Below are 69,347 nucleotides of genomic sequence, written 5' to 3' on the forward strand. Positions count from 1 at the left end.
TGTATAAGGTTTCAAATGTTTTAATATAAATGTTATATTAAATGTTGAATACCTTTGATGTATATTATGGATGCTTAGCATGTCTAAAATTTTGTAAGTTATTATAAAATTGGGTTAGACATTTAAAATCCATAACAAAGATAAGTTGCATACTCACATAGGTTAATCATCTGTTTTAATTGTTAAAATAGGTCGACGTATTGTAAAATATAGTTACAAACTCAACCAGTATATAATCTTGTCTAAGGCTGGGGGTATATAAGTTGACGGTCTACGGAACACCTCTAATTCACACAATATTCATATGCATTTTTAATTGTTTATGTAGTAAAGCTATAAAAACATCAGGATCAACTAGAACAATGTTTTGAATTTTCATTACTCATAAAGTCAGAATCAAGTTGTGAATGATAATGTGTCAACTTTGAGTATAAACGTGAGTGTTCCCTTCAAATTTTATAATTTCAAACAACCTATGGGTTTTACGCCGACAAGCATGAAGGCTCCAATTGCAACTCTCATTCTATTGTATAAATATCTCTGAAGGTACCAACTCATTTTCGTTTTATGCATTTGACTTATCTCCAAATAATTAATCAATTTTTGCCTCAATATCACCGTCCCTACCATTTCCATGTTCAAGTATTACTAAATCTTTAGGGCTCAACGACATACTTAACCAACTTGTTTATAACCGATCCAAAATTAAGAAAATAATAAATTAATTTAATTTTTATTTATAATGTTACAACAATATAATAACAACCCAAACTCAGTAAAAACATGCAATAATAGTAATAATAATAATAATAATAAAGTCCACATAACAGCCCACAAGTCAATCCAACATTAGTCCAAATTCATTACAAAAAATAATCCAAATAATCGCCCATAAATCAGTCCAAATTCATTTTAAAAAAAGTGATTTTACATAAATAATCATCTTTGGATTATATTTTTCTATGATCCAAATTTGTCCTTTTTTATTATTTTTATTTCTGATTTATATATATATTTCCCTATTTACGAAGTTTTTTTTAATGATGGAGAGAGAAACTACGTTTTTTATAGATAAAGAAAATACATTTATATGACTTTTTAATATTTTCAAATGGAGAGAGAAAATTTGAGATTTTTTCCTTTATTTAATTTAATTGGAAAGAGAAAATGCATTTAATGAAATATTATTTTCTATTTTGGTGGTTTCATATATTGTGTGTGTGTGTGTGTTTTTTTTTTTTTTTGATTCATGGTTATTTTAAATATACTTTAGAACATTAGTATTTGAAAATATTCTAACAAATATATAAAATATACCACAGTATATAAATTAAAGATTGATTCAATTATTGACATAAATCACTATTTCGTTTTTTATGTTGATTTTTGATATTATATGAAATATTCGATTATTTATTCACTCACTTGTACATGTAATATATTACATTGTTTATTTGGAAACATTATAAAAAAAAATATGAAATATACTGGTAAATATATTTGATATCTATCAAATATTCATGATTATTTTTAAATATACCTTAGTACTCAAATATTTTTTGGTATGTATGTCAATATATTTCATTATTTATTTGATGTATATATCCCAAGTATTAAGATATATATGCACTTCTAATTAGATATCGATATTCCGTTGCTCTGATATGTTTGTCTCTATACCTTGGAAATTATTTTAGATGTTTGCAAATATTCCAATCAATATTTGAAATATATTAGTAAAATGGCAAAACATTTTTAAATATTCCAACGTATTTTTAAATGTACTAGCAAAATAATTTATATATATATATATATATATATATATATATATATATATATATATATATAACCCCATACGACAATATATATCATAGTATATATATTAAAAAAAAAAACCACCCTATATATCACCGTCGATCGTCATCATCCAGAACCCCACGCAGACAGTTCATCCTGCATTGGATCTACTCGCCCCAAGTCGGAAAAATAACCCCATGCCGGTTTTCCTAGCCTGATACCGAGAAAAATGCCCCACGCTTGATTTGCTCGCCACACGTCGAAAGATGCGTCAGATTTGCATGTCCCGCGTCGGAAGATTTGCACCAATCACTAGATCTGAGGAAGAAGGCAACGATAGTTGGTAGTGGCACAAACGGAGGGAGGCAGCGACTGGATCATGGTAGGCACCTTGTCGACAGTGGCAAGGTGGATCGAGGGAGGGAGGCAGCGACGAAAAGATTAGAGAGAGACCATAGACGATGGAAAGATGATCGATGGTGTGTGGAAGTTGATGACTGAATCCAACAGGCGAATGGCGGAGATGGCGGTCAACCGAATGGTGGCGATGAACGGCGGACTGGTAATCAACGACAACGGCAGTGGTCGGCCAAATCTGATGGGAATGAGAAAAGAGATGGATGAGGAAGGAGAAGGGAAGAGGAAGAAAGGGGAAGAGGAGGAGTAAATGATTTTTCTTTTTTAAAAAAGAAACATTGATGGGTGTGAAAGCTTGCATGGAGGTGAAAGAATCATGATTGTATATATATATATATTTGTGTGTGGGACCAAGACCTAAATTGTAAATAGCCATAATGGAAAAACAAAATCCAATAGGCCATTTTTATAAAAATTGAAATTTTCAAGACACTAATGTAATATAGCCCATATTTTAAGGCATTTTATGTCGAAACCCCTTAAAAAAAGTTCAAATAACAACCCAACTTCAGTCAAATTCATAAAAAAAATCCAAATCATGCACAAAAAAAACACTATAAAATCAGTACAAGATGAAATTAATCCATACTTACATAATAATAAAAAAAACAAATAGATCCGTCAAAATAAAAAATCTAGATTAAAATAAAAAAATCCTAGATTTGTTCAAAACTATAGATCTGTTCAAAATTCATATAGACCAAAATGAAAAACATATTTAGATCTGTTCAAAACTTATATAGATTCATTCCAACCCAACATACAGTATTATATAAAAAAATTTTAAAAAAACACATCACCTACAACATACGGTGGTGTGACTCCTCAACAATGACAACGATAAAGATGGCGACGATGGAACTCCTAGGCAGTGGGAAAGCAACGAACGTTGTGGCAGAGACTTGAGAGAGATTTACTTTGCTTGTGGTTTGTAGACCTGAAAAATGGGGTAGGATTGGGTTTTTAGAGACCAAGAAATCTTTGACCCTGTTCATAGTTTAATAGAAAACGCGTATTGATTTCCATATCGTACACGCATACTTGGTACACATTCCTGCATGCCTCACATGGCATAGACCTAACTTTTGGATGGGACTACTTGAAAAAATCTCCTTAAAGTCTCATCAAGTAGTCTATTCTAAAATTAAAAAAAAAAATCCACCCTACGCCCTCTCATGGATTGAGTTACATAATGCCACCTAGGTTTGGAACCCACTTTTTATAAGTTCATGTGCACGCATGCATGTGTCATCACCTCATTGGTCGGAGGTCCAAGGGTACATAGAATCAAAATATTATTCTTTTTCTTTTGCGTTTTTTTTAAAAGAGAAAGAGCCAAAACGAAACAAAGGGTACGTTGTCTAGAAGATTTGCTCGGGGTTGTTCACTTTCAATTAGTCGCCTGGTATCTTGAATGAAACCTCTTTGCTTGCAGCAGCAGGAGTGGAAACGTCTGAGAGAGCGCTTTGTGAAAGAATCGTGAGGCGCGGTGAAAGGTTTCTTGTTGGGGTTTCCGACTCCCCCACCCTAGTCTTCACCTAATTATGGAAGAGGGGAGGTGAGTTGATACTCAACTCTCTCTCTCGTGCCTTTCTTCAGCTTGTTCCTATTTTTCTATTTGGGACGGGGCAGGTAGCCCACATACATGAAGAGAAAAATAGAGTAGGGTTCCTTGATATTAGGGCGTTAAGGCAGTCAAAGAAGGCCACAAGTGGAAGCAATCGATGCTTTGGTCAAATATAGTGAGAATTTGATTCTTTGTTGCCATAGTAAATAAGAGAGAAAATCAAATTAGTTTCTTTGTCTTTACAAACAAAAAAAAAAGGAGGTAAATTCCCTGTGGTGGGCTCATGAAAAAAAAAATCCTTTTGTGGGTAACACAAAGGGAGAAAGAAACAATAGTAACTTGGTCCTGAGCATCTACCATTATACCCACAATGATTGGCCATATTATTGTTATTCATAATGGAAAGGACCATTTGCCTATTTATATAATAGATCACATGGTAAGTCATAAATTGGGGGAATTTGTACCCACTCGAAATTTCAGGGGGCATGTGAAAAATGATAACAGATCTCGCCATCGTTAATTATTCACATTATGAAAAAAAAAATAGTGAATATAGATACCTATCGTTCATTACTAAGAGGTAAACCCTATGATAAAGAAGATAAAAAAGAATTGATATACGGAAGTATACGCTTTAGGTCAACATATATGCATGTTCCCTCACAAAGTGTGAAGAGTAATTTATCAGATTCGTGGATATTCCTACGAAGAAACAATGATGATACTCGAACTCATGCCTTATCGAGCATGTTATCCAATTTGAAAATTGGTTTATTCTCGGCAGTTGCAAACGAGGACATGCATTTCTATTACTATGAAATTCATAAATTTGTCAATGGTAGGGCCTTTTTGTAGTGACGAATCTTGTATGTGTTCCTAAAAAATAAAAGGAAATTTTGGCCTAGAGAATCGAACAGGGATCCACCAATAGGAAGGAAGTGCGGTATTCAATTTCTAATTTTTCAATATATTCTTTTTTTTTCTTCTAAATAGAGCATTTTAAAGTACTATGAAAACAGAATGTAAAAAAAATTACTTGAGCTCAATCCAATAGTGTGTTGGCCTTATACAAGATCCATTTGATTTAGATTCCGGTGATGCGGGTAAAGATGCAGATAGATATATTAGTAATAACACCTATCATTTACAAGCTTGCATTCGAAAAGAACAACTCTAACTCTGCTGCAAACCTTGTCAATTGTTCTACTCTCAGTTGGTTAAGTAGTGTGATTTTCCTTCTTCCTTGTCAGCCAATCTCAAATACCTTATTTGAAGGGAGTGGAAAGTGCCTATTGCAAGCCTTCTCCAAACAAGCCTGTTGTAAGCAGAGTATCCTATTCACGTGGGACATTGTTCGAGCCTCTTACGGTGTCGTTTAATTCTCAAAAAGGATATGAAACAAAAGAGAATTTATAATATCGAACTACTCCTTTTACTACTTAAACATAGCAACATTGGTATGTCCAAGTCGATCCGCAAGGAAGCGCGATTTGTTTAGTTAAGTTAATTTTCTAACTGGAGTGGTAAATGGAGGGAGGGAGGGAGGGGGAGGGGGGGGGGGGATGGAAGAGATATATACGTGGAATTGAAATAAAAGGGGTAAATGTATATAGAATAGGAGTCTATCTAATTTCTAGAGCAAGAGAGAGTTTCTTGTGCAATTTCTATTATGCAAATCAATAATTAATCGAAAGTTCAATTATATGCATGCATGACTACCAAATCGATTCGACTTAGCTAATCTCTACAAAGGCCGACAATCAATTAAATCGAAATCAATCAAGCATCCTAATTATTAATTATGGTTGGAAAGGCATGCCCTAATTAAACTATATGATCTCAATTCTATTGGGTTCTTACCGATCATATAGAATTATAAAAACATATGCATTAAGAATAAGGATTCAATCGCATCGATTAAAAGTCAGGAAAAGCCATTTTCAATTAACCAATTTATTCTTCGAATCTAAAATAAACATGCAATGCAAAGATTCAAGGTCAACCTATAAATCTAAACATACACATTCAATCATTGCTACCGAGGTAAAATCAAGCATAGACGAACTATGAGGAAACATGTGAGCTCAAAATTAACTAGAGAAGATATGAAATCATGACAGGATCGTCAATCCAACACACAAATGCAAATCTAAATTCATTAAGATTCAAAGAAAAACATAGAATTGAATAACATCACAATTTAATTACAGAAAACTCAAGAAATTAGACATAGGGCTCTTGCTCAAAGAGAATTGGATAGAAGTACCTCTTAATTCATAGAAAAATCCAAGATACACATCCAATCCATTGATTACAACCCAAAACAAAAAGGAAAATTAACCTAAAGACACTAAATTCTGAAGGGAAAAAAAGAAGAATGAAGGTTAACTTCGACCTCCATCAAATTCGGCCCCAAAATTTAGCATATCTTAACCTAAAGACAAAGGGAGGTATTTATAGCAATCATCGTAGTGTTGCAATGCTAGAAAGAACATTGCAACGTTCGACAAATAAAGCCACTAGCGTTAGGGAAATGTTGCAATGCTGGCGTTGCTGCCAACTTGGAGCGTTGCAACGCTCCCCTACATATCAGGCTACTGCCTTTCAGCATCAGGAGAGCATCGGGGCTTCATATAAGGTGAGCGTTGTGACACTGAAGCAGGGGCATTTTGGTCTTTTTGTTTTTTTTGAAGCCCAGATGCTCAAATCACCTCCAAATTGCTTCAAATTAACCCTGTTCTTCACCAAATCACCAATTCTACCTCTTGATTGCTAGGTACCTACAAAATAGGAAAATAAATGCATAAAATCCAATAACGAGTCTGAATTAAGCTAGGAATAATAGCTCTTTTTTAGAGCTATCAAACACCCCCAACTTAATTCTTGCTCGTCTCAAGCAAGGTAGAAATACATAATCAAATAGAATATAAGATAATTAAAGATATGCTAGCTTAATTTGCAAGGTTGCTACTCTAGTCTCAAAAGTCAATTAGAATGAAATTTGAAATCAAGAACGAAAATCAATTATGATCAATCAATGAAGCACATGTTTAAAAATGAATCTTAATTTATTCATGCATGAGTGAGCCTAGAGTTTTGCTAGTTAAGCTTGCACTGCCTGGAAAAGTTATAAAAGGTCCTCATTTCGTTATTCCCCTACTTTGGCTCGGTTATCAACCTTGGACATACCAAACTTGCAAAGAGAGGGCAATGCTAAGACAAGAGTGTCTAAACACACACAAAAAAAAACATAAAAGGTATTTATTTTACCTAGAGAGCTAGCTTTCACACCCAATCGCCGAAAACCTATCCACTATTTTCTCGCAGGACCCAATCTAGACACGACGGAGGTGGCTCTTTTAACCTTTATCCATGCACACACACACACTATTTTTTGCAGGCACGTCGACTAATGCCTCTTTTTTATTTTTTATTTTTATTTCTTTTATTCACAGTTGGCCCTATTTTATCCACTTTGTCTAGTTTTTCTCTACAACAAGTAAGGTTACTTCTAAGTCAAAGGTGGACATTTTGGGGTGATAACCGAAATACAAACAAGATAACACAATTGTAAGCATGTGGGACTTTAATTTCACAAAACAATGACTTAAAGATGCATGAGAGTCTAGTTTTTTTTTTTTTAAATATTGGGCTAAAATCATGAGCATGCTTTCCTAACGCTCTTTCATGCAAATTTTATTACAGGAAGAGTGCATCATGAACTATCATGATAACAACTAAGCAATCGAGCTAACAAGGCAATCACAACACACAAGAATTGTTCGAGCACAGCGCTCAAGGACCCCAAGCTAAAAAAAAAACTACCCAATAGGTACCCCACCCCCAATTTAAGATAATACATTGTCTATAAGGTATCTCAAGTATAGATCAAAAAAGAAAAAGCTTAAGGGAACAGAAAACCTCCTTGAAAACATAGTCATGCACGGGATGATGGTGGTAATAGGAACGCCTCTTAAAAAGATGCTCCTCTCTTCTAGGTCGTCCCTACAAAAAAAAAAAAAAAAAAAAAAAAAAAAAGCTAATCTAGAAAACAAATGAAGAAAGTAGTAAAATTTTCACTTGGCTCCCTCCAAGAAGGGCAAATTTTTACTGTCGATTGCTCAATGCGACCTGTCCACTATCAAGACACAAAGAAATTCCCGTATTTCTCTGGTCCCTTCTTGGATGAGTCAATATAGCCCGGTAAGGCTATAAGGCTCTTCATCTTTTGAAGAGAACTAGATAGGTCGAATTTGGTATTTTTCATATTTATAAAAGGAAATAAAATAAAAGACTTGAGGACTAGCTCTTCAGAAAATAAAACCTATGTTTAACTGACTCTTAAGAACAAAAAGAACAAAACTAAAAAATATACGATATACCAGAAGCTGGAACAGGGCGAGGTTTTTCAACTTTAACTCCATCACTTGGAAATCGATTGGTTTAGGCTCATATTCTCCATAGTCCTCACAAACTGGCTCTAGACATGGCATGCTATCTTCCAACTCATCTTTGATGTCGACATAGGTTACCTTATCGCTGCACGCCTTGGTATTATCATAAGATGTGAGTAGCTGAGATTCCCATCCTCTCTCAACTAAATCAAAAGATTGAGTGACTGAGTCTCTCGAACTCTGAAGATCAGTTCCAACCTCAGTTTGAAAACCAAAGCTCTCTTGGAGGTCACGGATCTCTTGCTAAAAAACAAGATTGTTAATAACAAGTTGTCTAATCACATCTTCTAGTGACATACCTGAGTCGACGGTGTGAGCATGCATCGATATGTCAGATGTGGCAGGGTATGAATCGTAGTGGAACTAGTCCCATCCTAGGTTTCCATAGCCATACGACTCCTCCCATCCAGGTCGATGGAAATCATCATCCATATTACTCTCGTGGCATAGAGTAATCTAGTGGCATAGGGTCCATTGCAAACTTGGACATGCTTGCTCAGGGTGATCAATCTTACATGCTTACACCTGCTACAGGTTACCTGCAACCAATCGACTAACCAAAGAAGTTAACTCAACAAGTTGACCTCGAAGGTCACGAACCTCGTCACTAAGCCGAGATGCTCCACTCGATTATCCCCATCCTTGTTGATGATATTTGTCCATGCTTAGAATACTGACACAAAAATGGAAAAGTAATCAAAAGAAAAATAATACTCTAACTAGAAATTTAACTAATGAAATGTCAATGGCTTCCCCGGTAACGACACTATTTTTTACGGAGCCTGAAACTTACGTTGTTAATAAGCCTCAAACTTGATGAAAAGAAAATTTGTAATACCGAACTACTCCTATTACTACTGAAACGTACCAACAGTGGTAAGTCCGAGTCGATCCGCAGGAAAGCGCGATTTGTTTCGTTTAGTTAATTTTCTAACTAAAGCGGTAAATGGGGGATTTTGTGTGGAAGAGATATATGTGTGAAATTGAAACAAAAAAGGGTAAATGTAATCTAGAATAGGATTCTATCTAATTTCTAGAGCAAGAGAGAGTTTCTTATGCAATTTCTATCATGGAAATCGATAATTAGAGCAAGAGAGTTTCTTATGCAATTGGTTATAAAGAGAGAGTTTCTTATCTAATTTCTAGAGAAAGAGAGAGTTTCTTATGCAATTTCTATCATGCACAACTACCAAATTGATTCAACTTAACTAATCTCTACAAAGATCAACAATCAATTAAATCGAAATCAATCAAGAGTCCTAATTATTAAGGCCAAAAAGACCATGCCCTAATTAAACTATATGCTCTCAATTCTATTAGGTTCTTAGCGATCTTGTAGAATTAGATCTAAACGAAACATGAAATACAAAGATTCAAGGTCAACCTATAAACCTAAACATACAAATTCAATCATTGCTACTGGGGTAAAATCAAGCATAAACGAACTACGAAGAAACGTGCCAACTTGAAATTAACTAGTGGAGATATGCAATCATGATAGGGTCGTCAATCTAACACACAAACGCAAATCTAAATTCATCAAGATTCAAAGAAAATCATAGAATTGAAGAACATCACAATTTAATTACAGAAAACTCAAGAAATTAGACATAGGGCTCTTGCTTAAAGAGAATTAGATAGAAGTTATGTCTTAATTTATAGATAAATCCGAGACATACATCCAATCCATCGATTACAACCTAAAAACAAAAAGAAAAACTAACCTAAAGACACTAAATTCTGAAGGAAAAAGAAGAAGAATGAACGTTAACTTCAACCTCCATCAAATTCGGCCCTAAAATTTAGCATATCTTGGCCTAAAGATGAAAGGAATTATTTATAGAAATCATCACAGCGTTGCAACGCTAGAAACAATGTTGCAACGCTCGGAAAATAAAGCCACTACTGTCAAGGAAACGATGCAACATTGGTGTTGCTACCAACTCAGAGCATAGCAACGCTGGAAGTAGCATTGCGATGCTCCCTTGCACTTCAGGCTACTGCATTTCAGTGTCAGGAGAGTGTTAGGGCTTCATATAAGGTGAGCGTTGCGATGTTGAAGCAGGGGCATTTTGTTCTTTTTGACTTCTTTAAAGCCTAGATGCTCAAATCACCTCCAAATTGATTCAAATTAACCCCCTTCTTCACTAAATCACCAATTCTACCTCTTGATTACTTGGTATCTACAAAATAGGAAAATAAATGCATAAATTCCAATAACAAGCCCAAATTAATCTACGAATAATAGCCTTTTTTTAGAGCTATTAGAGACAAGCCAGGTTCTAGAGTAAGGAAGAGACTAAGGTAGTATAGTCGTTGATGTGACAAATGTTGCTAGCCCCATTGGGTAAATGGAGACTTACTTCATTGCTTTTATGATTCCCTATAGGGAAATAAAATGAAGTTAAATATGTAGATAAGGTATTTCATTCTGTCACTTACTAGTACCCAAATTGACTATATTGACTATAAAGAATAAGTTCATAGTTCCCGCTCATTTATTTTAATTCTACGTTTTACTGCTTATGACTGTGCAACATTGCCAAAGTCCAACTCTACTTTCTTCTAACCAAGTGATGAACTCTGTAAACTGATAGTCCTATCCAATGAGCTAAGTGCCAAACCTTCCTTCCAAGACAAGACTCCTATCCTATCGCCGAGTTTGTACCTCTAAACTTCTGTCACTTTGCTAACAAAGAAACCTAACATTAGGGTAAGATTTTGTCTAGTCTCTACTTTCCTGGCGCTAACCGGGACAAGCTTTCCAGCATTCATAGCTTTCCTTATTTAAGGAGTATCCATCTTAGTCAACAACTAAACGAATCTCTAGATCAATGGAAAGCTGTTTTTAACTTCGAACCTAACTACGACTTAGCTTGCCGAGTGTTCCAAACCTTAGCATAGGTAACCTTCTGAAACCTAAGTAGTTTCCAACTGCGTCAAGGCTTCTATCCTTATTAGATTAGGGAAGTCTAATCTCGTAGAAAGTATCCCATACCACTTTAAAGTGAAGAGACAACCCTCATTACTCTCAGGTTTATCAAACTGCCTGCCCCTAATACTCGGGATACAGGTAGTGCAAAAAGTGTAAGTCGTATCCTTAGTGTTGGGAATGGTGTCCTAAATCTCTTTGTAATCTCGTAGTTTATAAACTTTGTATAAACATATTATTGTTAATAAAATAAGTGTTATTTTATAAGCATATACTAAATCCAATAAACTAAGATCCGAGGTTATTTCATGTAATTTAAACAAGTATGTAGAAACATACAAGTGGATCTTGTTTAAATAATAACCTAAACGGTCTGTAGTAGATGGATAAGATTTGGTACCTTATCCTGGTGACACTACGGATATGGCCTGCATTGTAGGTGGTACAAGTGTTATAAAGTGCTACAAATAATATGATCTTCATCATTCATGTGGAGACCATGTGAGCGAAGGTATCCTATACAAATAGTTTGTATAAGACCGGACCATGAAATGATTAGTCTCTTTATTTAACGTCGTTAATAATAAAGATTTACATTTCACTAGGATGACCATAGGTGACATGACCTGAATCCTGAGTGAGTTGTGAACTCTTGCTCGTGAAGGCGGTCCTTTGATTTGTATGGGTGAAACTGGCCAGATTGCCAACTCAACAAGCCTACCATTTTGGGGATTCGTCTGACTGGGGAGCTAAGAACACAGCTACACAAGAGGAAATTCACTCCTTCCCCGATGTAGGGGCAAGTAGATAAATTTCTCCCTTAAGGGCTGATTCTGGGTCTTGAACATAGTGACCACACCCTATCCTGGCCCGAGAGAGATTTAACCATAGCGAGACTATGAATTATTGTTCATTAGAGGAATTAGTGGTACTTAAGGAGTTAGATGTAACTACAGGGGCAAAACGTTACTTTGGCCCAACTGTACTTACAAGCAATTTGTGAAGGGTCATCGCACTGTTGATTGGTTATATACAATGGACACATAAATTTATCTGTAGCGCGAAGAGTGCAGTTATCGGTCTTTAGTGGAGTGACCAACAGTTAATGGATGTTGGGTAATTTAATTAAAAAGTTTAATTAATTATCCGAGTACTATTGACGCTTCAATCTACAGGTCCATAAGGTCTCCTCTGTAGTTCAACAGGGATTTAATCTTTGGATTAATTTGAAATGTTCAAATTAATTGAGGGAATTAATTATATACGATATAATTAATTATAATGTATATGATACATCATAAATGAGAGGAATTTGAATACGATTCAAATACTAACTATATGAATGAGATTCACATAATTAAATTTAAATATAAATATGATTTATATTGAGAGGAATTAAATATTTGAATATGATCTAAATATCAATTATATGGATGAGATTCATATAAGTGAATTTAATATAAATGTGATTTTTATTAAATACCATGTATTGTTGAGAGAAAATAAAATCTATAGTTTATGTTGTATTTAATGCAATATAAAACTCTAGGCTATATGTTATATTTGATATAACATATAGTGTATATATATAATAAAGTAGTTATTATATATTTATTTATTTATTTATTAATTTAATTGAAATTAATAAAAAGGGAAGGAGTTATAACTCTCTCCTCCCTATTCTCTCAAGTTAACTTACATGGGATTAAAGAAGTTGAATAATCATCTTCTTCCTTAACTTTGTCTGAGAAGAAGTGTTCTCTTTAAGGAAAAACTCACAGAGAAGAAAAGACTTCTCATCCCTCTCCTTCTCCCCATATTCTTCCCTCTTCCAAGGATTCAAGCGAAGCCCACAACTCTTGCTTGAATCCTTTAATCTCAAAAGAATACAGAGGGTTTTAGGGTGGTGGTGTTCGTGCATGAAGAAGGAAATCCGCGTGGAAGGAGTTCCGTTCTTGGCTTGTATGAGGGATTTCTTGAAGAAAGGGTTTTTCAAAGATAAGGGTTTCTGAAACCCTTTCTATTTGTTTTAAAGCATGCTATAATTTTAAGTAAATGTATATCTTGTTGTTGTTTTATTGTAAAACTTTATATTCAATAAAAATGGGGAACGATCTTTGTTTCTTCTCAAAGGATTTTTTTTCGAAAATTTTCTTCAATTGGTATCAGAGTCAGGTTGTAGGTTTCTGATTCAAAATTTCATTCTTGTATTGAATTGTTTTACAGTAGAGGTGGGTTTTATTATCTGCATTCTGTTTCAAATGATGAATGTTTGTGGATGTAAATTGTTGATGGATGTTTCGAGATAGAACACTCAGTTTAAGGTTTTAATTTACAAATTTGGTTTGTAAAGGCCCCTGCGTTTTTGGGCATTAATTATTGCAATCGAGTCTGTAATTTGAAGTTTTGAGTCGCTCTTGATTTTTCGGAGGCTTCAAAGAAGGGTTGCAGAGCATTATTTCAATGGAGAAGATGAAACAGAGGTTCCAAATCGCATAGCTATAGCTAAACGATCAGGTTGCTTTTGTTATGCGATCGTGTAGAATTTGCTACACGATCGTGTAACATTTGCTAAACGATCGCATAGCTAATGCTACGCGATCGTGTAGAGTTTGCTACACGATCTTGCGGCATTTGCTACAAGATCGCATAGTCGCTCACTTGCTGAACGATCACACAGTTCTTTAGATTCGCAATGCATGGATGGTAGTTACACGATCGCGTAGACTTTCATGCTCATCGCATAGTCTTTAGCTATGCGATCACATAGTTTTTCATGCTTGACGCATAGCTGCTCGACACATGGTACGTTTGCTACACGATCAACTGCAAGGTGGTTCTTTGAAGGGCGGTTCGATTCGAGCGGTTCAAGACTCGGTTCCCCTGTTCCGAACTGATTGACTAATTCTTTTTGTAATAGATAGCCTTTTATTTTCCTTTTTTAGAGGTCCTATCCCGGTTCATCAACTATTAGATTAAATATGAAGGAAATCGAACTCGAGATTTTCATGAGCAGTGAAAATAAGATTATTCCAAATTACAATCATGAATGAACATTACATTTACAGTCGTACACAAAACATGCGGTTATGCAATTAATATAGAAATTACAGCATGAACACTACAAATGAACAAGGAAGAAATCTACGAACATTTGTCGTCTCGTCTCCACGCTCTTTGCTCACGAACGCTCGAACACAGCAACCTCGAACGCTTGATCTACATGACCGCAACATAGCACGAACACTTTGCGTTCGTCCTCAACGATCGCCTCGGTCACAAACTCCTCAACAACAGAAACAACCTCCACAGAACCTCGATAATGTCGAGTTGAGTATGACACCACCAAGAAAGCTACCTTAGTACTCTCGATGTGACAATCCAGAGGGTGGGCTCTGTTCGCCCTTGGAATGAGGCAGACGAAGGAGAAAACACCGATCATGTACAAGACTGGGCAAGTGGGAGATGACGGAGACCTATCGTATAGGTCGATTCCCAATCGTTTAGCTAAATCTATGCGATTGTCTAGCAAAAGCTATGCGATCATAGCTCAGTGTCTGTCGCCTACAAACACTACACGATCGTTTACTTCGGGCAAGCGATCGTCTAGCAAAAGCTATGTAATCATTTAGTAAATACTGTACAATCGTTTAGCTCGCTACTTGATGACTAAAATTAGTCGCCAAAAAATTGATGACTAAAATTATGTGGGACACAATATGCGATGCATGTCTTAGGTTATGTGTTTATACTCATGCGTCGGTGGTCATGTGTTGGAATGAAATGTATGCATTCATCTCAAATGTGATGACTATGCGTTCCTGTCACAAATTTTCTTGCGCTCGCGCCAAGTATAACGCGAACGTAAGTTTCTCGGGTGATTCGAGATCGAACTCAGAGACTTGTAACTAAATATATGCGGTGATGTGTTTGCGGCAGATGAATAAAAGAATGATGGGGGAGTATAAGCTATAAACTACTCCTACTCCTATCTAACAGATTAAGCGGTGAGAATACGAATGAGAGGTAGACACACGAAAACTGTTGACGCGTAGTAAAATGCATGGAAAAATAGATAAAATATGAGAATGTCTTCATCGCAACCCTAAGCTTGACCGCAAGGGTAACCCCAGCCAACGCAAACTAATGTGATCATGCCATACACGCCCGACGCAGATGCACGTGATGTGTAATAGCAAATGAAACTTATTCCTAAGTTTCCATTCTTGCTTATGCGATCTTAATCCAGCTCTCCCAAGCCTAGATTCTAACTTAGCTCTCTTAAGTCTTAGGTTCTTTCTTTAGACTTTCTCTCGAGTAGCTCTAAAGGTGTGATGGACGCATACATAAGACAAGGTAACCACAAAAGCCTAGCTGACGTAAGATTATTCCTATTCCTAGTGAACACTTGCTTATATTGCTTAATGCGACCAACCACTTACCCTCCCGGGCAGTTAGTTATTGCTGATTTTACTCATAGACAAGCATTTTGTCTGCTTATAGACAAGAGTTGCTACAGCTTCTCACTAAGCAAATGAGGTTTTCTCATAACACTCACGCAATACACACCTCTCGGTGGTTTGCTACATGCTTCATACTCCTATGCCGCATGATTAAGTATGTGATACTCTAACAGTCTCACTAAGTGATGCAATGAAAGTAAAGGATGCTAAGTAAATGAAAATGGAGATGTAGTCGAAGGAAAATATAGAAATGTATTGATCACAAAATGTATTAATTTCTTAAAGCAAAATGTAATATAATACAAAAGAAAGAAGAGAAATGGAAGAACCAGCTGGAAACAATGTCTTGCTTCCAGCAGATGTGTGTCAAGGCTGCCGATGGTGCCATGGATGGGCGGTGGAGTAGACTCTCTCGAGTTCTAACTCCTGCGAAGGCTCTGGTCGTCACTCGGAATGGATGAAGGGGATGAAGAACTCTCAAGCTTTCTTCTCACGCTTTCGTCTAGATCACAAGGATCCACCCGAAGGTAGAAACTTAGATACCTTGAAATTCTGCTCAGCGACTTCAATTTATAGAGCTTGATCGCCGACAACATTAATGGACCTGCTCTGAATCTGACACTCGCAACGTGATGGCTCTTTTCTGAATCTCTGCTGCTAACGGCATGGTAGGTGAAATGTCAACATCATCTTTTGATACTTTCGAGATATGCGTTCATGTTGCATTTCACCAACCTTGCATTCATCCCTCTATTATGGTTATCATCATGTAGCCACAATCTCCTTGCGATGACCGCATTCACTCGATGGCCGCAACTTCTATGCGATGACCGCATTTGCTTGACGCCCATAACTTCTATGTGATGGATGCATGCGGCTGATGACCGCAACATCCATGCATCGAACGTATGCATTTTCCTTTGCGATGGAGAGATTCCTCGCATGCGATCGTCTTTGCAATAGCCCGGCTTCCGTGTATGCGTCCGTTTCCTGCGTTAGCTGCAGAGATAGACAATTGAATGAATAATAATGCATAATAGTGGGTTAGCCGAGATTCATAATGCCGATGGATGCAAACTCATTTTCTCATGAATTCCTAACATAATTGCCGCATATTCTGCTTAACAACCCTCATAATTCTAAATAAAAGGCCTAAGATGACGTGCATTTCTGCATGTCATCACACCCCCAAACTTAGAATCATGCTTGTCCTCAAGCATGCGTTATACTCAAGAAATTCTTAACTCACCTTCTGGCTTTCCTTTGCGATGACCAGCCTCTCAGAATATAATTTACTCATACCTCTAACCATGGTCACAACGCTCTCCTCCACTTCGGCTGCTTTTTCAAAAAGATATTTTCTAAGTTTAAATTCGTCAAGCCTTTGCTCAAAAACTTTTTATTCATTCCCCGCAAATTTGCGTTCAACTTTTGAGAATGCGTTCATTCAAAACAAATCAAAGCTTTGCGATTACTTATTAGAATGCGGTGTTGAACCTGGTTACGCTCTTCTTTTGGCTTGCCCCTACGTGTGTCATGCGGGCATCCAACTTCGGTTGCGTTCCATATTCAACTCAACTCTTGTCCTGCTTGATTTGGCTTGCGCCCAACAGAGGAGTTGTGCTTATGCATTGATTCGGGCAACTTACTTTCGTTTTGGCTTGCCCCCACGAGTGTCATGCGGACATCCAACCACGGGTAAGTGCCTTTCACAACTTAACTCTTATCAACATGGGTTTCCTCATTGCGTTGACAGTGGAGTTGTTATTCTCAAAATTCTTTCTTTTTTTTTTTTTTTAGAAAATGATCGCAATGTAGTGAACGCAATTCTCCAGGATCACTGCCACCCCCAAACTTAGAGGTTGGCAGCGCTCTCGCCGCAAAGCTAAAGACAAACTCAACAGGAATGCGGTAACAAATGTTTGAGAAAAGGTTTGCACAAAATAAAATTAAGATCGTCAAAATTTGGAGAAGCTATTTAAAAGTACAGAGAACCTTATGATGCTTAGTTAGCGGATGTAGTGAGTTATACATACATCATAGATACATAAAAAAGATAACAAGAAAAGAACCTTAAGTAGAATAACGCTTGCGACCGTGCTTTGGAATTCATGCGATCGAAACCATGCATTAAAGGATGGGGAGGATTCTTTCGTTGTAATTGCGCACCAAGGAAAATTATTGTCGCACCTATAAGGAGCAAACACACCACAACCAAGGAAGTCGCATATCCAAAATAACAAGAAAAATAAACTAAATTAGAAAAGCAAGGTAAAAATAGAGTAAAAGATGTCCCTGGAGAAATTGAAGTGAGGTCACTGCAAGGAGCCTCCCGTGAGGATATTTCTCTCAACTGCTTAGGTCAAGGGGCTCGCCCTAACCATTGGAACTTCCGGCAATTGGTGGGCGCATGTGGCCGTCATGCGCTTAGAACTACCTTCAACTCATGCGACTGATTACCCTTCTACCTTGGGGTCAATACTGGCTTTTGGCGCATTGTTTACACTTTAATATTGTTTGCAACTTGTCGCACAAGATACAATACTCCCAAGGTAAAAAGGTTGCCTACAAAAACACAAAGCTTAACAAACTATTAGTTGCCAAGTCCCCGGCAACGGCCCCAAAAACTTGATGACTAAAATTAGCCGCCAAAAACTTGATGACTAAAATTATGTGGGACGCAATATGCGATTCATGTCTTAGGTTATGAATTTATACTCATGCGTCGGTGGTCATGCGTTGGAATGAAATGTATGCGTTGATCTCAAATGCGATGACCATGCGTTCCTATCACAAGTTTTCTTGCGCTCGTGCCAGTTTAACGCGAACGCAAGTTTCTCGGGTGATCCGAGGTCGAACTCAAGGACTTGTAGCTAAATGTATGCGGTGATGTGTTTGCGGTGGATGAATAAAAGAATAATGGGGAGTATAAGCTATAAACTACTCCTACTTCTAGCTAACAGATTAAGCAGTGAAAATACGAATGAGAGGTAGAGACACGACAACTGTTGATGTATAGTAAAATGCATGGAAAAATAGGTAAATATGAGAATGTCTTCATCGTAACCCTAAGCTTGACCGCAAGGGCAATGATAACGGGTAGAGTTACACGTTATTACAGTGCTAAGTTATTAAACAATGTAGGTTTGCGTTGATAAAAATATACAAGATTGCGTCCAAAAGCATTAAGTTCACAGTATTGCGGTCACATGCGTCAATCACATTAAAACAGTTAACTTATGTATTTTTGTGCAGAATATGCGTTGACGCAAGGCGAAAAATGAGATCACTAGAAATCAACGGCCGAGCACATCAAGAAATTGAGTTAACGTAAGGCTAAACGAGCTTATCAAAAGATTGTGTTAACGCAAGGCCGCATCAAAATATTACGTCACCGCAAGGCTATGCTGTGATTTGCGGTAAAAAATATCTGCTCAAGAAGGTTTCCGCATAGAGCCGACACAACTTGGTGGGCGCATCTGGGTGAAAAGCATAATAAATCACGATGGGATAGAAAGTTGATGACAGTCGATTCCGAATTAAGTTGACAAGCCGCTAACGAACTACTGTAGCAAGTACACTCAACTTTTTGGTGACAAATATTCGGCGCATCAAACAGAGAATTAATGCCATCACATCCGTGCAATCATAAGACAGAAGAAGCCTTTCACTTAGAAGCTCTATAAATACTGAAGGCAACCTTCAGTGAAGGAGTTCGGCTAGTTAGAGAGTTAGACAGTAGATAATTTTCTTAGCCTTGTTCATAGTTTTTATTTTACTTAGAAGGAGGAGCGAAGGAAGGGAAGAAATGCCGGAATATCGCTCTGGTCAGCTCGAGAGAGAACCCAGAAGGCATGGAAAAATAGAGAGAGGGCCGACTCTCACGAGAGCGAGATTATCTTTTGAGCAGAGTAGAGAAAACAGTGTAAAAGCCTTGGGAAGCAAGAGATTGCTACTAGGCTATTTATTCTTATTCCGCATTGTTATTTTGTATTTCAATTTTACATCTATAAAATGGAACTTGCTTATCTACATCTGTTCACTCTCTTAAAAGCACGCATGAGTAGCTAAATTTATTGAATGGGTTGAGAAGAACTAAGCTAACATGACCTAGGATCTTCATTGCATGCGATTGTCGTGTCTTATGTTGCGCCCAACACCCCGTTAGAGCTACTCGAGAAAGAGTCTAAAGAAAGAACCTAAGACTTGAGAGAGCTAGGTTAGAATCTAGATTCGAGAGAGCAAGATTAGATCTGCAAAAGCAAGAGATAGGGATTTAGAGATAAGCTCTGTTTGCCAACATGCATCGCATGCACCCTAGAGATAGGTTATGATATTATGTGGTCGCCTTGTTTGTGTGTGTGTCATTTTTCATCGCATAGACAAGAATAGAGGTTTATGTGTAGGCCCTATAGACTTATCGCATATATCGCATGCGTTCTAAAACTAGAAGTCGTAGCATTTGCATTGAGAGATGATTTGCTATTATATGTGTGTTGCATGATCGCATACCATGAACGCAATCCTAGGAAGTGTTAGCTGAACCCCTTCTCAACCCGTTCCCCGCATACTCATCACAACTTTCATACTATTAACTCTTTTCTTAACTCCGCCACATACTTTTATTACCGCATACAACAACTCAAAAACAACTCTTTGATTTATTGGTTACCGCAAAGTCTTCTTAAAAATTATCACCGCATACCGTTTTTCTTAGTCCCTGAGTTCGACATTGGACTTTCCAAGAAACTCAGTAGGATTTATACTTGGATTCTGCTGAGAAAACTTGTTGCACAACATATTCCCATCATCGCAATTCATTGCATAAAATAACGCATCAAGTTTTTGGCACTGTTGCTGGGGACTTCGGCAATTTAGTGTGCTAACGGTAATTTTTCTAATTTCTTTGTAGCTCTCGATCTCTAGCAAATTACGATCCAGAGATTGAGAGGACGTTTCGTGCAGACTGAGAGATAGCCGCCAATCAAAACCACCAGACAAAGACAACATGGCGGAGAAGCTTGGAAACGGAGCACCAAATGAAAATAATGTCATGGCGAATCCAATCCTACTGCCAAACGATCGCAATAGGCCCATTCGGGACTATTCATCACCCAACCTCTACGATTTCTCCCCAGGAATCATGAGGCCTACTCTTGATGGATCTCGATTCGAAATTAAATCGGTGATGCTGCAGATGATCCAGACTGCTGGACAGTTCGGAGGAAGGCGTGGCGAGGACCCACACGCCCACCTCCGGAGCTTCATAGAAATCTGCAACACTTTTGTGTTCCCAAATATTTCAATCGAAGAATTTTGACTAACTTTGTTTCCATTTTCTTTGTGTGATCAGGCACGAAAATGGGTGTACTATCTCGAGCCGGGGGAGATTACTTCAAGGGAACAAGTAGTAGAGAAGTTTATGAAGAAATATTTCCCACCAATTGAGAATGCCAGGAGAAGGAAAATTAATAACCAATTTTGAATAGGACATGGACGAATCGCTCAGTAATGCTTGGGGGAGGTTTAAGAGGCTGGTAAGGGACTGTCCACACAACGGATTATCAGCTGCTTGCAAATGGAGATCTTTTATCATGGATTAAACCCTTCTTCGTAGACCGTTGACAATGTGGCAGCCGCTGGAGGTCTGATAGACAAAACGTATGATGAAGCCAAGAACATCCTTGATTGCATCTAAAAATCACGAGGACTAAAGAGAGAGCAATCAGAGATTGAGAATAAAGGATAATGACGCAAACAATGGTACTATCGCATCACTTCAGAGTCAGATGACTGCGATGATGAACTTGATACAGGGAATTGCAATCAACAGCCAACACCGCATAGTGGGCAAGTGAACGCAATCAATCAGACTACTGCAAGGTGTGCAATTTGCGGTGAAGGACACGCAATGAAGGAATAACCGCTAAACCCACAATCTATTTATTTTGTAAAGAATAATCCATTCTCTAACACGTACAACCTTGGGTGGAGAAACCACCCCAACTTTGTGTGGAAAAATCAACAGCAAAATTTTCAATCAGTGGCGCAAAAAGAAGGGCCACCTGGATTTTTCTCGCGAAATAACGATCAGATGAGTAATCAAGCCAGCTGTTCGCAGGTGCCGCAATCTTCCTCCTTGGAAAGTTTGTTGAAGCAATATATTGGGAAGAATGAAATTGTGCTTTAAAACTAGGCGACATCTATCCACAACCTGAAACTACAGATGGGCCAGATTGTGAGCGAACTTAAGAATAGACCGTAAGGGGTCCTACCGAGTTCAACGGAACTCCCATGCAACCCAGGGGGTGGGTAAAGAGCAGTGTCAAGTGGTGACATTGCAGAGTGGAAAGACTGTGGTAGGGGAAAATAAAGAGCCTAACCATACTGCTCTAATTGCACTGGAACTTGAGATTGCGGTGACTTGAGAAGAAGAAGGAGAAAAAGAAGCGATAGAGCCAGAGATTGCATCCACCTCAGAGCCAAAAGAACAGGAGACCGTGAGAGTACAGTTGCCACCTTTCCCACAGAGACTCAGAAAGAAGAAGAATGACAAGGTACAGTACCAACACTTCATGACTATGTTAAAACAATTGCATATTAATATTCCGTTCACTGAAGCGATTGAGAAGATGCCCGCATATGCAAAGTTTCTAAAGGATATGGTGACAAAGAAGAGAGGCACTGGTAAGTTCGCCACGGTGGCTTTGACGCAGAGCTCAAAATCTATAATCCCAACAAAGATGCGCGATCAAGGGAATTTTACTGTACCTTACTCCATTGGAGGATTGTACATTGGGCAGGTGTTATGTGATCTTGGAGCCAGTATCAACTTGATGCCTCTGTCAATTTTTAAGCAGTTGAATGTGGGGACAACTTGCGCCCACGACAGTGATCTCCAACTAGCCGATTGATCTCTGGTGCATCCAGAGGGGAAAGTGAAGGACGTGCTGGTTACAATCGACAAATTTATATTACCAGCCGACTTCATCATCTTGGACTACAAAGCCGACAAGGATGTGCCCATCATCCTGGGGCGACCATTTTTATCGACCGGTCGTGTCCAGATTGATGTGCACAAAGGAGAGATCACCTTGAGTGTGAATGGACAGAAGCTCAAGTTCGACATTATCCGTGCCATGAAATATCCTGACGAAGAAGACCTTAATGAATCGGACGACGAAAAGAGTTTGAATGAAGAAGAAAAGCCTGAAGAAGAAAACGAAGATGAGGATGCGATCGCATCCATTGTTGTATGCAACGCGATCATAGAAAAAACAAACAAGGAAGATGAGATGATCGCAACCCAAGAAGAAAAGCCGGCAGTAAATGAAGAAAGAAAAACAACGCCGCCGTCCTTAAAACAACCACGAATAATAGAGCTGAAGACCCTACCTAACCACCTAAAGTATGCGTTCCTGGGGCAGAATGAAAAGCTACCGGTAATCATTTCCTCTGAACTTAATGAGACCAAGAGAATGCGTTGTTGAGCATTTTGAGAAAATATGTGAGAGCGATTGGCTGGACGCTCGCAGACATTCGAGGAATTAGCCCCGCATACTGTATGCATAGAATTCGTCTCGAAGAAAACCCTGCGATAAAAGAAGACAACCCTGCGATAAAAGAGGTCATAAAGAAGAAGATAATCAAGTGGTTAGACGCGGGCATTATCATCCAACATCAGACAGCACATGGGTCAGCCTCATGCAGTGCGTGCCAAAAAAAGGTGGGATGACGGTAGTCCCTAACGCAAATAATGAGCTGATACCGCAAAGAACCGTCACCGGATGGTGTATTTGTATGGACTACCGCAAGCTGAATGCGGCAACAAAGAAAGATCATTTCCTTTTACCTTTCACTGACCAAATGCTGGATCGTCTAGCTGGAAATGACTTTTATTGCTTTTTGGATGGGTATGCTGGTTATAATCAGATTCTGATTGCTCCCGAAGATCAAGAAAAGACCACATTCATCTGCCCGTATGGAACTTTCGCTTTTTGCCGCATGCCATTCGACCTCTACAATGCGCCGAGCACTTTTCAAAGGTGCATGATGGCCATCTTTTCAAAATATCTCGAAGACTCTGTAGAAATATTCATGGATGACTTCTCTGTATATGGGCATAGATATGAAGTCTGTCTCGATAACTTGGAGAAGATATTGAAAAGATATGAGGAGACGAACTTCATATTTAATTGGGAGAAATGTCATTTTATGGTGAAGGAGGGCATTGTGCTGGGGCATAAGGTATCTAAGGACGGGTTGGAGGTAGACAGGGCAAAAGTTGAAGTAATTGAAAAGCTTCCACCTCCAACAAGTGTAAAGGCTCATGGCGGATTTTACAGACGTTTTGTCAAGGACTTTTCAAAAATCGCACGACTACTGAGTGCGTTGATGGAGACGTGGAGAAAATTTGACTTTGATGATAATTTTCGCAACGCATTCATGATTTTAAAGAACGCACTGACGACCGCACCCGTGTTGATCGTGCCAGATTGGACACTTCCCTTTGAAGTAATGTGCGATGCGAGCGGGTATACGATGGGAGCAGTGCTAGCGCAGAAGAGAAAAACAATATTGCATCCCATCGCATATGCAAGTAAGACTTTAAACCCTGCTCAAACTAACTACACCACTACAGAAAAAGAGTTGCTTGCGGTAATTTTTGCGTTGGAGAAATTCAGAGCATATTTGCTGGGAACAAAAGTACTCATCCACACTGACCACTCGACAATAAAATATTTGATGGCAAAGAAGGATGCGAAGCCGAAGTTGATTAGATGGGTTCTTCTCCTCCAGAAATTTGATATAGAAATAATTGATCGCATGGCGACAGAGAGCAAGTTGCGGATCACTTATCCAGATTGGAAAATCCAGGGGTTGATCAATCAGTCAGAGGTGAGTACGGCGTTCCCAGACAAGCAACTATTTCATATTGAAGAATTGCCATGGTACGCAGACGTGGTAAATTATTTGGTTTGCAAGCAATTTCCTGAAGATTATGCCGACTAACAAAAGAGGCAGCTCAGGCATGAATGCAGATCATATTATTGGGATGAGCCAAATCTGTATAAGAAGGGGGAAGACCAGATTCTGCGACTATGTGTACCAAATGTTGCTCAACAACGCATATTATCGCAATGTCATGACTCATCATGTAGCGGGCACTTTGGAGGCCAGCGCACCGTATATATTGTATTACAAAGTGGATACTATTAGCCAACATTATTTAAGGATGCAAATGACTATGTGATGAAGTGTGATCGGTGCCAGCGCACGGGTAATATTTCATGGAAACATGCGATGCCTATGCACACCATTTTGGAACTGGAGTGGTTCGACGTCTAGGGCATTGATTTCATGGGGCCATTCCCATAATCGAATGGTCAGAATTATATTTTATTAGCCTTCGACTATATGTCTGAGTGGGTGAAAGCAGTGGCATACGCCGCAAGCGATGCGGCGGTAGTCTCTAAATTCCAGAAGAAAAACATTTTCACTCGTTTTGGTACTCCACGTGCCATAATAAATGACGAAAGCTCCCACTTTGTCAATCACACTGTCAAAGAATTGCTGTGCAAATATAATATCCTCTATAAAGTGGCTACCGCGTACCATCCGCAGACGAATGGTCAGGCCGAAGTGTCAAACCGAGAGATCAAGCTAATACTGGAGAAGGTGGTAAAGCCTTCGCAAAAGGATTGGGCTTTGAAGCTAGATGATGTGTTGTGGGCATACCGGACTGCCTATAAGACACCCATAGGCATGTCCCCGTATGCGTTGGTATTTGGTAAAGCATGTCATTTACCACTAGAGTTGGAGCACAAAGTGCAATGGGCGGTGAAGAAGCTAAACTTTGACATAAAGATAGCAGAAGAAGCGAGAAAACTTCAATTGGTTGAGCTGAAGGAATGGAGAATTAACGCATATGAGAACACAAAGATCTACAAGGAGTGTGCAAAGCGCTGGCACGACAAACAAATAGACGACAAGAACCTCCAAGTCGAGTAAAAGGTCTTACTATTTAATTCACGACTACGACTCTTCCCTGGGAAATTAAATTCACGTTGGTCCGGACCCTTAATTCTCAGAAAGGTATTCCTGCATTGCACGGTCGAGTTATTTAATGATGACGGAACCAACATATTCAAGGTTAATGGGCAACGAGTGGAAGTGTATCGCAGAGAAAATTGACAACGCAAAGTTAACTCCGTGTACCTGAGCAACGCTAAATAAGGAAGAAGTGGGCGGTCCCTGCGCTATCAGGCGATTTAAATTCATCAAGGACGCAAGTTTTGTGAAGTATCCGTTGAAATCTTGAATTCTTAAACTTATCTCTACTCTTTCTTAGTATTATCATTTCATTATCTTTTTATCTAAAAAAAAAAAGAAAAGTGATCGTGCTAAACGATTTTGTTAACTCTTTTTTTTAATATCATTTGACCCTCTCAATGTTTTTTTTTTTTTTGCAAACGATCGAGGTACACGATTGTGCAGGTGCTACACGAAGACGCAAATACTTTATACCATCACCGCAATCCAAAGAAAGGAGATCGCTGCAAAGCAGGATGCGTAAACAAATAATGCGGGCGATAGTGCAAATTTGGGGGTTAAATCTTTCCTTGACTTTATTCCAAATTTCGTTATCACATCGCATTTTAATTTTGAAAATTTTATCACCGCATCCTCTTTGATTACCGCAATCATTTAACATTGATCAAGTTAGTAAATCACCGCATGATTTCTCTTTGCCAATTATGATTTCAATGATGAAATGCATGCTCCTACTTTTTTCATATATATTAGAGTCAACTTAATTTTAGGACAGTTACCTCATGAAATATTTCTAGAAGTTAGTGGTTTACTAGCTTTCTTTCAAATTTACCCTTTATGAAACTTCCTAAAAACATCGCATAACTTCTTTCAATCTACTGGCAATGAGGACATTGCTGCATTTTAAATTTGGGGGTGCGGTATTCATTTTTCGACCTTGCTATTTTTAGCCTTCTATTTTTAGCCTTATAAAAAAAATCATAACGTTGCGATCAGATCCTACTCATAGTTGGATGTTCGCATGACACACTGGGGGCAAGCCAAAACGAAGGTAAGAATCATGATCAACGCATAAATAAATGATCGCAACTCCGTTTCCAAATGGGCATAAGTTTAGTCTGAGAAAGAGCGCCTTACTCGTAGTTGGATGTCCGCATGACACACGTGGGGGCAAGCCAAAATGAAGACGAGGCACTTAGATCAGCGCAAGATCAGAGATAAAAAATAATAATAATGCCTAAAATACCAAGGATAAAAAAAATCATTTAACACCCCAATGAAAAAGTTTTTTTGAAATAAATCATGCGATGTTCTGGAATCTAGTAAAGTATTTTTGAAGGTTAAACTTGCGGTCCCTAAAATTTAGAAATATTTTAGTAGAGATCTAATTAAGAAAATTTTGGTGTATAGGATTTGAATAAGGCATCCTTGAGAAATCTAGGAAAAGAGATTGCGGTCGACTTCCTAAAGGAAATCTTTAGCTTATGCTTGAGGATAAGCATTGTTTAAATTTAGGGGTGTGATAACAGGCAGAAATGCACGTTATTACAATGCTAAGTTATTAAACAATGTAGGTTTGTGTTGATAAAAATATATAAGATTGCATCCAAAAGCATTAAGTTCACAGTATTGCGGTCGCATGCGTCAATCGCATTAAAACAGTTAACTTATGTATTTTTGTGCAGAATATGCGTTGACGCAAGGCGGAAAATGCGATCACAAAAAATCAACGGCCGAGCGTATCAAGAAATTGCGGTAACGCAAGGCTAAACGAGCGCATCAAAATATTGTGTTAACGTAAGGCTGTATCAAAATATTGCATCATCGCAAGGCTATGCGGTGATTTGCGCTCGCAAATATTTGCTCAAGAAGATTGCCGCATAGAGCTGGCGCAACTTGGGGGGCGCATCTGGGTGAAAAGCATAATAAATCACAATGGGACAGAAAGCTAATAACGGTTGATTCCGAATTAAGTTGACAAGCCATTCACCAACTACTGTAGCAAGTACACTCAACTTGTTGGTGACAAATATTCAGCGCATCAAACAGAGAATTAATGCCATCCCATCTGTGTAATCATAAGAGAGAAGAAGCCTTTCACCCAGAAGCTCTATAAATACCAAAGGCAACCTTCAGTGAAGGAGTTCAGCTAGTTAGAGAGTTAGACAGTAAATAATTTTCTTAGCCTTGTTCATAGTTTTTATTTTACTTAGAAGAAGGAGCGAGAGAAGGGACGAAACACCAGAAGATTGCTTTGGTCAACTCGAGAGAGAACACAGAAAGCGTGGAAAAATAGAGAGAGCCAACTCTCATGAGAGCAAGATTATCTTTTGAGTAGAGTAAAGAAAATAGTGTAAAAGCCTTGGGAAGCAAGAGATTGCTACCAGGCACTTTATTCTTATTCTGCATTGTTATTTTGTACAATTCTATATCTATAAAATGGAACTTACTTATCTACATCTGTTCACTCTCTTAAAAGCACGCATGAGTAGCTAAATTTATCGAATAGGTTGAGAAGAACTAAGCTAACATGACTTAGGATCTTCATTGCATGCAATTTTCGTGTCTTATGTTGTGCCCAACACCCATTTAGAGCTACTCGAGAGAGAGTCTAAGGAAAGAACCTTAGTTGAGAGAGCTAGGTTAGAATTTAGATCCGAGAGAGCAAGATTAGATCTGCATAAGCAAGAAATAGGGACTTAGAGATAAGCTCTGTTTGCCAACATGCATCGCATGCACCCTAGAGATAGGTTATGATATTATGTGGTCGCCTTGTATATGTGTGTGTCATTTGTCATCGCATAGACAAGAATAGAGATTTATGTGTAGGCCCTATAGACTTATCGCATCTATCACATGCATTCTAAAACTAGAAGTCGTAGCATTTGCGTTGAGAGATTATTTGCTATTGTATGTGTGTTGCATGATCGCATACCATGAACGTAATCCTAGGAAGTGTTAGCTGAACCCCTTCTCAACCCGTTCCCCACATACTCATCGCATCTTCCGTACTATTAACTCTTTTCTTAACTCTGCCGCATACTTTTATTACCGCATACAACAACCCAAAAACAACTCTTTGATTTATTGGTTACTGCAAAGTCATCCTAAAAATTATCACCACATACAGTTTTCCTTAGTCCCTGAGTTCAACCCTGAACTTACCAACTGGAAGCAATGTCTTGCTTCCAGCAGATGTGTGTCAAGGCTACCGGTGGTGCCATGGATGGGCGATGGAGCATACTCTCTCGAGCTCTAACTCCAGCGAAGGCTCCAGTCGTCACTCGGAATGGATGAAGGGGATGAAGAACTCTCAAGCTTTCTTCTCACGCTTTCATCTGGATCACAAGGATCCACCCGAAGGTAGAAACTTGGATACCTTGAAATTCTGCTCAGCGACTTCAATTTATAGAGCTTGATCGCCGATAGCATTAATGGGCCTGCTCTGAATCTGACACTCGCGGTGTGATGGCCCTTTTCTGAATCTCTGCTGCTAACGGCGTGATGGCCCTTTTCCTACTATGACTGAGTCTTCTCTTCCAAAGAGAAGCTGTGGCCACTATGTTCAAGCCTCGAAATCAGCCCTTAAAGGAGCAATCTTTCTACTTATCCCTGCTTCAGGAAAGAAGTGAATCCCATCTTGTGGATTGAGTTTCCAGCTCCCAGATCAGACAAGTCCCCAAAAAGGTAGGCATGTTGAGTTGGCAATCTGGCCACTCTCACCTATACTAATCATAGGACTACCCTCAAAGGTAGGAGTTCCTAAAACACTTAGGATTAAGGTCGTGTCACCTATGGTCATTTAGGTAAGATGCAAGTCTATAGTATCAACGGTGTTATATATAGAGTCTAGTCATCTCGTGGTTCAGGTCTTATACAAATTCTTTATATAGGACACCCCCGCTCGCACGTTTCCACATGAATGGTCAGGATCTACCATCTGTAGTAATTTACAACACTTGCAAACCTCTACAAAGCGGGCCGTATCCGTAGTGTCACTAAGATCAGGTATCCCACCTTAATCCTTATACTACAGATCTATTTAGGTTCTACAGACCTATTTAGGTTATCACTTAAGGCACGATCCACTTGTATATGACATATACATGCTTAAGTTCACATAAGATAACCAAGGAGCTTTGTTTATTGGATATGAGTAAATGCCAGAATTAAATAACACTCATTAAACAATGTGTATCTTTACAAAACAACGAGACTCCGAGAGAACTAGGACACCAATCCCAACAATCTTCCACTTGTCCTAATGACTTAGGAGACTAATGTATAATACAACATAAAAATGTACAATATACAATAAACTAGGGCATACCCCAGTATCATCTCCCACTTTCCCTAGATAAGATGTCGCATGTCCCGCAGACCCAGACTCTCCAGGTGACCCTCGAACACTTTAGCCGTGAGGGCCTTTGTAAAGGGATCATCAACGTTGTGCTCTGATGAGTTCTTCGTGAATATCACATCACCTCGATGCACAATCTCCCTGATCAGGTGATATTTCCATTCTATGTGCTTATCCCGACGATGACTCTGAGGCTCCTTCGGATTTTTCACAGCCTCGATGTTATCACAATACAGTGTGATAGGAAAATCATATTTGGAACAACTTCCAAATCTGAAAGGAACTTCCTTAGCCAAACAGCCCTTTTAGCTGTTTCACAAGCCGCTACGTATTCGGCTTCCATAGTGGAGTCCGCGATGCATCCTTGCTTGACGCTTTGCCAGACTACAACCCCTCCATTCAGAGTAAACACTGATCTCGATATCGATTTACGAGAATCTCTATCAGTCTAAAAGTCAGAGTCCGTGTATCCTGTAAGGATCAGATCCTTATCTTCATACACGAGCATGTAGTTCCTTGTTCTCCAAAGATACTTGAAGATCACCTTGACCGCCGTCCAGTGATAAAATCTTGGATTGGACTGATATCGATTGACAATCCCTACTGCATAGCAAATGTCGGGTCTGGTACATAACATTGCATACATCAAGCTTCATACAACAGAAGCATAGGGAATCTGTCTCATTTTCTCAACTTCTTGAGGTGTCTTAGGACATTGATCCTTAGACAAAACAATTCCATGCCTAAAGGGTAATAAACCCCTCTCGGAATCCTGCATCCTATACTTGATCAACATTTTATCAATGTAAGATGCCTGAGACAAGGCTAACCGTTTTTTCTTATGATCCTGAAAGATCTAGATCTCGAGAACATACTGTGACTCACCCAAATCTTTCATTTGGAATTAGGCAGCTAGCCAATTCTTAATGTCAATCAGATACTCTACATCATTCCCAATAAGTAGAATATCATCCACATATCATTCGCAATAAGTAGAATATCATCCACATACAGTACGAGGAAAGCTACTGAGTTGTTGATGATCTTCTAGTAAACACAAGGCTCATCAACATTCTGGTGAAAGCCAAACGACTTGATAGTAGTGTCCAATCTGATGTTCTAAGATCTAAATGTTTGTTTCAGCCCATAAATGGAACTATTAATCTTGCAAACTCTTTGTTCTTGATCTGGAACTACGAACCCCTCTGGTTGAGTCATATAGGTGGTCTTCTTAAGATTACCATTAAGATGTTGCGGTTGATGCCCTAAAGTCTCGTGTTCTGTAGTTTGTAAACAGTTTGTATGAATGCTTGTGTTGTATAATATATGATATTTACTTCACATCTTGTATTTTGTTCAGTTGCATGTTTTATTTGCTTTACCACAAACCAATAAACATAAAATCCCTAGTTATCTGTATGTGACTCAAGCATATATGTGGTGACATACAAGTGGATCATGTCTTAAGTGATAACCAAAATGCTCTGTAGTATATGGATATAGGAGGGAAACCTTATCCTGGTAACGCTACGGATGCGGCCTACTTTATGGAACGGTCACAAGTGTTGTGACTTGTCACAGATGGTCTGATCCTGATCATTTGTGTTGAGGACATGCGAGTGGGGCGTCCTATACAAAGAGTTTATATAAGACCTGACCACGAAGTGTTAGCATCTCGTTATATAACACCGTTCATGACAGAGACTTCACTTCACTAGGATGACTATAGGTAACATGACCTCAATCCTGAGTGAGTTAGGAACTCCTGCCATTGAGGGCGGTCTTTTGATTTGTATGGGTGCAAGTGGCCAGGTTGCCGATTCAAACCTACCATTTTGGGGATTCGTCTGATTTGGGAGCTGGGAACTTAGCTACACAAGATGGAATTCACTCTTTCCCCGAAGTAGGGGTAAGTAGATAGATAGCTCCCTTAAGGGCTGATTCTGGGGCTTGAACGATGTGGTACCACACACCTTCTCTTGGCCCGAGAGGTGTTCACACATAGTTGGACTATGTTGTCTTGTTCATTAGAGGACTATGTTGTCTTGTTCATGAGATGTAATTACAGGGGCAAAATGGTAATTTGGCCCAGCTGTACTTACGAGCATCTGTGAAGGGTCATCGTACTCATGATTGGTTATATCTGATGGACATATAAATATATTTGTGGTAAGAAGAGTTCAACTGTTGGTCTTTAATGGAATGCCTGACAGTTAACGGATGATGGATCTCGTGGCTAAAGAGTTTAGTCAGCTATTCACGGATCGTTGGAGCTTCGAGCCACAGGTCTATTAAGTCCCCTGGGTAGCTTGGATAAAGTTGAGAACCAGTGTTTGGGTTAATTTGAAATGTTCAAATTGACAAGAGGAAGTTCAATTATATATGATATAATTGGACTGGTTAATTATATATGATATAATTGGCAAAATGTATGAGATACATTATTATGGAGGAAATTATTTATAAATATGATTTATATCAAGTAGAGGAGAAATTACTATAGTAGATATGTGATATCAAACTATAGGGTAAAAATATAATATGATTATATTTATTAATATTTTTTAATTGGTTAATTATATGATAATTAAGCAAAAATCACGTTCGAATGTGTGTTAGTGGGGCAGTGTCGATTATTGTAACGATGAATAAAAATGGTAATCGATCGCTTAAAATCGAGAGCCTATCGATAGTCACTCTGCGCTTAAACGATCGTCCACCTCGCGCCTAAACGATCGCACACTAAGTCCAAACAATCAGATAGCTTCCCTAAACGAACGTATAGTGTGTCATGTTAGCTAAACGATCGTATACCTTTTCCTAAACTATCATTTAGTAAATCTACACGATCGTGTAGTTTCTCCTAAACGATAAACATCTTGCTATACGATAGCATCTTTTTCCCTCCCACTTGCTTATCGCCTACATGATCTGTTCTTCCTCATTCCTCTACCAAATTTACCAAAAACCATGCTTTGGGTTCTCACTCCGAGAATACCTGGGGCTCTTTTCTGGTGGTGTCGTCCCCGTTGCATTTGTGAGTTTACGGTTGTTCGTGCTACTGCAGTCGACGTATCTGCTGGGCGTTGGTTGATCGGTTAGAGGTTTTCACTGTGTTGAGTTCCGAAGTTTGAAGACCATCTTCAACTGGTACGGCAACTCTCACCCTTGTAATTTCTTGTTCAAAGAATGCCGATAATTACTGTTTGTTTGCATAACTATTTGTTTGAACGTATTTGATGTATTTCGGTCACTGTGAAATTGGAGTGATCCGAATGCGCTCATGGAACTCTTTGGTAAGAGATCCTTCATAAGAAAGGAAGTCTTGACGTCCATTTTCCATATTTCATAATCATAAAATGTGGCTATGGACAGGAGAATCCGGATAGACTTGAGCATGATAACAGGTGAGAAAATTTCTTCATAGTCAACTCCCTCAACCTGGGTATAACCCTTTGCCACAAGTCTAGCCTTAAAGTTTTGTACCTTTCCATCTACACCTCTCTTTCGCTTATAGATCCACTTACACCCAATAGGTCTTACCTCATCAAGTGGATCAACAAGCTCCTAAACGTTATTGAAGTACATAGACTCCATTTTCTGGTTCATGGCTTTAACCCATTCATCTTTGTCAACATCCTCCATTGCTTTCTTAAAAGACAATGAATCCTCGACCCCATCATTCTAATGACGTTTTGGGCTTTAGTCAAACCCATGTAGCAATTCGGTGGGTTCATAACTCTCCCACTACGTCGAGACAGTCTCAACTCTTGAGTTGGTTGACTAGACGTTCCGACCTCAACAACTCTTGTTGATCTGTCGGGCTGTTCAAAAACTCTTATTGAACCCTCAGCAGTCTAAGTCTCACTTGAGATCTCACGTAAAACGAGCTTACTCCATGGCTTATGATCCCTCATGTGATCTTCTTCCAAGAAGATAACATTAGTGGAAACAAACACTTTATTCTCACTTGGATCATAGAAGTATCCATCTCTTGTTTCCTCGGGGTAACCCACAAAGAGGCAAACCTTCGAACGCGGTTCCAACTTCTTTGGGTTAGTCTTTAACACATGTGTCAGATAACCCTAAATCCTGAAGTGGCGTAAACTACCTTTACGGCCTCTCCATCTCTTAAAAGGTGTTTCAAAAACACCTTTCGAGGGAACGTTGTTCAGGATATAACATGCAGTCTGCACTACATAACCCCAAAACGAGTCTGGAAGATGAGCATAACTCATCATAGACCAAACCATGTCTAACAAGGTTCTATTTCTCCTTTCAAATACACCATTTTGTTGAGGTGTACCAGGGGCTGAGAGTTGGGACGCAATCCCATGTTCTATCATATAGTTCTGGAATTGGAGGTCTATATACTCTCTACCACGATCAGATCGTAGTGTTTTTATCTTCTTACCTAATAAGTTTTCAACTTCAGTCTTATACTCTTTGAACTTGTCAAGGGCTTCAGACTTACGTTGAATTAGGAAAAGATACCCAAACCTTGAATAATCATATATGAAAGAGATGAAATATTCATACCCACCTCGAGCTCTAACATTCATCGGACCACAGAGGTCTGAATGTACAAGCTCTAAGGCTTCCTTGGCTCTGTAACCTTTTCCCGTAAAAGGTCGTTTGGTCATCTTGCCTTCGAGGCATGATTCACATACCGGCAAGAAGTTTTCTTCTAAACTCTTTAGAAGTCCACTTTTCACCAACTTCTAAATCTTATTGAGGTTGATATGACCTAATCTTAGATGCCAAAGATGGGCATTTTCCTTTGGAGAAACCTTTGGTCTTTTAGTTGTTGTTGTCGCACTTAACATTTCAGTGTTAAATAAGGCTTTTATGACCAATGGCCTTAGTACATATAAGTTATTTTCCATTGAACCATAACCAATCTCCATTCCATTCTTGGAAATAAACACTTTATTCTCAGAAAAGAAGACAGTATAGCCTTGTTCAATGAGACAAGATACCGAGATTAAGTTCCTCTTAATATGAAAAACTATGAAAACATTATCCAGTAATAGATCGTTTCTTGTCAACAAATAACTTCAGCCTGCCTACAACAACAGCTGAAACAACTCACCAGTACCGACTCGAAGAGTCATCTCTCCCTGTGGCAACGTTTGTCAGGAACTGAATCCTTGGTAAGAGGAACTGACATGATTGGTAGCACCTGAATTAAGCATTCAGGAAGAATCATCATTCTCTACCAGACACGTCTCCAAGACTAATAAATCATATTTACTGTCTTGTCTTCTCTTTTGGAGAGTAGTGGGATTGAGGTCGTTTGCCACGAAATTTGTTTCACACAATTCTTTCCACTGTAAATAATTGGTCATTTTAAAAGCTTTAAACGAAAATACTAACGAGTTGCTGAAAAGAAAAATACATTGACCTACGTTAGGTTTTAAGCAAATACCCATTGTAAAACAAAACAACATCCAATAAGGTTTTAGCAAAACTAACATGAACCCCGTATGACATCTAGTTTCACAATGACGCTTCAAAGGTTTAGGATAAAAGCCGCCGAAGAGAGGACAATTATCCCTCCTCTGAATTGAGAAGATCTCAACCAGTCATTAATACTAGAACAACTCTTGCTCCTATAACGACTAGCCATCATTGATTTGGCCAAGAGATTATTACTTAACAATCTCTCGTAAGTGTGACCCACCATTTTAAGCCCTAAAGGTTCGTCCCAAAAGGCCAATCCGAAGGGGAAAAATCCGATTGGGGAAAAACCTAAAGCAACCCTATCCATTTCGGGAGTTCACCTTGATATTGACCAATTGCACAAAACCCATTCGAAGGGGGACGCACCAAAGGCGACACAAGGGCGTACAAAATGATCTCACGGTGTGAACCAATGACAGAGACCATAGGACGTGTTGACACACACCTTTCACCCACTTACTATAAACACTCTCTTCGTCCACCTTGATATTGACTCATACAAATACCATCCGAAGGGGGATGCTCCCAGGGCACCACGAGGCCAAGCATGAATCTCACGATGTGAACATACAAGGAGAAACGTGAGTGGAATCATAGACATATCTGATACGCCTCTTCCTCCCACTGAGTATTTTATAACCTAGGGTTTAGCTTACTTAGAAAAAACACGGCTAAGGATTTTAACTAAGTGACTTTTAGGTTTTCCCAAGAGTAACATTTACCTTGGAAAGTGAAACAACTTTCGATTATCATCCATTAAACTCTTTAACAGAATCTTTGACCAAAACGTCGCATGCTTGTTAAAAATCTATCTAATTCACCTTTCCAGGTAGGTTCCCAGGTAGGGGTGTTATGTTTCCGTCAACTTAAGAACCCCAGCCTAGCCAGAACCCGCCTTAGACAAAAGTCCTTTATAGATAGGTTTACAACAAATTTAATCTTTTATTTCAACCAATTTTAAAAAATTAAGCTAGGTTACTAAACTCTTTAGAACCACTTGAACTTAGATCTATCTCAATCCAATTTTAAAACCCTTTTAAAAAACTTGAGTTCACTCTAAGAAGATGATTTTAGGTTTAATTTCCTTTATTATAATTATAAACAGAAATCAACACCACAATGCTTAGCTAACACATGCAAGGCATTCATAACGATTATAAACAACCTAAGTGTCATGCTCAATGCATTGTCCACTCATTGCTACTTCTTTTATATAACACTTATACAAAACAACAATGTAACAAGCAAAACATGCTTCCATTCACCTTTAGACTATAACATTTATAATAAAAGGATGATGCATGATAATGCTCACTGCATGCAAAATATAACTCTTATATTTCATGATGCATGCAAATGCTTTCAAGTAATTTCTTCATATTAGAATATAACATTTATAATACGTGATGTATGAATAATTGCACAACCTAAGGTGGGTTTTAACTATATGACAAACACTTTGACATGTAAGTACCATACATCACATGTATAAGCTATAAAAGTTGATGAACCGGGTGAAATTGCCTTAAAAACATAAAAGGAAAGCTAACTATTACAAAGATAAGAAGTCACCGATTCAAACAGGCGAACCAGGTCTTGAATCACTCGGGAAAAGCATCGTGTCTCCAACCATCGTGTACTAAGCACCCCACAATCGCCTACATGATAAAACAAACGTTTTGTTCTATCGCTTACCAGTGCTCCAAGAGCTAAACGATCGTTTAGCATTTACTATACGATCGTCTAGGAAAATCTAAACGATCGTTTAGCTATTACTATATGATCCTGTACCTTTACTAAGTGATGAAGCTTGAAGTACACGATTGCTTAGCGCGCTCCACACAACGCCCGCCTTCTGCGATCATCTAAACGACTACAATGCCACGAAGCACCATCGCCTAAACAATCACTTAACTAGCATCTCCGTATCGCATACGCGCGATCGCATAGGTAGTAACTAAGCGATGAAGCTTGCTAATACACGATCGTCTAGCGTGCACCTACTACTAAACGACGAGCATTGCATGCTCCCACTACGATCGTCTACCTCTAGCGCCTACGCGATCGGGCAACCAACGCTACGCGATATGATAAACGATTTACGATCGTTTAGAAAATACTACACGATAGTCTAGAAAAAACTAAACGATCGTTTACCTGAGGCTACACAATACGACAATGCTTGGTCGTCTTCTTAGTTCAGAAACCGCATCTCCATGCTTCGTAGCTTCATCACGAACGACTTGACAAACTCAAACTATTTGAATTAAAGACTCAATTGCAAAGTTAATTATGCCCAAAAAACATAAGGGCCTTTACAAATTAACACTTTGTAATACCAGAAAGCTTTAACTAAAAGGAAATTAAACCCGGAACATTCATCAACGCAACCACAAATGTAGAAAACAATTAACCACAATTGCAGAAACCCATCGCGACTGTAAAATGAGTTCAATTCAGAGTTGTAATTTGGAATATTAGAAAACTTGGCTCTGATACCAATTGAAGGAAATCGAACTCGAGATTTCCATGAGCAGTGGAAATAAGATTATTCCAAATTACAATCATGAATGAACATTACATTTACAGTCGTATACAAAACATGTAATTATGCAATTAATATAGAAATTATAGCATGAACACTACAAATGAACAAGCAAGAACTCTACGAACATTTGTCGTCTCATCTCCACGCTTCTTGCTCATGAATGCTCAAACACAACAACGTCAAATGCTCGATCTACACAACCGAGCACAGCACGAACACTTCGTGCTCGTCCTCAACGATCACCTCAGTCACGAACTTCTAAGAAACACAAACGGCCTCCACAGAACCTCGACGGTGTCGAGTTAAGTATGACACCACCAAGAAGGCTACCTTGGTATTCTCGGTGTGAGAATTCAGAGGGTGGGCTCTATTCAAACTTGGAATGAGGTCGATGAAGGAGGAAACACCGATCGTGTACACAACTGGGCAAGTGGGAGATGGCGGAGACCTAACGTATAGGTCGATGCCCAATCTTTTAGCTAAAGCTCCAACGGTACGTGAATAACTGACTAAACTCTTTAGTCATGGGATCCACAATCCGTTAACTACTAGATACTCTACTAAAGACCGACAGCTAAACTCTCTTTACCACAAATATATTATGTGTCCATCTTAACCAATAAGCAGTGCGACAACCCTTCACAGATCACTCGTAAGTACAGCTAGACCAATAACCGTTATGCCCCTGTAGTTACATCTGTCTCCTTAAGTACCACCGATCCCTTTAACGAACATAAGTCATAGTCCTACTATGACTGAGTCTTCTCTTCCAAAGAGAAGTTGTGGCTACTATGTTCAAGCCCCGGATTAGCTCTTAAGGGAGGTGGTTTACTATTGTATGCATGTTGCATGATCGCAAGGCATGAACACATCCTAGGGAGTGTTAGCCGAAACCCTCTCAACCCATTCACCGCATATTCATCGTATTTCCTGTTTACCAACTCTTTTCAAACTTTGCCGCATTCGTTATTATTTTCATTAACGCAACAATAACTCAACACTTATTTATTCAACTGATTACCGCAAGTTTTCATAAAAATCTCCAACGCAACTATTTTCACAAGTCCCTGTGTTCGACCCTGGACTTGCCAGGAAACTCAGAGGAATTTACACTTAGATTCCTCTGGGGAAACTTGAGTGCATAACGCAATCCACCAACACGTCATCCATAATTTCCACTTCATAAAATTCAAGCATCAGTGGGCACAGAATCAGCCGAGAAGGTGCTAGTCTATCTCTCGTTTGGGATTCGAAAAGGTCTTCTTGGTTAGTGGTCCTCACTATGCTGTCATCTCTTGCCAGCTTTAGATCTCATAAATCACATCTTCTAGTACACTAGTTGGAAGCCGGGTTTGATGCATTATTCAAAGGGTAATTCCCATATAGGAGCACCAGCAAGTCTGAGTTCCAATCTCTCTCAAATAGGTAACAAAAAGTACCATTGGGGCTGGAAAACTGAATGAGAACCCGAGTAGAGCGGCAAAATCTTTCTAAGACGTGCGCCTAACCCAGGAGGGAACAATTTCTATCTATCCATCCCGACCCCACCTCTTATGGTTAACGCCTCTCTGAAGATTTTGGGTGAAGCCACTTTTACAGCTCAGCCTGGTAGAAAGAGTGGAACTCGAATAGTTGTCTGATAAAGGAAGGAAGTGCCAGTTCTGATCGAAGGAATAAAGGACAAGGTGCTTGATCAACTAATCAATATTAGGGAAAACTAATCTAGCTATTAGCTAAAGGTAGATTTCTTTCAAGCTACTCGACTAACTAGGATCAGAGTGGAATTAAGACTCCCCTTTCCTTGTTTCCACACATTGTTATCTGAAAGCGTTCTCCTTACGATACTAAGTCGCTTCTACCTCTAAAAGGAAGACCCTCAAGGCGACCAAGAGGGCACATACCTTCTCCATATTCCTTAAAGGGGCAAGACTTGGATACTACATGTGAGAAGTATAATAGTTTACTGGACAACAACTTAGATTTTCGATTGATTTGGATGCAATGGAATTGGAGCATTACTCAAAAAAAAAAAAAAAAAAAAAAAAACCATCCCATGAGTATACATGACCTTACTACCTGTATAAAATGTGCATCTCTGCTTAGGGAGTAGGTCAAAGTCTTTTTTTTTTTTTTAGAAAAGTCAAAAGTTGAAACCTGAGAAAATAAAACCCCTAAGAGCATCTTGTAAATAAATTATTCGATTTGGAGATCCCAACAAGGCTGCCGGAGATATCACTAAACCACCTGGGGATGTCTCTTGCAAAGAAGAATTCGTAGAGATTTTTCCAGAAACCTGTTCAATAAGTGGAACGCATTAGCTGTCATTTCTATGGTTGGGTAGTAAGGATTGGAGAAGGGCAATCACTCATTCTTAAGACCAAAGAGGCGGGCGGAAAATGGGGAAAGCTCTCCGGAACCACAAGAATCCTTAATTAGAATGGGATTCCAACTCATGCGATTTTGGCAAAATTACTTACCCCAAGTATACAATATAATGCAATCGTGTATACTGTCCACAATTTAGTAACCTTAAACATTACTTTACCTTCCACTCTATTTTTGTTAATATTTAATTAAATAACATTACTTTAAAAAAATCATTAGCATGGCCAAGCCCCAAACAACTGCCGTACATGTCACTGACACTGAGCCTCGACCTCAAGCTTTCTTATCCACTCCATTGCTTGAATCTCAACTGAAAGTTATTAGTAGTGGAAGAGAGGCGGAATGAGAGTGGGCATGGCTGCTTCGCTTTCAACTTCTCCTTACACATGCTCCTCCAAATCCATTACTTTGCGCAAGTGTAGCCCCAAGATCAAACTTGGAAGAAATCGCTTCATAATTTCTGCTTCAACCTCCGTTCTTGCCGGTGGTTCTCCCCTTCTTCAAGCAGCCAAGCATACGGTATGGTTTGCAAGTAACGAGCATTTCTTAGATTGTGTTTTGAAATCAATGTCTCGATTGATAGCGTTCTCGTGTTTTCCTTGTTCTGGTAAAAGAGATGCATGAACTCTGTTTTGGGAATGAATCTTCTCGGTGTAATCATAATGTGACTGTAAGGCGCAGCGTTGCTTGTATATATATATGTATGTATATATTTGTGTGATTTTATTTTTACCTAGCGTTTTGAACTGGTGAATTGATTTGAGCAAATGGGAATGATTAGAATGGGAGAAGCAGCAATTGCAGTGATTCATTGAAGCTAAGAACCATAGATATGGATCTGATACATGATGCATTTTAAAAACTTAGGACACGGACACAGGAAGAACATATTTATTAAAACATACCTTTTAAAAAATGTATATTATTTTTAAACAAGAAGGAAATTCAAAGTTAATGAGTTCATACATTTTAAAAAATACATATCATTTTTAAACAAGAAGGAAATTCAAAGTTAATGAGTTTATTCATTTCTATGCTTAAAAAATTAGTTTGATGTATTTTACTCTCAAATATTTTTTTTTTGTCATATAACTTAGTATATGTTAGAAGTGTTTGATGCATGTCTACTAAATGTTGGTCCTATTTTGACTTTGTACAACTAATGTCTAACACATCTATTGTACTATTAAGTGTTCGATTTTGTGTCGGAGTGTCCAAGTATCGGTCATGGACACAATAGCCAAAATAAAGTGTATGTGTTTCTTAGCTTATAGGTATATTGCCAAACAAATAAAAGACATGGATTATGAGTGAAGTGTTGTTAGTGTTAAAGTATTGATATAACATTAAATTTACTTCTCCCATCAGCTTTAGCTTTTGGGTCAATCGATACAAGGTAATAGAGCAGGAGGTCTAGGAGGTTCAGGAATTCCTATGTTTAAACTCCTGAAATGTTATTTCCACTCTAATTAGTATTGATTTCAAATTGTTGAGTTTTGTACAAATTACAAGCCCACAAGTGAGGAAAAATGCTAAAATATTAATATAATATTAAATTTACTTCACCCATCAGCTTAAGCTTTTGGATAAATCGATGATTTGGCCCTTCTGGTTTAAGAAAGGATCAAAACACGGGATTGAAAAATCTTAAAAGGGTATTAGTGAAATGATGGATGGATAGTCTAAATTGAAATATTTAGAGGAGTCCATGATTTTTGTCTTGTGATTATTTGATCTATATGTGAACTAGTTCGCTGATGCTTTTGTTAACTAGAGGGTATGTTTGTTCTGGAGGAAAATGATTGACGTGATTCTTTGTAATTTAGGTGGACGCATATGTAAAAAGTGGAATGGTTATTGGCTTGGGGTCTGGACAAGCTTCTGGTATGGCCATTCAATATCTTGGCCGGCTGCTTCGGACAGGTGCTTTGAAAGATATAGTTGGGGTACCCATGTGAGTTACTATCCTTTGAATTCATTGACAGTGTCAAATACTTTCTGCATGGTTTCATCATTTACCTAATTCCAATTCGACCTTCGTTAAAACAATTGGCAGTTTGTTATCATGCTCTTCTTTCTTATGGACACTGGATTGGATTGATGTGAGGAAGCATTTTTAGAAATTATTAAAATCTTCTTTACAGGTATCTATACCTGTTTTGTGTTTAAAGTTCTATTCTTGGATGTATAAAGTTAGTGAAGATGTACTGTAAAGTGTGCATATCTCTTGAAGCCATTGGAGATGTCAGGTCACAATCCAAATTGAGATTCTCTTAGGGTACCTCCTAACTAGAATTAAGATCTGGAATATATTGAAATATAACGGAATAACTACAAGATAACCCGAGTATAAAGGTACTTGGAACCTCCCTCTTGAGTATGCTAACTCAAGCTCTACAACACTCATCAATTGCTTATCTCCCCTCAAACCACTTCCCTTTATTTATTACCAAACACATTAACTCACTCACTAACTAATTACCCTTATGTTTCTTACTGATACCGTACCAATATCCCTATAGGTACCTTACAGATTCTTTCCACCCAATTTCAACTATGACATTTACATTGTTCCGATTCCTATTTTACATTGAGGTTTTCGGTGCAGACTATGTCTACATATTTACCAGTTGAGTGACTTCCAACTTGTTAATGATATTTCTGAAAGACAATTTAACTGTCAAGTCATAATAATTGTAGTTACACTTGTAATTTGAGACAATGACTATCTTTATTGTACTTCTCATTCTTTATGCACCATGTTTTTATTTCTGGAAGACAAAATAACTTGCTTTTTTGTTGTTTCATTCTTAACGCACTGTGTCAGTTTCCTTGACTTGATGCAGGTCCATAGCAAGTGCAAGTGAAGCTGCCAAGGCAGGAATTCCATTAGACCAGTTCAATGATAGTTCTCAAGTGAGCTAAACTTCTAATTCTTAATTCATTATGCTCTTTACTGGAGTGCATTTTGAAGCCAAGGCAGTCTTTAAGTTTAGTTATAAAGGGAAAACCTTCAAATGGTAGATGAGAGACTCCTCATATTTGTTTAACGTTTCTTTATCAGGATGCATGAGGAACTGAGATAACGTTTCTTTATCATCAGGGTGCATGAGGAATATGAAAAGTTTTTGTGGCCTACCAAGTTATGAGAAACTGAGATAATGGACCAGAGAACCCTAATTTATTCTGGATATTACTAAGATTCTCATAAGAACTCTGTTGATAAAAAAATTAGTAATTGTAGTGAACCCAATTAACCCAAATAGGAGTCACAAAGTCCCTAATAGTGAATTATAGAATAGAAATGCATTTTAGATACTCTTCAAAGGTTGGGCATTGAAGGTGAAAAGTTCATTTTTTCTCCAGTGACATGAAAGATTATTTATATCTGCACATTTTTTTCTGTCTAAAATAATGGTACTTATCAAAATTTTATTTTAGTGTTATTTTTATGTTAAACCTCAGTCAAGTAAATAAGAAGTTTGTTCTTTTGTAGATTGATTTTTCATTTGATGATGCTGATATTATAGAAGAAGGAACACTTATTGCTGTCATTGGGCATAGGAAACCGCAAGTGGAAGATTCAATAATTCAAGAGAAGGTGAATAAAATCTTCCTTTCGTCAAAAGCTCTTAAATCAATGTGCTTACGATTTTCAACCTGTACTAGGGAAAAGATCCTTGAGTTTGGAACCAATCGTTTATATTTATCATAAACAATTTTGTTTTTAATGTATGATAGTAATTTGGTGTTTGTCATGTGAAGACTTAAAACTGCAAGACCTAGAATATATTGATATATTGTTATGTTATATGTTCATTTCTTGTCTTTCATCTCTTTGCAGTCTATAATAAATGCCTCCAACCAGCTTGCATTCATGATAAAAGAAAGCCAATATATGGGTGGCCCTGAGGGTTCGATTCCGGTTTTAGTGAATTCTGTGAGAAGACATCATTATAATCTATAGCATGGCTTATATATGATATAGATTACCAGATAGCTAATGATGAAAGCTGAATTTATTTTCAGCTTAATTGGATGCAAACTGCAGAAGAAATTGATGATCTCTTTTTAGGTGATGCAGAGGTGAGCTTTGTACTTATGGATTACAACTTTATCAGACTTTGCATGCTACTTTTACTAAGTGGATTCCTTGATTTTATTATTTACCTATGTAAAGCTCAGAAAGCCGAACTCGTCACTTTATCCTGCACCTGCTTATGAATAGATTACATATTTAGGAATCTTACAGTTTTATATATATACGCAGCATGCTCATCATAGTTTTTTCTTTTGAAGAATGCCATACATAATGTAAATTATGAAGAGACAACGAACTGTTTGTCACTTTTTATATAAGTCAAAATTCAAGATTAAAAAAAAAAAAATTTCAAAAGTGTGGCCGGGGTTAATTATTTGTAGACCTGGCAAAACAATATAAAGGATATACGTTGTTTCATCTTATATTTTATTTCAATTTTGAATAACTTTTGTAATCTATACATAGCATGTCCTATTTAACCATGCACAACATATGGAAATATTGATTTGTTTGCTTTTCTTTGTCATTAGCTATGTATTGTCAAATTTTCCATAAGGGTGAAAAATCAAAAGAGGTCCTTATTCAGTGAAAGTAATGTAGTAATTTTAAATCAAAAGAGGTCCTTATCCAGTGAAAGTAATGTAGTAATTTTATTTGGCCAAGAAAATGAACGATGTTTCTTTAAATCTCAAGGACACAGTTGTATCTTGTTCTATCTGTTCAAGTAAAGGAATGATGTTTCTGGTGGGAGATGCCAATCATAAACATGTATTCGATATGAAATCGTAACCTTTGGTTTCTAAGCATCGGTATTTAGCAGGAGTCCTATTTCAGATTATTTAAACTTCACCATAACATCCAATTTTTCATATGAAGGTATGGAGGAGGCCATCGATTGGGCATGCAGGTCCCCTTGGGGGCGACTTCCCACTTGTCACTAGAGAAGGGCATAACGTACTGGATGTCATATTTACATCTCCTATATCAAGCCTAGGTGTGTAACAATTTCTTCTCACGCCTCTGTTTTCATCCCTTCATAGTTGTCATGAAATAATTTCTCAAGAAATGAAATGCATTTGCAGCTGAAGTAGCGGAAAGTCTTGATCAGATCAATGGAGTCGTAGATCATGGAGTCATTTCTAAATTTCCGTTAGTATTTCTCTCCATTGCTTCTGTTTGCTAAAATGGCGTTCTTCTTGCTAAAAAGAGTGAATTTTTAATTTTTTTTTGCTATTTCAATCCTCGAGGTCTTCATCTTTCGGCTACATACTCTTTCTGAGTTCTTAATTGCTTGTATTTGCTTTTGTTTCATTGTTTCTCATTGTACTTTGAGTATTAGTCTCTTTTCATTTTATCAATGAAAAGTTTTGTTTACTTAAATAAATAAATAAAAAAATAAAAATCCTACATATTGGACATCATCGTCTGCCTTCATACCTCATTTTCAGAATCAACCTTCCATCAGCTTCATCCAATAGATTTATTTTGTTGAATTGATGTTATTCATAGTTGAAAAGTAATACTCTTCTGAATTATACTTCATTCCACATTCATCCCGTAGGAAATATCTTCTCTGAAAACCCTCACATGTTCTTAACTATTCAGCATGGTCCATATATATAGATATATATATTTGCTAATAACACACTGGATTTAAGTTCAGAAAAGTTGAAATGTTCGTTTATACTTCCCCATGTGTTACAGATGCACGGCGGTTATTGCATCAGAAAGTGGGCTGCAAATTATTGACAATCTGCAGAGGAATATGGCATAGAATGATTGCGGTTCACAAATCAATGCCATCACAGGTAATTTTACTAGTAATGGATGTCCCAACATAAATTTTGTGGAAATGATTATGTAAACCATTACAAGGGCTACATAAAATATTTTTCTACGGTTGATATTAGATGAATATAAAGGTTTTGGATGACGTTAAAAGTATTCTATTTTACGTCATGCTAGCTCTATATTTTCATCCCAGAGTACTTTTATCTCATCAATGTTCAACCAATATGACTGTAACTGCTGTACATTCTCTAATCATTTATAGTAGAAAGCAATGCAACTAGTTAGTGTAATTGATTTACAGGTCTTGCACAAACTTAAACTGAACTCTCATTCCAATCATTAGTGAAAATGAACTTCTCTTACAAACAAGCAGGTCTTACACAAACTTAAACAAGTGTTGATCAGTCTTTAGCTGTCCATTTCTATTCTTTTCTTTTTCTGAACGTGTAGAGCCAATCATCACATACATTTTACAAACAAGCAGTGCCGAATGAGTGCCTGCCGTTGAGCCATATTGAATAGTAGTAGTATCATTCCAACAAGAACCCAAGGAGTACAACCACCAGTTTCTTCAGCCTCTGCCTTGTGATCCGAAATGGTCAGAACACAGCAGCCCTGAGACCCCCACTTCCTGGCAGTGACTCCGGCTGAGTCCTTCTGACTCAACCAACTTGCCGCCACGAGTAAGGTGATTGGCGCTGCTCGTAAAGCCCAACCACCACAAGGCAACCTTCTAGGTCTGGATATTGCAATGGGATTGCAGAGTATCTTATGATGGCCAACACAACTGTTATAGTACAGAGAAGGCCTTGGAAAATGGTGGTAAGAGAAGAAACGACATGTGGGGATATGGAAGGTGAAGATGAGGAGGAGTAGGAGAAGAGAAGGGAAGGGTGAGGGATCGGAAGTAAGAAAATGTGTAAAAGATGAGACTTTATGCATTATGGGAATCATGGGATTAGAGAGAGAGATGCTTCAAAAGTTCAAATTCTGTCAGGAGTTGGGAGTTTTTGAGTAAATTAAGGTTTGAATTTCCAACTGTAATTTGACGGTTTGGTCTGGTGGATAACTGATGACAGAAGACGTGGAGGATTGATTGATTAACTGTGGGAAAAGTGGTTATCCATTGACATTTTAACTGCTTTCTCTCAAGAGCTTATTTTCCTTCTAAAATGATACCGAGAAATGGAGAAATAAAGAAAAGGAGAAGAGGAAGAGACAAAAGGATCATTTGAGTTTGAATGGAGTTCAAAACTTTGGGAGCAACTGATATTTCTGATTAAATAGGTTCTGTAGTTAAAAATTAATTTCTACCACTACGAAATGAAATAGTTTTTTTTTATTTTCTAACTGTTTTGTTCCCTTGCTATTTTTTGTTATATATATTTCATGGTTTTTGAACACCATTTGAACTCTTAGCTAATTTTTTTTTTTAAAAAAAGTCTTTTATTTTATTCATAAGTTTCCTCTAAATTTAACTTAAATTTTGAAAACAATTCTAAAAATTACAATGGAACAAAAACGGTATTTATGAACTTAATTTTCAAAAACTAAAAATCAAATGGTTATCAAATGACACTTAAAATTTGTTATAAATATTCTAATGGTATATGGATGTTCATAGATTATATATTTCCAAATATCTTTCGTATCTTTATTAATATTTTTATCTTTTCATATCTTGTGAATTATATAAACAAAGGTCATTGGAACCTTTGAATGATATACTTGAATATACAGTATAATCATCTCTACTTTCTCTTCTCCTTAGTTGGTTCTTGTTTTCATTGTTTTATAACATATCATCAATATGAGTTTCTACCGTTTTGAAGATTCTTTGGAGATTGGAATCAATTCACTGTGACAACAAGAACACTAAAACCTGCTAGAACAGTTCCATATTCTTTGAGGTATTTAGTATTTTAAAGTTACAAAATGGTGGATTGGATGATTATGAACATGGCTGAAAATATTTGTAATTTTTTCATCGTTTTTCATAAAACGAAAATCAAATTGTTTTTAGTTTAAATCTTTGGTTGTGGGGGCAGGTGATGATGTGGAGTTACTTAATCTGCCTCGTAGTTTAATGATATATTTAGAATACATTTTAAAGTGTTTAATTTAAAAAATAAGCCATTTCCAAAGAAATTGGAGTGTTTGGTAACAATTCAAAATAGCTTTTTAAATGTATTTTAGTTCATTTTTATTAAAAATGTTTAAATAAAAATGAGTTTTTTGAAAAATACTTTGTTCTCAACTCAATTCAAACAGATCTTAAATCTTTAGTCGTAGGATATTTAATGAGCAAAAATTCACTTTTATACTTTTATGATTTGATAATTTTTGTGCAGTAAGATGAGATAAAAAAATATTAAATTTCAAAGGTGCAAAGTAATCTTGTGCATTCTTATTCAACTTTTTTGAATTGAATGAGAATGCACAAGATATGTCTTATATTTAAATTGTAAGCTATATTTGGTAGATATGCCTTAAAGAGAATCAGATAATCAAGTACTAGAGATTGAACTATATTGCATCAAATCAACATTAACACAAGTTTATCTCCATGAAATAAGTTTTATAATGCCAAATATTACATATATATATATATATGTATATATTCCAGAATTTTTTTTTTTTTTTTATTCAAAACACATTGAAATTTCTTTATACTTTAATCCATTTTGATATACTTTCTTAGGATCTGTTTGATAACGTTTCCGTTTTATGTTTTTCATTTTTAAAGAAACTAACTTATTTGATAACTGTTCTTATTTATTGTTTCTAGAATTTGAGAAATGTTTCTGAAAATGGGTCGAAACTACTCTTTTGTTTGTTATTTATGCGATCTGTTTCTTTTATGCATCAAAACTCATCCTTACCCCATTGTAGTGATGTAAGCTTAAACTATCCTTTTACCTTTTGTGTGTGTGTGTGTTCAACTCCTAAGCTAGGCATTTTTTTCTTTTATACTTATTTTCATCTTTTTTATTTTATTTATATTTCAAATTTCAACTTCCAAGATGTGCACTTTTATTTTCTTTTTTATTTTATATTTATTTCTATTTTTTATTATTTATTAATTTGGCTATTTTTTAAAAAATCTATTATTTTTATTTTGCATTTTAAAATTCTCCAATATTTAGATTTATATATTATTTTAATTTTTGATATATATATTATTTTATTATATTTCAACTTTTGAGTATTAATTTTTTTAATATGCATGTTTATATATTATTTTAATTCTAAAAAATTTAGTATATCTGAAACTGAGGAGAAATTTATAATATATAAATTTTGTTAAGTAAGACATTTAATTTAATTTTAATATTTTACAATAATGACATTTACATAATAATATAATTAAGTTTAATTTGACTTGACATCATTTAAAATAAATGGCTCGGGTTAGAGATGATAGTGTCGGATTTGAACAACATATGAAGGATAGGATATATTGGATTTCCACTCATAAGGAAGGAATGTTAGATACCCCTACCTACTCCCTTACTAACTAAACAAAATCCCCAAGCTCTAGTCACGAGATTGAGAAATCCTAATCGTAGATGCAGAAGAAAAAAAATCAACCAATCCACTCTCCAAATCGATATATGATGCTAACCATTGAGGTTGGAACCTTGAGTAGACTGCTGGTGATAAGCCGTATCGCAACTTTGTTATTATGTTTAATTGTCATCGAGATTTACTTATATTAGATGACATAAATTTTTTATAATACTTTTTTCAATGTTTTATGTATGACATATCTTCTTTTTTATATTATTTTATAAAAAAAATCATCAAACAAGTTTTTATTTCTGTTTATTGGAAGAAACAGGGAACAATAATATTTATAAAAAATATTCTTATTTTTTTGTTATAAAAAAAGAGAAAACAGGAAATGGAAAACAGAAAATAAGAAACGGAAAAATTATCAAACGAGCCTTTAACAAACAAAAAGAAGTTATTAGGGGTTTACTTTTCGATCTTGTACTGAACGATAAAATCAGTTTGTAGGGAAGGATTAAAAACTTTTGGAAGTTTATTACGTTCTGTGTTTTAGTTTCGAAATTCTGAAATTGGACCTTCAATGTTATCTTTCCCAAATTCTTTGCTGAAGTTATACGGTTCCTTCTTTTTATTGCTTCCAATTTCTCTACTTTCAAGTTTCTGTTTAGACATATTTAAATAATAGTATGTTTAATTAAAATATGAACTATGTATGTAGATTAATAATTTATCACATTGAATTATTTTATTAGATTGGACCTTATTATGTGATCTAATTAATTAAGGTCCTAGATTCCTAATTGAGTATGGACTTAATGGGTAGAAATTCATTCCTAGTTAATTACGTTTAATAGAAACCCTAATTGAACTAGTATATAAAGAGACCTTAGCGCTATGGTCCCCGATATACCAAAACAATAAGCATTTCGTCTTTCTTGAATCTCATCTAGAGAGAGATCCCACTAAGGGCATTCGAAGTTTTGGTTGAGGAAGACCATAGTCATCCATCATCATCTTGAAGCTATCATCAATTTTGCAATGGAATCCGATATGTTATTCTTGACAATTTGACATGAATGATCCTAGGGTTTATCTATTCAATATAGATATAAAGAATTTATGCTAACAAGTGGTATCAGAGCATGAATTTCATGTTGGATTGTTAGTTTATGCATTTTCCATTGGCATTGTTGATTAAATTTTGGTTTCGGTAAAGAATTTAAAGAATTAAAAAAAAAAAATGGTTGGCTTACTATAGCAGCGTTGTAAATTCATCGATGGTAGGATGGAAATCTCGGCGGTCATTGTTTTCTTTGGCATGTGTTCTTGCAACTCGTATTCTTGTCTGTGGTATTTGGCATACCCATCACCGATTATAAATGATGTGCTAGTGGTGGATTAAAGTCAATTTTTTTGGTTGATTATTTTGATTGAACGTGGTTTCCTAAAGTTTTTTTTTAAGAGAAAAAAAACCTTAGTTCTATTATTGTCAAAATTAAGGATGTTCAGTTCAACATTCTTGACAAAAGTCCACCAATGTGATGAAATCTACTGGAAAAAAAAATTAAAGACCGATTGAAGGAGTTAGGTCTTTAGTTGCTACTGACTGGAGTTGTTGTTGGGCGAAGGTATCGGTCAATTACCAATTAAAGTCTTGCCGGCGGTTCTTGGTTTTAATTATCAGTTTTTTTTTCTTTAATTCTTAATGGATGACTTTATGAGTTCGATTTTAAATTTGATTGATAATGGAAAAGTTAATGTTGTCGCTGTTTTTTTTTAACTGAAAAGTAATGTTAATACTTAATTGATGAATATGAGTTTCAAAAAAAAAAAAAATGAATTGTGATTGATGATTTTTGGACACTGATGGTTTTTTTTTTTTAAGGTTAAAAAAAAAACTGATTGAACTTAGTGAATTTATTTTTTAATAGTTTGATAATATCGAATTTGTCAACTATTTGGATTAATTGCTGATTGAACTTCTTGCCCGCTTCTAAGTTTTATTGATTAATAACTTGGTGAAATTCTTGAAAAGGGTTCTTAGTTCTTGATTGATAAGTTTGTGAATTAAAATCTACAATTTGATTATTTTTGTGATATTCACATGTTTATGTTACTTTAATTGTATTATGTGTATACAATTATTAAGTGAATTTTGTAAAAGACTATTTGGTGTTCTTTCTCCTTTATTTTTTGTACAATAATATTATTATATTATTGTATCTTATATTTTAGATTGAATTGGTCAAAAATAATATGTTACCAAAGTAACCTCTATTATCTAGATCGTTTTAATTATGAAATATAAGATGTGCATATTCATGAATTTATGCGGATAATTTTCGGCCCAAAGGAAGATAATTATTTGGCCAAATTGTGGGTATGCATGTGGTAATGAGTATGTGGCAATTATAAGGATTGCTCATGTGAAAAGTAGTCGGTCCAAAGAAAGGCTATTTTTTTTTTTTTTTTTTACAGAGTTAATTGTCAGGACTTTGATTACTACGTTGAGAGTACCATTTACAGTTAGTGTTTTTTGCCCAAAGGCTGGACATCAATGTTGTGCTAGGTATCTTGTTAAAGGGATCCACCACATATTTGAAATTATTTTGTTATGTTTTAATTGTGAGCATATGTTTTGTTGTTTATTGTTTCAGTTGGTCTTACTCAAATATCTGGAAATCTAAGTTCAATCCCTAAGTTGAATGGATCGAACTTCATGATTTGGAAAGAAAGCCTAGAGATACTTCTTGGGTGTATGGATTTGGATCTTGCATTAAGGACCGATAAACCTACTTCTACTGAGGAACAACCAAATACGGCTAATATAGAGAAGTGAGAACGGTCAAATCGCATGTGTCTGATGATCATTAGCCACTCCATTCCGGAGTCTTTTCAGGGCTCTATCACGGAAAGTGAAAATGTCAATAAGTTTCTTGCTCCAATTGAAAAATATTTTGCTAAAAATGAGAAAGGGGAAGCAAGTAGTCTTTTGACTTCTTTAACTTCTATGAGGTATAAGGGCAATGGAAACATAAGGGAGTACATTATGGAAATGTCCAATCTCGCAGGTAAATTAAAGGCACTTGATATCGAGATAAATGGAAATTTACTTGTGCATCTGGTACTTATCTCTCTTCTTGCACAATTCACTCAGTTTAAGATAAGCTATAATACTCAGAAGGGTAAATGGAGTATTAATGAGCTTATCTCATAATGTGTGCAAGAAGAAGATGGGATTAAGAAAGAAAGGACAGAAAGTACTCATTTAGCAATAGGCTCTCGTGATAAGAAGAAAATGAGGATTGTGGATGCTGCAGAAGGGACATCTCAGCAGAATAAAAAACAAGAAACAAGCTACTGAAAATCCTTGTTTTTTCTGCAAAAAGAAATGTCACTTCAAGAAAGATTATCCCAAGTACGCCAAGTAGCATGTAAAAAAGGGTAAACTTACTTTTGTTTGTTCTGAAGTTAATTTAGCTTCTGTACCTACAGATACTTTGTGGGTAGATTCTGGTGCTACTACTCATATAAGTATATCAATGCAGGGTTGCCTATGGAGCCGACCGCCAAGTAATGCTGAAAGATTCATCTATGTGGGCGATGGCAAAGCAGTTCCAATTGAAGCTATTGGAAATTTTAGATTACTTTTAAAACCTAGTTGTTATTTGGATCTGAATGAGACTTTTGTTGTACCGTCATTTAGACGAAATTTAGTTTCTATTTTCAGTTTGGACAATTTTGGTTTTTCTTGTTTTTTTGAAAATAATAAAGTTAGTCTTTTTCAAGATTCTAAGCTTATTGGTCCGGTTCTTTAATTGATAATCTATATATGCTTGATTCTTTTGCTTCATTTAACAAGATCCTGTTATCTAATTCATGTGGTACAAAGCGTAAATTAAATGAGAATTTTGCTATGTTATGGCACAAGCGTTTAGGTCACATCTCTAAATAGAGAATTCAGAGACTTGTGTCAGATGGAATTCTTGATTCCCTTGATTTAAGTAACTTCAATGTTTGTATGGAATGTATTAAAGGAAAACAGACAAACATAAGAAAATTAGGTGCCAACAGATGCTTAAACGTCTTAGAACTAATACATATAGACATTTGTGGTCCATTCCCTACGGCCTCTTGGAATGGACAACAATATTTTATTACATTCATAGACGACTATTCAAGATATGGGTACCTATATTTAATTCATGAGAAGTCTCAATCCTTGGACCTTTTTAAGTCTTTCAAAGTTGAAGTTGAACTTCAACTTGGAAAGAAAATTAAGGCTGTCAAATCTGATCGTGGTGGTGAATATAACGGTAGATATGATGGATCAGGTGAACAACGTCCAGGGCCCTTTGCCAAATACCTAAAGGAATGTGGAATCGTCCCGCAATACACTATGTCGGGTAAACCCAGCATGAATGGTGTAACAGAAAGGCGAAATAGAACACTTAAGGATATGGTAAGAAGTATGATTAGTCATTCTTCTCTACCAGAATCCCTTTGGGGAGAGGCACTAAAGACTGCAACATATATCCTTAATAGGGTACCTAGTAAAGCAATAGCCAAAACTCCTTATGAGTTGTAGATAGGAAAGAAGCCTAGTATTAGGCATCTTCACATATGGGGTTGTCCAGCTGAGGCTAGGCCTTATAGGCCTAATGAAAGAAAATTGGAGTCAAGAACTATTAGATGTTATTTTGTTGGGTATTCTGAGCACTCTCGGGGTTTCAAGTTTTATGATCCCACTTCTAGATCATTGTTTGAGGCAGGAAATGCTAGATTCCTTGAAGATGTTGAGTTTGGGGGGGAAGATAACATAAGAAAAGTTGTCTTTGAAGAGGAATTGGTTTCTTTTCCTCATGTGATTATAAATGATGTTCAGGCTCCAATTCATGACTTCATTAGTGAACCAATTATAGAATAAGACAACATTGAAGTCCCCGTTGAACCTGAAGTTCAAACTCAACAACCTCAAGAAGTGCCACTAAGAAGATCTACTAGAGAGAGAAGAAGTGCAATTCCATATGATTATATTGTGTTTCTTCAAGAACATAAGGATGATGTGGGCATAATGGAAGATGATCCAATCAACTTCCAACAAGCTTTACAAAGTTCTAACTCTCAAAAGTGGATAAGTGCTATGGACGAGGAAATAAAATCCATGAAAGACAATGACGTTTGGGAACTTGTCGAATTGCCATCAGGAGTGAAACCCATAGGTTGTAAATGGATATTTAAAACCAAAAGGGATTCACATGGCAATATCGAAAGATATAAGGCTCGTCTTGTTGCAAAGGGTTTTACTCAAAAGGAAGGCATTGATTACAAAGAGACTTTCTCTCCGATTTCATCGAAAGACTCTTTTAGGGTAATCATGGCACTGGTAGCTCACTTTGATTTAGAGCTACACCAGATGGATGTAAAAATTGTGTTTCTCAATGGGAACATTGATGAGACGATTTATATGGTACAACTAGAAAACTTTGTGTCTGATAATTCAAAGTCTATGGTGTGCAAATTAAAGAAATCCATCTACGGTCTTAAGCAAGCCTCTCGTCAATGGTATCACAAATTCCATGAAGTGATAACCTCATTTAGTTTTGATGTGAACATTGTGGAAGATTGTGTATATCATAAGTTCAGTGGGAGTAAATCAATCTTTCTGGTATTATATGTTGATGACATACTCATAGCTAGTAATGATGTAGGTTTATTGTATGACACGAAGAGATTTCTCAAAAGAAATTTTGAGATGAAGGATCTTGGTGATGCTTCTTTTGTATTAGGAATTGAAATACTGCAAGATCGTTCTCAAGGTATTTTGAGATTGTCACAAAAGAACTACATTGAAAAGATCTTGAGTAGATTTGGCATGAAAGACTGTGTGTCGGGAGATACCCTGACCGTTAAAGGTGATAAATTTCATTTAGGTCAATGCCCCAAGACCACACTCGAGACTAAGGAGATGCAGAAGGTTCCTTATGCATCAGCCATTGGAAATCTAATGTATGCTCAAATTTGTACGCGTCCAGATATTGCGTTCATAGTTGGAGTGTTAGGCAGATATTTGAGTAACCCGGGGATGGATCATTGGAAAGCAGTCAAACGGGTTATGAGGTATTTACAGAGAACAAAAGATTATATGCTCACTTATCGGAGATCAGAAGTTTTGGAGATCATTGGGTATTCTGATTCTGATTATGATGGATGTCAAGACACTTTGCGATCCACTTCAGGCTAGATCTTCATGTTGGCTGGAGGATCTGTATCTTGGAAAAGTGTTAAACAAACACTTATGGCTTCTTCTACCATGGCTGCGGAGTTTATAGCATGTTATGAGGCATCCAATCATGGAATATGGTTGCGAAATTTTGTCACTGGGCTGCGGATAGTGGTTGGCATAGAAAGACCACTAAAATTATTTTATGACAATAAGTCGATTGTGATGTATTCCAACAACAATAGAAGCAATACGAAATCAAAGCATGTAGACGTGAAGTTTCTGGTTGTTAAAGAAAGAGTTCAGAATGGTCAAATTTCGATAGAACACAAAGGAACAAACTCTATGATGGCAGATCCATTGACTAAAGGTTTACCACCTAAAGTTTTTCATGAGCATGTTGCTCACATGAGTGTTAGTCACTTTTCTGATTCCATGGTTTAGTGGGAGCTTGTTATTGAGGATGTTCTTTGACCTTATTTTGTTTATTTTCTATATAGAATAAAGTTGATGGTTTATGTTTTATTATCTAAACTTGTTTGTCATGCATGCAGTTTAGCATAAAGTTTTTTTTTTAGAATGATCTCATTAAGGAATTTGGACCAGTTGGAAACAGGCATGATCCAGATCACTTTGCATGTAGTTTCCATGCTATCCATCCATACTTGATCTATGTCATTGAATGTATTAGAATTTGTGATCAAGGAAGGTTTAGTTACAAGGATAGTGACGAAAGCCGCCTTGATTCCATGCTAATACAGGAGATGGACCAAATTGAACTAAAGGGGAATTCTATTATTGAAATAACCTGTTTATGCGCGTTTAAAGTTTATGTGATTTAATTATATTAGGTACATAGACATACTCCAAGTGGGAGATTGTTAGACATATTTAAATAATAATATGTTTAATTAAAGTATGGGCTATGTATGTAGATTAATAATTTATCATATTGGGTCATTTTATTAGATTGGGACCTATTATGTGATCTAATTAATTAAGGCCCTAGATTCCTAATTGAGTATGGACTTAATGGGTAGAAACTTGTTCCTAGTTAATTAGGGTTTAATGGGAACCCTAATTGAACTAGTATATAAAGAGACCTTAGAGCTATGGTCCCCGATATACCAAAACAATAAGCACTCAATCTTTCTTGAATCCCATCTAGAAAGAGATCCCACTAAGGGCATTCGGAGTTTTGGTTGAGGAAGACCATAGTCATCTATCATCATCTTGAAGCTATCATCAATTTTGCAATGGAATCCGATATGTTATTCTTGACAATTTGACATGAATGATCCTAGGGTTTATCTATTCAATATAGATATAAAGAATTTATTCTAACAAGAGCCTTCCTTCCATTAGGGATACTCGGGAGGATAGTCTAAGGACAGAATCTAAGCTCGAGAGAGTCAGATTAGAACAGATAATACAAGAGATAGGCACTTAGGAATGAGCACTATTTGTTATTAACACATTTCATGCATCCTAGAAATAGGATACGATTGAATGCGGTCACCTTGCATTCATGCATTTTGCATCATCGCATAGGACAAGAGTAGAGACTTAGGAATAAGCTCTATGGACACTTTGCGTTCAACACATGCGTCCTAGAATTAGGAGCACCGCATTTCCATTGGAAAATGACTTGCCATGTATGGTTGTAGCATGAGCGCATTGGCTTGCGTTGACTAGGGTTGCCCTCGCGGTCACTCTTAAGGGTTGCAATGAAAACATCTCCGCATTTTATCCATTTTCCCATTCATTTATTTCATGTCAAGGTTTGTCGCATCTCTACCTTTCATGCATATTTCTCATTGTGTTGTCTGATAGATAGGAGTAGAAGTAGGATTAACATAGCAACATCCCCTCCATTCTTTTATTCAAACCGCCGCATGCACATCACCGTAAACATATAACTACAAGTCCCTGTGTTCGACCTTGGATTATCCGAGAAACTTGTGTCTATGTTAAACTTGTGGCAAGATGCATGGTTATCGCATACATTTATTAACGTATATTCATTCCAACGCATGATCATCAACGCATGATCATCAACGCATGACTATTAACGCATATCTTAGGAACATGCATCGTATACCGCGTCCAAGAGAAGTTGGTTGTTGAGTAAAAATGACTTTCAATTTCCTATCATCAATCATGACGATTGGTATTGTTGGGGATGATGCCCTAAACTCTCGTGTTCTATAGTTTGTAAACACAGTTTTAAACAAACGCTTTTGATGTATAATATATGATATTTTCTTCACTTACTGTCTATGAACATTGAATGTTTTATTTGCTTTACCAATAACCAATAAACTAAAATCCCTGGTTGTCGTTTGTAACTTAAGCATGTATGTGGAGACATACAAGTGGATCATGTCTTAAGTGATAAACAAAATGGTCTGTAGTATATGGATATAGGAGGGAAACCTTATCCTGGTAACGCAACGGATGTGGCCTACTTTATAGAATAGTTACAAGTGTTGTGACTTGCTACAGATGGTTTAATCCTTATCATTTATGTAGGGACATGCGAGTGGGGGTGTCCTATATAAAGAGTTTGTATAAGACCGAACCATGAAGTGTTAACATCTTATTATATAACCCCGTTCATGACAGAGACTTCACTTCACTAGGATGACCATAGGTAACATGACCTCAATCCAGAGTGAGTTGGGAACTCATGCCTTTAAGGGTGGTCCTTTGATTTCCATGGGTGCGAGTAAACCTACCACTTTGGGGATTCGTCTGATTTGGGAGCTGGGAACTCAGCTACACAAGATGGAATTCACTCATTCTCCGAAGCAGGGATAAGTAGATAGATTGCTCCCTTAAGGGCAGATCCCAGGGCTTGAACTATGTGGCGCCACACACCTTCTCATGGCTCGAGAGGTGTCCACACATAGTCGGACTATTTTGTATTTTTCATTAGAGGGATCGGTGATACTTAAGAAGTTAGATGTTACTACAGGGGCAAAACGGTAAATTGGCCCAACTGTACTTATGAGCATCTGTGAAGAGTTATCGTACTGTTGATTGGTTATGTCCGATAGACATAGAAATATATCTATGGTAAAAAGAGTTCAGCTGTCGGTCTTTAATGAAATGTCTGACAGTTAACGAACGGTGGATCTCGTGGCTAAAGAGTTTAGTCAGCTATCCATGTACCATTGGAGCTTTGAGCCATAGGTCCATAAGGTTCCCTTGGTAGCTCAATGAATTCAAGTTGAGAATTAGTTTTTGGGTCAGTTTGAAATGTTCAAATTGACAAGAGGGAGTTCGATTATATATGATATGATTGAACTAGTTAATTATATATGATATGATTGACTTTATGTATGATACATTAATTGGAGGAAAATAGATATAAATATGATTTATATCTAGTGGAGGAGAAAACACTATGGTTTATATGTGATATTAAACTATAGGTTAATGAATATAATATGATTATATTTTTTATTTTTTATTGGACAATTATGGCATAGTTGTGTCGGCGTTTTCTTCATAACCGTGTGATAATGAGAGGTTAGATTCAGTTTTCGTAACTGAAGGATAAAATTAAAATCGTTTTCATTTTGCAAGAGATCAGAATAATTCGCTCACGGAGTGTATACAGCCTATTGCGTAGCAAACCAAGAGCCTACACGATAGCTCAAAGTTTCTACACGATTGTATACATGCAAGCCTCTTTCTAAACGATCGCATAGGATTTGCTAAACGATCATCTAGCTCTTTCCTAAACGATCGCGCGCCCGAGCGTTAGCTATACGATCGCAGCCTATTTACTATACGATCATGTACCTTCTTCTAAACGATCAAGCATTGTCTATGCGATAGACCCGATATTCTCCTACTTTCTTGGTTGTGGTATACGATCTTCCTTTCCTCCTTCCCTCTACCAAATCCAATAGAGCCCACACCTCTTGGATTCTCACATCGAGAATATCGAGGGTTCTAAGTGGTGGTGCCATCCCCATTGTTGTGTTCGTGTAGAGGCTGTTCGTGGGTAGACGACGGGGTGATTTGGTGAACAATTGCTTGGATGTTCCAATGAGAGCGAGAGGAGCAGTCCCTTAGAGAGAACGAGATTTTCTGTGGAGAAGTGTTCTTCAACTAGTACGTATCTCTTCTCTTTGTTGTTTAAGTTTCAAACCATGTCGGTAATTTGTTGTATAATGTATATCTCGTCTATTAGATTGTATATATGGTAATTCTATCACAATGAGTTTGGAACGATCCGCTTCCACTCAAAGGCACTCTTGTATAAAACTTCCTTCAATTGTTATCAGAGCCAGGTTCTGATATTCCAAATTCATTAATGCAAAGAATTGCATTTATTTTTTCGGTGGGTAAAAGCATGTATGCTCTCTGTTTAAGCGTTAAATAGTTCGTAGATGTGGGATTAATGAAGTTTCTGGGATGAAGCCTCTGAATTGTTTAAATTCTTTTACATTTGGAGTTAATTGTAAGGCCCCTGTGTTTTGGGCATATTAACTACTATCGAGTATGTAATTTCAAAGAGTTTGAGTTTGTGAGTCATACGTGAAAAAGCTTCAAGGCAAGGGTTGCTATTCTTCGAGGATGAAGATGACCAAGCGTTGGTCGGGTCGTGTAAACAATGGGGTAGACGATCGTAGAGTATCAGATACTCGGGAGATGGTTTACGTGCGAAAACTAGACGATCGTGTAGCTCAACAAGCTTCATCGCTTAGTTACTGACTATACGATCGCGGATTAAATCGTTTATTGAGCACTTGTTAAGTGATCGTCAAGACGATCGGGCTTCGCAGCTTCGTTGTCGTCTAAACGATCGTTTAGAACTCGAGTGTTTTTGTCTTGTGCGCTAAACGATCGGGTACCTCAATCGTAGCTAAACGATCATGATATACGTTTACTAAACAATGGGGAGCTTCGCCCGGGCGATTCAAGACCCTGTTCGCCTGTGAACCGGTTTGCTCGATAGAAAATGTAATAGATAGAGTTTTTTCTTTCCAATTTTGAGGTGGTTCATCCCGGTCCATTAATCTTTATGAATGTACATAGGATGTATGTTTATTTTATATGTCATATGGTATGCCATATAGAAGAAATCCCACCTTAGGTTATGCATTAGTCATGCATCATGTCTTTATTATAAGTATTATGATTTAGAGAAGCGTGATTTAAATTACATAAGAGTATGCTCATGCATCATATAATATAAAAGTTATATTTATGCATGCATAAAGCATAGACATGCATCTTATAAGTGTTATAATATAAGGGTGTATGGAGCATGTGTGCTTGGTTCGTTACTTGTATATAAAAGTTATAAATAGTAATGACCGGACATTGCATGAAGCATGACACATAGGTTAAATTTATAATTGTTAAAAATACCTAGTTGTGTGGCAATGTGGTTTTAGTTGTTTCATTTATAATGGTCATAACGAAATTAAAACTAAAATCTATAAGAAAGACGTGCATGCGAACTTAGGTTTAAATCATGGTTTTAAAAGTGTTTTAAAACTTGGTGGAGATAGATATAAGATCACGGTTCTAATATGATTAGCAACCTTAGGTTTTAATCTTTTAATCGGTTTAATAGGATTAAATTGATTAATAAAAAGTTAAAGTGTAGCAAATATATCTATAAGGGACCTTTTGTCTAAGGCGGGTTCTGTCTAGGCTAAGGTATTTAAGATGACAGAAACGGAACACCCCTACCTAGAAACCTACCTAGAAAGGTGAATTAGATAAATTTGATGAATGCGTTCAAGATTGAGGACAGACCATACAAGAGTTTAATGTGACTCCTTGAACTTGTTTAATTTCAAAGACAAGCATTGTTTTTTAGCATATTAAACTTACTTAGACTAAAATCACTAAGTTCATGAACCTCTAGGTAGAACATTCAGTGGGAGGTACTTGGGGCATCTGATGCTTCATTTAAACCTCTTGTGTTTCTCCCTTTAATGTCCACACCGTGAGATCTCTCATTGGCCTCATGGCACCCTGGGAATGTCCCCCTAAAGGATGGTGTTTGGGTAGGTCAATATCAAGGTGGATGAAGAGAATGTTCATAGTAAGTGGCAGCAGGACATGCGACAGCATATCCTACGGTCTCTCTCGTTAGGTTGAATAAAGTGTCTGTGCATCACCTCGAGGAACCCTGGGAGTGTTCCCCTGTAGGATGGTAGTTTTGCACGTTTCTTTATTTTATCTTCTATATAGGATAAGGTTACTTAGTCTCTTGTCCTAATCTGCTTTTTCCCTATGGTTGGCACATTAGGGCGGGACTCTAGGGCCGAAAGCGAGGGGTTACACTTACGCAGAATAACAATTCTAGACCGAAAAAATGATGAATGTTAGGTGCAGTTCCAAGATTTGGTTCTACCTAATGGTTGAGAGTGTCTCATCCCAAGGGGCATCTGATCACCCCAACGGTGACGTTTGTCCTGCCTCCCTGGACATCATTGTGAAATAGAAGTCTTTATCACTTAGGGTACTTGGTAACTATTTTGCTAAAATTAATTGGTGTTAAAATGTGGGTTAGCAAAAAACTTATAAAAGTTTATTCGTTTTTCAGCAACGATTTTAAAATGGTTACAGCCACAATTGCTTTGCTTAGTGCCGATAAGTTAACTGGCGATAATTACGCTAGTCGAAAACATATGATCACGACTATACTAATCATCGAGGATCCTATGTTTTCCTTTACGGAGGAGCATCCTCCAATTCCAGCTTCTAATGCCGCTCGAAATGTTCGGAAGGCGTATGAGCATTGGACATGGGCGAATGAGAAGGTCTGAGCCTATATCTTGGCCAGTCTTAGTGACGTGTTGGCTAAGAAGCATGAGCTCATGGTCTCAGCGTGTGAGATCATGGAGTCTTTGTAGGGGATGTTCGGACAACCATCTGGACAGCTCAAGCACGAGGCTCTGAAATACATCTTTAACTCTAAAATGGAGGAAGGCACCTCTGTTCACGAACATGTGCTTAACATGATGGTCCACTTCAATATGGCAGAGATGAATGGGTCTAGGATCAATGAGGGCAGTCAGGTTAGCATAATCCTGCATTCGTTACCGGAAAGCTTCCTGCACTTGAATAGCAATGTGATTCTTAACAAAGTAGACTATACCCTTACAAATCTCCTCCAAGAGTTGCAGACATATCAATCCTTGCTGAAAAGTAAGGAGAAGCGAGAAGGTGAGACAAATGTTGCCTCATCTTCAAAGCAGTTCTATTAAGATTGGACTTCAGGAACGAAGTCTGCACCTTCTACTTCTAATACTGGAAAGTTGAAGAAGAAGAAGGTGGTAAAGGGAAGGGGAAGGCGCCTACTAACCAACCACCTATCACCCAGCAGAATAGGCATCCGACATTGGTTGACAAAAGGAAGTGTTTCCACTGCAACCAAGATGGACACTGGAAGAGGAATTGTCCTTGCTGGTTGAAGGAAAAGAAGGCAGCCAAGGCGAACAAAGGTAAAATGATTTACTGGTGTTAGAAACTTGTTTAGTGGAGAATGATGATTCTGCCTAGATTATTGATTCGGGCGCCACTAATCATGTTTATTTTTATTTTCAGGGGATTAGATCCTAGCGGAAACTGGAGGCTGGTGAGATGACGATGCGAGTAGACACCAGACACGTCGTCTCAACTATGGCAATGGGAGGAGTATAGATGACTTTACGAAATAAATTTCTTATTTTACAAGATGTATTTATAGTTCCTGAGTAAAGTGTTTGTTACAATGTAAATATACTTTTGAGTTTAATATGAATAAAGTATTTATTCATAAAGATGGAGTTGAAATTTGTACAACAAAACTGGAAAATAACTTGTATGTGCTAAGTTCGTTAGTATTAAGTTCCCTCCATAACATAGAGATGGTTAAAACTGATGTAACTCAAAATAAACATCAACGTGTTTCTCCAAAAGAAAATACCCAACTTTGGCACCTTCGATTAGAGCACATCAATCTCAATAGGATTGAGAGGTTGGTGAAGAATGGCCTTCTAAGTGAGTTAGAGGAAAATTCTTTACCGGTGTGTGAATCTTGCCTTGAGGGTAAGATGATTGAAAGACCTTTTACTAGAAAAGGTTATCGAGCCAAAGAGCCTCTAGAGTTAGTACATTCTAATCTTTGTGTTCCTATGAATGTGCGAGTCAGGGGCGGCTATGAGTACTTTATTAGTTTTACTGATGATTACTCTAGGTATGAGTATGTTTATTTGATGTAATGGAAGTCTAAATCCTTTGAAAACTTTAGAGAGTTCAAGGCTGAAGTTGAAAATGCATTGGATAAACGGATTAAGACACTTCGATCAAATCGAGGTGGAGAGTTTTTGGATTCAGGGTTCTAGGACTATTTGATAGAACAAGGAATTGTTTCCCAACTCACAGCGTCGGGTACACCTCAGCAGGATAGTGTAGCGGAGAGGAGAAAAAGAACCTTGTTCGACATGGTTCGTTCGATGATGAGTTACATTTCCTTACGGACTTGTTTTGAGGTTTTTCAGTGGAAACTAAAGTATATATACTCAACTCTGTTCCTTCCAAGAGTGTTGCGAGAACACCTCTGGAGTTGTGGAATAGGTATAAAGCTAGTTTACGTCACTTCCGCATATGGGGTTGCCCAATACATGTGTTTAAGGCTAATCCAAAGAAATTGGAACCATGGTCAAGGTTATGCCTCTTTATAGGCTACCCCAAAGGTACACGAGGGGGTTATTTTTATGATCCATCGGAAAATAGAGTGTTTGTTTCTATGAACACTACCTTCCTGAAGGAGGATCATATTAGGGAGCACAGTCCATGTAGTAAAGTCGTGTTACGTGAGCTTTCCAACGAAACTACTGAAACTTCAATAAGAGTTGTTGAAGGGCTTGCTTCATCAGCAAGAGTTGTTGATGATAGTTCATCTGGTAGGTCGGTTCCACCTTAAGAGTTGAAGGAACCTTGTTGCAGTGAGAGGGTTGCGAACCCACTCGTTCGCTATCTGGGTTTCACGAAAATTCTGGCTATGGTAGCCGATGGCGACGTTGAGGATCCTTGTCTTATCAAAAGGCAATGGAGGATGTTGACCGGGATGAATGGGTCAAATCCATGGATCTCAAGATGGAGTCGATGTACTTCAACTCAGTATGGGATCTTGTAGATTAGTTTGATGGGGTCACATCTATAGGTTGTAAATGGATCTACAAGAGGAAATGGGGTGCCGATGGGAAGGTGAAAACCTTCAAGGCTCGACTAGCAAAGGGTTATACCCAGGTGGAGAGAGTCGACTATGAAGAGAATTTTTCGCCTGTTGCCATGTTGAAGTCGATCCACATCCTCCTGTCCATTGCCGCTTATTATGATTATGAGATTTGGCAAATGGATGTCAAGAGGGCCTTTCTGAATGGCAATCTTGAGGAGACCATTTATATGGTGTAGCCCGAGTGATTCATTGCCCAAGGTCAAGAGCAAAAAGTTTACAAATTGAATCGGTTCATTTATGGGTTGAAACAAGCATCTCAATCTTGGAATATTCGATTTGATATTGCGATCAAATCATACGGCTTTGATCAAAACGTTGATGAGCCTTGTGTCTACAAGAAGATCGTCAACAGCTCATTAGTTTTCTTAGTGTTGTATGTAGACGATATTCTACTCATTGGGAATGATGTAGGTCTACTGATTGCAGTTAAGAACTGGCTAGCGACCCAATTCAAAATGAAATATTTGGGAAAGGCTCAATTTGTTCTGGGTATACAGATCTTTCGAGATCGTAAGAATAAAGTGCTAGATCGCTGTCTCAAGCATCATACATTGACAAGATGTTGCTCAAGTACTCGATGTAGGACTTTAAAAGAGGCCTACTGTCGTTTAGGCATGGAGTTACTTGTCCAAGGATATGTGTCCTAAGACGCCTCAAGAGATTGAGGAGATGAGACGGGTCTCATATGCATCTGCCGTTGGCAATTTGATGTATGCGATGCTCTGTACTAGGCCAGACATCTGCTATGCTATAGGAAGAGTCAGTACGTATCAGTCTAACCTAGGCTAGGGTCACTAGATCGCAGTTAAGAAAATCCTTAAGTATCTTCAGAGAACGAGAGACTACATGCTCGTTTATGGAACTAGGGATTTGATCCTTACTAGATACATGGATTCTGACTTTCAGAATGATAAGGACTCTCGGGAGTCCACTTTAGGGTCTGTTTTTACTCTTAACAGAGGAGTAGTAGAATGATAAGGATTCTCGGGAGTCCACTTTAGGCTCAAGAAGTTCCTGACAGATCAGGAAGTGGTTCCAGACATGTCTAGGCCCATCATTCTCTATTGTGACAATAGTGGTGCTGCGGCAAACTCTAAGGAGCCCAGGAGTCATAGGCGCGACAAACACATAGAGTAAAAATATCATCTGGTCCGCGAGATAGTGCATCGAGGGGATGTGATAGTCACGAAGATCGCTTCAGAGCACAATGTTGTTGACCTGTGTACAAAGGCTCTTAGGACTACAGTGTTTGAGAGTCACCTTCAGAGTATTGGTCTATGGGACTGCCCGCAGTTGGACTAGGGCAAGTGGGAGATATTTATGTACTGGCCTTAGTGCCCTAGTTTATTGTTTTTACTAGTTGTATGTACACCCCACTCGCTTTAGAACAAGTGGGAGATTATTGGCGATGATGCACTAAACTCTCGTGTTCTGTAGTTTGTAAACACAATTTTGAATAAATACTAGTGATGTATAATATATGATATTTTCTTCACTTATTATTTATGAATATTGGATGTTTTATTTACTTTACCACAAACCAATAAACTAAAATCCTTAGTTGTCGTTTTTAACTTAAGCATGTATGTGAAAACATACAAGTGGATTATGTCTTAAGTGATAACCAAAATGGTTTATAGTATATGGATATAGGAGGGAAATCTTATCCTGGTAACGCTACGGATGAGGATCCGATGGACACAGAAATATATTTGTAGTAAGAAAAGTTCAGCGGTCGGTCTTTAGTGGAATGCCTAGCAGTAAACAAATGGTGGATCTCGTGGCTAAAGAGTTTAGTCAGCTATTCACGTACCATTGAAGCTTCGAGCCATAGGTTCATAAGGTCCCCTTGGTAGCTCAATGGATTCAAGTTGAGAATCAGTTTTTGGGTCAGTTTGAAATGTTCAAATTGACAAGAGCGAGTTTGATTATATGATATGATTGACTTTATGTATGAGATACATTAATTGGAGAAAAATTGATATAAATATGATTTATATCTAGTGGAGGAGAAAACACTATGGTTTATATGTGATATTAAACTATAGGTTAATTAATATAATATGATTATATTTATTATTTTTTATTGGACAATTATGGGATAATTATGCCGGTGTTTTCTCTGTAATCGTGTGATAATGGGAGGTTAAATTCAGTTTTCGTAACTAAAGAATAAAATGAAAATTGTTTTCATTTTGCAAAAGATCAGAATAATTTGCTCACGGAGTGTATACTATTGCATAGCAAACCGAAAGCCTACACGATAGCTGAAAGTTTCTACACGATCGTATACATGCACGCCTCTTTCTAAACGATCGCATAGGATTTGCTAAACGATCATCTAGCTCTTTCTTAAACGATCACGCGTCCGAGCGTTAGCTAAACGATCGCCTATATGATCGTAGCCTATTTACTATACAATCATGTACCTTCTTCTAAACGATCAAGCATTGTCTATGCGATAGAGCCAATATTCTCCACTTGCTTAGTTGTGGTATACGATCTTTCTTTCCTCCTTCCCTCTACCAAATCCAACAGAGCCCACACCTCTTGGATTCTCACTTTGAGAATATCGAAGGTTCTAAGTGGTGATGTCATCCCTATTGTTGTGTTCGTGTGGAGGCCGTTCGTGGGTAGACGACGGGGTGATTTGGTGAATGATTGCTTGGATGTTCCAACGAGAGCGAGAAGAGCAGTCCCTTGGAGAGAACGAGATTTTCTGTGGAGAAGTGTTCTTCAACTGATACGTATCTCTTCTCTTTATTGTTTAAGTTTCAAAGCATGCCAGTAATTTCTGTATAATGCATATCTCGTCTATTAGATTGTATATGTGGTAATTCTGTCACAATGAGTTTGGAACGATCCGCTTCCGCTCAGAGGTACTCTTGTATAAGAGTTTCTTCAAGTATAGTGTTGCAACGTTGTGTCCACTGCCAGATACTCGCTACTCGATGCTCGATGTTAGCTCTCAAAAAGAGCTAACATTCTTAGCTTAATTCGGACTCGTTAGTGGATTTGTTGTGTTTATTTCTCTATTTTTTAGGTATCGAGCAACCAAGAGGTAAAATTAATCATTTGGTAAAGAACGGGGTTAATTTGAAGCAATTTGGAGTTAATTTGAACATTCGGGCTTCGAAGGAGTTGAAAAGACCAAAATGCCATCGAGTTTCACCAACTATGAAGCACCATCGAGTACTATCAAGTAGAAGGCCATCGAGTAATCAAGAAAATGCTATCGAGTGTCCGAGGATCAAGATCGAGTTTTCGAGCATCGAGTAGCTAGTATCTGACAGAAGCGGCAGTGTTGCAATGCTCTCCAACAACGTTGCAACACTACGGTACTTAACGGACGAGCCTGAGCACACGCACAACCCAGCATTGCAATGCCATTCAAAGTGTTGCAACACTGCGATGGATCCTTATTTATACCTTTCCTTAGCTTTAGGTAAAAGAGGCTGAATTTTGGGGGGCTTACGTCAACTCTTGGAGCTGAATGCATGGAGGCCGAAGTCAGGCTTCCTTCTTCTTCTATTCTCTTCAATTTTTAGTATCTTTAGGTTAGATTTATTTTATTTTTGAATTATCAATTTGTATTGGATTGTATCACATTGGTTTTTTATGAATCAATGAGGTAACCTTTCAGTTAGTTCTTAGATTAAGCATTCTTTATATTTTGATGAGTTTCCAATTCAATCTTTATGCCTGAATCTAGAACTATGTTTTTCTTAAATCTCATTTAATTTAGCATGTTTTTATGTGTGGATTGACGCCCCTATCATGAATGCATGTCTTTACTAGTTAAATTCAATTTTGCACGCATCCTTGTATCGTCCATGCTTTAAATTTTCCCTTGTAGCACAGATTAGATAAGCATGCTTAGGTTTTTTTATATTGTCCATGAATCTCTGCATCGTGCATTTAATCAAGATTTAAGGAACAAATTGATTATTTGAACACGGTTTTCCTGACTATTAATCAACATAGTTGAATCCTGAATCTTAATGCATGTGTTTCGAGTTCTTTATAGCCACTGAGGGTCCAATTGCATCTAGAAGCATGTAGGTTAGTTAGGGCACGGCT

At 37.4% G+C, this 69,347-nt stretch overlaps 1 protein-coding gene across 5 annotated transcripts; it reads left to right on the forward strand.

Moving 5' to 3' along the window:
- Positions 1-40,643: 40,643 nt before the first annotated feature.
- LOC120083612 (NagB/RpiA/CoA transferase-like superfamily protein) lies at positions 40,644-53,589 on the forward strand. 5 transcript variants are annotated; one of them, XR_016531252.1, is made up of 11 exons: positions 40,644-40,961; positions 42,269-42,396; positions 43,289-43,358; positions 43,939-44,043; positions 44,287-44,382; positions 44,472-44,528; positions 45,361-45,478; positions 45,567-45,633; positions 46,189-46,292; positions 52,446-53,232; positions 53,337-53,589. XR_016531252.1 is itself a non-coding variant. In XM_039039435.2 (10 exons), the coding sequence occupies exons 1-9, from the start codon at positions 40,785-40,787 to the stop codon at positions 46,256-46,258; spliced, it is 888 nt and encodes a 295-aa protein (XP_038895363.1). In that variant the 5' UTR covers positions 40,644-40,784; the 3' UTR covers positions 46,259-46,292; positions 53,337-53,589. The 5 variants fall into 5 exon arrangements, 4 of the variants coding, with proteins under 4 accessions (XP_038895363.1, XP_038895364.1, XP_038895366.1 ...); XM_039039435.2 differs by lacking the exon at positions 52,446-53,232; XM_039039436.2 differs by lacking the exons at positions 52,446-53,232; positions 53,337-53,589 and adding an exon at positions 48,108-48,304.
- Positions 53,590-69,347: the final 15,758 nt, after the last annotated feature.

The sequence above is a fragment of the Benincasa hispida genome, chromosome 8 (assembly GCF_027475165.1).
Source record: "Benincasa hispida cultivar pf3 chromosome 8, pf3_genome.v1.1, whole genome shotgun sequence".
In the NCBI taxonomy this organism is placed as follows: Eukaryota; Viridiplantae; Streptophyta; class Magnoliopsida; order Cucurbitales; family Cucurbitaceae; genus Benincasa; species Benincasa hispida.

Bases quoted from the DNA above. Each gene is read 5' to 3' on its own strand.
- LOC120083612 (XM_039039435.2), top strand. From the start codon at position 40,785: ATGAGAGTGGGCATGGCTGCTTCGCTTTCAACTTCTCCTTACACATGC. The intron at 42,397-43,288 runs GTGAGTTACTAT...GACTTGATGCAG, and splicing joins GATATAGTTGGGGTACCCAT to GTCCATAGCAAGTGCAAGTG. The intron at 45,479-45,566 runs GTGTGTAACAAT...ATGCATTTGCAG, and splicing joins ATCTCCTATATCAAGCCTAG to CTGAAGTAGCGGAAAGTCTT.